The sequence below is a fragment of the Hemiscyllium ocellatum genome, chromosome 12 (genome assembly GCF_020745735.1).
Source record: "Hemiscyllium ocellatum isolate sHemOce1 chromosome 12, sHemOce1.pat.X.cur, whole genome shotgun sequence".
Taxonomy (NCBI): Eukaryota; Metazoa; Chordata; class Chondrichthyes; order Orectolobiformes; family Hemiscylliidae; genus Hemiscyllium; species Hemiscyllium ocellatum.
The window spans coordinates 44,350,068-44,422,156 of record NC_083412.1 but is presented as its reverse complement, the minus strand read 5'-3'; positions in this window follow the sequence as shown (position 1 = coordinate 44,422,156).

Genomic DNA, 72,089 nt, shown 5'->3' with positions numbered 1-72,089 from the left:
CCCAGAGGGTTTGAAATTCTTTACTCCATAGAGTTGTGGAAGCTAGATCACTGAAAATATTTAGATAGTAGTTAGCTTGTCTTCTGAAATATTGGGGATTTGAGGGCTGCAATGAGCTGGTGTGATTCAACTCTGATTTTCCTGAATGGTGGGGCAGGATTGAGGGAATGAAGGGACCACATTTGCTCCTGTAATATCATTATATTCTATGACAGAAGATAGGAATGTTTTCCAGCCATGATTATGATAAGGAAATGATAACAGCAGTGGTGGAGTCTGTAGAAGGCCAGGGAACAGTCCTATCAGCAGTGTCCCTTGATATTGGATGATGCTGATGATCAGTCCAGGATGGAAAGTTTGGAAACCAGGTTCAACAGCAAGTCTTAGACAAATCTGCTGATGGGCCTCACCTTTAAACCTCCTAATCTCAAGGGCCAACACAAATCAGGATACATGACCAGATCAAGATGCTAACAGGTTTCTTCCCTCATACACTCTCATACCTGATCTTGGAAGAAAGTGAGTAATGGAAACTGAGTATTTAATACACTGTGACACAGAACCGTTACTATTTGTCTCCTTTAAGTGCTAACGTGTGGAAGTGACTGTTGTGAATAGTGTTTATCTGTGTCGTGGTGAAGGCGACAGGAAGCCTTGAGGTAATAGGAGGCAGCTTATCAATTATATTAAGTATACAAACATGAAAAGGTATTGGGAAGAATATGGAGCTCATGAAATATTTTGGGAAAATTGACATAAATCCATGAAAATAATCACTGTATCATTGACAGGTAATGTGACACCAACTAGCAGCACATTTCAGCTGAAATAAGGGTGCTGCGTGCATGTGTGTGTATGTGCACGTGTATGCATGTACCATGTGCCCAAAACCAAGGGAAAAATATATTAACCATCTTTTTGACAATGGCCTGAGATGAGGTCCTGTAATAGTGAAGTAAGAAAGACCTGTGCGTACAAGTTATACCACAGGAATTTCTGACAATATGAGAGTCTATGACAATACAAGGATTATTTGGATAAGCCTAATGGTAAGTTGCAAAGGGTATACCTGAAGCTCAGAAGAAAAGGCCTCATGAATCTGAGAATCACACGTTCACTTTTATGATATGCCTTTAGAGTCTTAGTGACTTCACTACTTAGACTCAAACTAAGGAATGAATTGGTGATAACTCAGTTTGGTAAGGTTTTGTCCTATGGTCTATAATTTCGAATAGTCTAAGTCATTCTGACTTTGACATTTCCTTATATTAATTCATCAGATGTGGGCATCAATGACTAAGTGACCATTCATTGCCTATCCCAATTGCCTTTGTCAGGTGATGGTGAGCTGCCTTCTTGAACCACTGGTGCACAAAGATTAGGTATATATATAGCACTATTTGGGAAGGGAGTTCCAGGACCTTGACTCAGCGACATTGAAGGAATGATGATAAAGTTCCAAGTCAGAATGGTGTGTCTTTTGAGGGAAATTTACGGGTAATAGTGGTCTCATTCCTCTTATTTGTGTCTTTTTAGATATTACATGTCATGTGTATGGAAGATGCTCTCAAAATAATTTTAGTGACTTGCTGCATTGCATTTTATAGATGATTTTATCGACATTATTGTCACTGCAATACACTGGTGAAAGATAGAAATTTTGGAAATAGTAGATGGAAGGCCAATCAAGTGGGCTACCTTTTATCCTGGATAGTGACAATTTTCTTGTGCATTATTGCCCTGTCAGATTGGTGCCTGGTTCAACCTCAAGAGTCGTGTGCAGAAGTAATGCATATCTTATTGAAACAATAGAGACAGATAAATGAAAAGGACCCTAAGTTTCAGGAGATTATGGGTATTAGATGGAAAAACAATTGACTGAATGATATAAGGTGATGTGATAAGGAAACAACATTGAATTAATTAGGAATTATTGAATGAATGGTAGTGGTTATGCTTGCACACACTCACTGGCTGAGGAGGGCGGCATTGTAACCATCAATGGTAAGCTATCAACTTTGTCAGAAATATGCAATTACCACTACAAAGATCATGCACCCAAGATGTGGCAGCCCAAATTGATATATTTCACCAGGGGTTATCAATAATTGAACAAGTCAAGGATTACTTGGAAAATATTTTGAGGAGAGAGGCCCCTGTTCATGGACAAATGAACATTAAGGTGCCTTAGTTTCATATGTGAATAACATGGCCACTTGTTAGATGTGAAGGCTGATTGAAATAGGCCCTGTCATTCTTAGCTGTTTCTCATTTCAAATGTAATCAGGGCAAGAAAGTTCACCCTCCAATCAACCCTGTTGAAAGAAATGAGGCATGAATGCTTATACTGAATCATTGGGTTCCACCTTACCTGATGCTGCTGGATAGGGAGTTAGTGGACGTAAAGCTGAAATCATTCTTTTCCTTTGTATTTGAGCTAACAAATTCTGATGGAGGCCTTAAATGTGCCTTTGAAGCTTTGGAGAGCAACATGTACTGATAAGGATAAGCAGGAGTATGTACAACATCTATTGAAAGGAATTGTAATGTCAGAAGTTCTTGCTTCCATTCCCTTATGGATGATTCTAGATTTTTAGGGTCATGTAAAGAACAAAACTCACAAATACAGGACTCAACCATAAACCCAATGTTTTATTGAATCCACTAATATACCTAATACAAATACCTCCACTATATCTTAGATAACCAAAACATAAAGTTAAAATAACTAGCCCCAGTTCAAATTCTTTGATGGTTAGCCAAACATACACATCACATTGAGCCTTCCTGCAACTTGCTTTGCCTTGTTAAACCAAAAGCATTGTTTTCATCCTAAACTTTCCACAAAATCCTCAAACCAATATCACTATGATTTGGTTGAAAACAATAACCGGCATAGCTGGTCTGTTGAGTGTTGATTGTAGGTCTGGGTCAAGGTGATCCATCCTGGCTTTTCTCTTCCAGGCTGGCATAAAATATATTCAATTTATCCTTTTTCTGTGATGATACCTAGCACTATATTGCAATATATCTGTTGCAATCCTGCTGAGTAATGTTTACCCAGTGTATAGCACTCTCTTATCTTGATTTGAATCTATGCCCTGATCTCATCAAATTTTGTTCCCATGTTATTTCATAGGAGGAAACAACGGGCCCACCACTCCATCCTGTGTGGTCCCTGGCTTCAAAGTTGATGGGCAATTGCATTTTTCTTGACATGAATGGTGTTATGTACTGTCTCAGCTATTTGTTTGGCATTCTCAATTTCCTAACTGAGTTATACAATAGCAGTTGTCCTGCACCACTGATAATAATCTAGTCTCTTAATTGCACCAAACAATAGCAGAGATCTTGCTGTCTTGTTGTGAATAATCTTCTATTTTCCAGTCTCTTATTTGTATTAGTGCTGTTGCAATATTTGAATTAACCCCTTACTGCAAGACCCATCCCTGTGTGTTTGCTGAAGATTGGCTTATATCTCCTCATACTTCCTGTGTGTTTTTGTGCTTTTTTTCATCTTCTATAAGTTTCCCAGTTGGAGGGGATTCCGATGCTCCAATATAAATAGAATTGACCAAGATTAACTGGTGGCCCTTGCCTTACTCTAGTTCAATTGATAGCATCAGAGTGTGTGAAATTGTAAACTTTCATGTTTGTATTGTACACATCTTGTAATAAAGGATGAAGTTGATAAGAAGACAAAACTGAAGGTAACTTAATTTGTGAATGATATACTCTCTCCCTAAGCATTTTGACCAAGTTGAGTTTGCCAAGTGAACGGAAGAAAAGCAAAGAAGTTAAAGAATTTAATGGTTCTGGCGTACTGAAGCCTTGGGCCTAAAAATCATCAAAAAATGCCTCAGCACACATTGAAAATGAATAGATGCCTCTTATGAAGTGTTATGTACACCTCAGCAGGGATTGTAATGAAAGGCTTAACTGGCTGATTATAAGTTTAATGGAGAGTTGCTTTGCACACTGAATGGACATGATACTCGCTAACTGAATTGATGATTATTAATTGCAGTGATACTGTTCAGATGAATACAACAATTTGAGTGTTGAAAATGGAAGCGTGATGCTGAAATTGTTCTTTAGCCTTGCATATGCTAGAGTTTCAAAACTCAAGTATCACAAGTTATTTAACCAAACTGTCCAAACCACATCCAATAAGGATCATGCCTGAGCTTTTTAAAAACAAACTATGTTCTATAAGTGAACTCTGAAACAGTAAAAGGAAAAAACAGAAGACATTTATCAAAGTGTTCAAGAAAGAAAGCCAAAGGTGCGTGATAGCAAAAGTACTGGTGAACCAAGCTGGAAGATGTCAGTTAAAGTTCAATTTGATTGATGTATATTCATCTCAGATTGACCATCTGAAGGCTGATTATATGATTTAATTGAAACTATTATGGTTAAAATCCTTAATCAAACTAGAGAGGTTGCAACAGTTCTTCTTTTTGATCTCGGAGCTTAAGAAAAATGAAAAATCCCCCATGTCACCATCTCTGCAACATTTAGCCTCACAAGCCCCTTTCTGCTGTGAATTCATCCCCTAACTCTGGATAACAATGGATATCCATTGTTTCCCTCCATTGTTGTTTTTTTTTTCCCTTTTACAGCTACTTAACCACCAGAGACTAGGATACCCTCTTTGAAACACTTTGGCTTTGCAACTACCTTTTCATTCTTTTAGCATCTACTTTAAGATCTACCATCATCCATTTTATTGTAATTTTTCCTGCACTGAAGGAACTTTTAAAAAAACTCTGTCAGGGATAGGGTGATTCAGCCAATCGGTTAGAACCACTGGGAGCCCTATGTCACTTTTTCTTTGTTCAAGTATAGTTATCAGATAATCAGGCACTTAGGCGGATTGCATTGGTTCTGCTCCAGGTAAGCAGCAATCACACACTTGAAAGATGTTGAACGATCAGAGGCTGGTAGTTCTCCAAGGCTGGCAGTGCCACTGGCACTGAGAATGATGGTCATGGCTGGTGTAAGTATATGGGCAGATTGGAATACAAGGTTGGCTCTGAAAGACTTTAAAATTATTAATTGAAGGATAAGGCTCTGTTCCTCAAGCTTATGCTTCATCCATTTGTTAACCTTTTTGGTACATTTCAGTTTTTCTCTTTATTTGTGCTTTCAGACTGTAGCACCCTTGGTTTCACACATCTTTTGCTTATTTTCTTGCCACTTCATAATTCTCTTTCACCCTCTAAGATGGATTCCTCTGTCAGCCAACCATTCCTTTGTCTGCAAATGCTATCACATATCTTCCTTTGCATATTGTCTTGCCTGTTCTCTTCTCAAAGCCTGTTACACCTCGAGCACTTCCCAATTCTGATAAAATGTCATCAGCCTTAAAAGTTAACTTTGTTTCTTTTTCCTCAGATGTTGCCTTACCTGTTGAGTGGTTCCAGCTTTTTCTATTTCATTAAAGATTTATGGCATCCACAATATTCTGCCTTTCCACTTTATCTGATTGATACTTAAGACAAATTTCATCACATCCCATACCATAACTCACATATGCCTCACCTGCACAGGCTTCGACACATCTATTCCATAATAGTGTGAGAGGATGTAAGATTGCAGTTTGGATAAGAAGCAGGTGGTGATGGCATAAGAGATGAAGAAAAGAGATGTAGGAAAAACTGCTAGTGTCGGGCAAGCTTGTACATCAAGGTTTTTGAGAGAGTGGAGATCAGGACGTTGTGGGTATTGTTTATAATAGAAATAATCTTTTCAATGTTAAGCTCTGAAAGCTAAAATGAAAATGAGGTTAGAATTGCAAAGATTATTAAAGATGTCCTATAAATATGTCCATGGTAAGTGGCTGATAAAAGTAAGAATGATATGATCACAAATAATTAAAGTGTTCCTATTGTACTGGCTCTGGGGAATCCGGCACTAAATTATTCACTGGAGAATTCGAGGTGTCTGCTCTGCTCTTGCAGTCAAGGTATTCATATGGCTGGCCTAGTTCAGCTTCCAATGAATGGGAAGTATGCAGGATTTTGTTCGTAAAAGAATTCAGTGACAGTAATGTCATTAAATTTTTTAATGGTATCCAGTCTGGAATTCATCATCTGAAAGCACCATGAATGTGGGCAATAAGCTAACACAGGAACACACGACGTTTGGTTCGCTTTGTCGCCATTTTGGGGTTGCTCCACTATTCCATAATGTCATGGCTGATCTGGTTGTGGTCTCATCTGCACTTTCCTGTCTGCCCTCATAACCCTAGACTCCCTGCCCTATCAAAAATATATTTAATGCAACTTGGATAGATTTAAAGATCCAGCATTCACAACTTTTGAGGAAAGGAAATTCCACATCCTAATGACCGGCCAATAGAAAAATCAAATCTGTCATAAAAGGTGTCTGTCTTATTCTTAAACTGTGTCCCCAAGTTTTATTCTGCCACATAAGAAGAAACATCCTCTGGATATCTAATCTATCCTGTTCCTTCAAGTTCTTATATGCTTTAATAAGCACACATGTCATTTTTCTAAACTCCAGAGGGCATGGAACTAACCTATACAACTTATTTCATAAGATAACATTTCATCCTCAATGAGTTAAATGGACCTTTTTGAACTGTCTCTAAAGCAACTATATTTTCCTTTCAATTAAGGAGACCAAAACCATACATAGTACTCTTGACGTGGTTTTAATAATGTCCAGGACAGGTGCAGTCAATCTTTCCTACTTCATATATAATTCTCCTTCGATAAATGTCAACATTACACTTGCCTTCCTAATTACTTACCATACCTGTATGCTAACTTTCTATGACTCACATGCCAAGGCATGGAGATTTCTTTGGATTATAGAATTTTGTAATCCTTCTCCATTTAATTAGCATTTTGATTTTCATTTTTTCTTGCCAAAGCGGGCATATTTCACATTTACATGCCAAATATTTGCATTCACTAAACGTGATTTATTTTTTTGCAGACTCTTCTCTTGACATATTTTTTTTCTCAGTTCCTTACCCGCCTGTTAAATTCACTCCTTTATGCTGAAATAATTGTATCAATATGGAAATTATGAATACTTTGTTAATCTTTTGAATTGAGCCTAAAAATATTGACCTTCATAAAATTATTGCATTTGATGAGTCATGAAGTAATATTGTGAAACCTTTCTTGAGAGATTCAACAAATTTAATCCAAGATGAAAAACGTTATAAACAGATTGTAGACTAATCAGACTTCATGGGTCAAAAACTTTCTGCTTTCATATTTACATTATCAGACAAAAAGCATATGTAATCACAAATTAAATATATAAGACCAGAAAATACAAACTTTCATGCCTGTGCCAATTTCAGTAAGAGCCAAATGATTTTTTAGCTTATTATGGACCTGGCCAGACACCCTCAAAATATTTTAAGAGAGTGGCCTAGCCCCTAACTTTTCTTATTTTAAAGGTAAATGTGAAGTGGATGTTCCAGGTGTGATGCAACTGATCAAACCACTCAACTTTAAGCAAAACACAATTTATTTAAACATTATAGTTAAAACACAAGCAAAAGAAAGTGGAATTTATTGGAAAACTTAAATGACTCAGTACAGTAACGTAACTAATTAACTGTTCCAAAATAGTAACATCCCATAAACACAATCCTTGGCAAAAAGGTAAATTCAAACACAGATTATTGCAGTCGAAGGGAACAATATCCAGTGAGATTTCAGAGAAGGTCGGTTAGAAATCATTTTCTGAAACTTGCAGCCCTTCTGGACTCAAACATCTTGTGACTGACAGCCAAAGGGAAAATCTAGAATGCCTGAATTGGGAGAACTGACCAATTTCCTTCCATTATACAACTGTTCTTTTTAAAAGCTTAATGGCCTCCTCTGTTGACTTAGGGAGTCTCTCGTAGCTATTTTGCCACATCTACCTTTACTGCCTCTCTTAAAAAAAAACCAGGACTAAAACAATCTTTTTAAAGTGACAGCATCATGACAATCTTAACTCCTTATCCCTTCCCAAACCCCAATTTCCATAGAGTTTCAATTCTGCCCCAAGCAAATTTCACATTCATCTAAAGTCCTCTTGGGTGAAATAAATCCTAGCATTCACAATCCTGTGTGAAGATATTCCTGTTCACCTCTATTTCAAAGGATCTCATCCTTCTATTATGACTTTGTCTCTTAGTTTTTGACTCTCCAAACAAAGGGATAATTTCTTAACATATATTGAATTCAGTCCCTCCATATCTGATATATCTCAATTTAGATCACTTCTCATTATTCTAAATCAATGATTCTTCAGACTTAATTTAATGAAATCTCCCATTTCATCACAGGAATCAATTTAGAGAATCTTTGAGACAGCTCAAAGACAAGTGCGTCCTCCCTTCAATAAGGAGATCAAAACAGTACTTCATCTGTGGTCTTACTAAACCTCTTTTACAGATTTGGAAGACGTTATTACTGTTTTACTCCAGTCTCCTTCCATAATGCCTGATGCTATTTGTGTACAAAATTGCTTGCTATAATTGTATGCTATCTTTCTGTGATCCTTATACAATAACACCCAAAATGCTCTGAATGCTGAGTATTTAAAAGTTGCCCATCAGTTATTTTTATTCTTCCTATCAGAGATGACAACCTCATATTTCCTTACATTACATTACATTTGTTAAAGGATGAACTCACTTATCTTATCAAGATTCCTTTGTGGCATTTTTGCTTAGCTAATTATCCCACCTAACTTACTATTGTGTGTAAACTTTGCTATGTTATTCTCCAATTCCTTTCTCTTTGAGCAAGGATGGTAAACTTTACCCTCACTATCATCTATGAGTTGATGGAGTATGCATTCCTACTAATCACAGCAGTCCTCCATTCATATTATTTCTGAGGAACAATAATGCCTGGATTTATATCCCTCACTTATTTTGAAGATCCACCTCAGGGTTGTTGGCAAATCAGATCAGCTCACAGCTCTGTATCCCCTGAAGCTCGATTGTCCAAGCAGCATCAATTGTGGTACCATATTTTAAATCTCAGCATCCAAGTCCAGGTAAGTAAGGGAGGTCTCTCAGCAGGGTGGGGAAGTGAAGCTTGGAAAAGATGGAGTTCTTGATGTCAAGATCATTGAAAAGGGAGTACCCCTATGTGGGGCAGATCTTCAAGGGAGTGCTCAATAAATCAAGGGGATCCTGGAGGGAGTGTATGCTCCAGCTTCCCATGTAAAGCCCAAATGTGGTGACCTCCTGAATTTCCCTCCTGCCATTGAATCCATCCCACCAAGCTCCAAATTCAACTTGACTGGGAAGCAGCCCTTGCAGACCCAGTAATGTTACACCTCTACATATAAAATTGTGGTCAGATCAAGTGTAGGTGAGAGCACATCAGAAGGCAGCCCATAGCATTTTATGAGCTCCTCCATCTATAAACCAGCTGTGGAGTAGTGGACAGTAAATTTCTGCCTTTTGTCATTCATACAAATTATAAATAACTGATACGTTGTCATTGACCCTGTGAAATCTCATGGGTTACAGTCTGTCAGTTCAAAACTGTCAGCTTTGTTTGTCCTTTTGCTGCTAGGATTATCTCAATATTTCAAATCTTCAAACACTATCTTATGAAAAACAGGTTAACTAGTTACCCATCTCATTCCTATTCATAGGAGCCTTCTGTTATAAAATACGTCATGTTTGTGTATGAAATAGCAGTAACTAAGAAGTAATACAATTTCTGATATATTTTGGAACATTTCTGAAACACATTAATATGCTATAGAAATATAAATAATACTTTTTATTTAGTTACCCATTTAAAACATAGAATAGGATTACAATATAATGCTGATTCATTTTACATGTTGAACAAAACTGTAATGTTGGAAAAATTATTAACTTTGTTCCATGAAGCAGCATAATGAATTCATAAAATTCAAAATAGTTGTTTTTTTTTACTGGAAATGTTATCATGTATAACAAATTATCAAAATAAATTGAGTTCTAGGTCTTGGATCTAGGTCTGTTGACCGACAGCACTAAATGTGCAAATTATTTCACATCAGAATATGCAGTTCATAAAATTACTTAAATCTGCCATATCATATCCTCCTAATAAATATTGGAATTGATGTTTTAAATTCAAGCCTTTTTTTTTGCTGTGTTAAACATACATTACAATATATGGTGTTGATTAAATGTTGTCTAGTGTTTTCATTATAAAATATTGTTATTTTCTTTGCCTGTACCCTTTGCAGGTCAGTGATCTCCATAAGCCACCATGCCACTGATTTATGCTTGAAAGGTTTCAGATTTGTAACAAACCTTGTGTTGATTAGTGCCTTTAGCTCGAGTATCTTGAGATTTTCTTTTATTTGAGCAAATAGTTTATCATCAACTTCACAAACGGTTGCTGCAAAGTTAATTGTGTATTCCATGCAATATCCTTAAAGGAAAGCCTGAATATTTATAACCTGACATTGAATTTTATGTACAGATGTATTCAGCAGCAAGGATGTAATTGGCATTGAGTGATCAGATTCATATTATGTAAGGAGACTTTTGTTCTCATCAAGTTGAGGAATGTCTCTACCGTGGAGAAGAAGATCTGTCGATACTTTAGTCCTGCAAGAAGAAATTTTGAATTCTGCTCCAATACAGAAGCTTGATGAATAACAGTGAAGAGCACATAATTGGCTGTGAAGTTTTATAGGCTTGTCCAAGGTTTCATTCAGTTCTATGGCAGTAGCCTCACTTCAGAAAAGAACATGTCAGGTATCAGCATCAAGTGCGCCCATGTTAAACAAAAGATGTAGAATGAGTAGACGGAAGCCTCTTTTTCTATGTAAATGAACAATCTAGCTTAATTCTGACCTTTACAAGTATATCATTTACTGCATCACTTCTATCATGAGAGTTCAATTATTCAAAGAATTTAATAATAGATAATTTTGTAGTTTGTTTGTAGTTTCTTTGTAGTTCAGGTGCACAAATTACTGCAATCACAAACAAAAAAAATCTTAGGTAACTGCTTTGGCCAGTTCATTTAACCTTTTAGCTATTGAATTTTGCTGTGGCAGCATCTGGCATATAGGGTGTTCATCATGTATAAATTGTATTGCATCCATTCATTGAGCCCCAAATGTTCCAAAAAGGAGGCACTGGTTTCAACATATTAACTCTGTTCTCTCTTTACAGATGCTGCCAGACTTTCTGATTTTCTCCAGCATTTAGTCTTTGTATCAAATCTCTAGCATCTGCAGTATTTTTCTTTCACATATCCTGACTAATTTCTGCACTGACAGGTTTATTACTATGGGCAGATGTAAAGGGGATATGGTGATACATCTAAAAGATGATGTCTAAGCCAATATTGACCATTCTCTAAGGTGCAAGTTTTTAGAAAAGCCTTCTATAGAATTATTCTCTCAGATTACCATTGTGGATTAACTGATAGCCAGGATATATTCCAATAAATTTTGTATTATCAAGAATCAACCAGCTTTTCTCTGTATCACAGGCAACATCACAGTTTTCAGGAAAAGTAAACATGCACATGACAAATCTTTATCAGATCATGTCAGGAAAACAAGTTGTCACTTTCACAGCAAAGAAAATCATAGCAACATGAGCAAATTCAGAATTTTCAGATCAATCTATTCTTTAAATGGCATTAATCATGATCATACCAAAATGGAAGATGTACAGAAGATGTCTATACCATAGGATTAAAATGACTTACAACGGTTTCTCAGTTTCTTCAAACTTTTAAGATCAGCAAAAGTGCATGACACATATTCTTCAAAAATGCTCTATGAACCAATAACTGCATTCTGCAATATTCTGATCCATCTGTGCTTACCATATTGAAGGTACTGTAGATGGATCCCAGGGAAGCCTCAAAGCATATCTGTTACAAAATGACAAGCCAATTGAGTTTGGTGCTAAAGTCTTTCCAATAGTTCAGGAAAACTAATGTGATGCCTTGTTTGAAACAAGGGATAAGAGCATGGCCAATTAGCAAAGAGTTTTCCTAAATTGAACCAGGACAACACATCAGATTTCAAGTTCTTCATATGAATATGAGCTTTTAAAAATATTTCTATAATGTTATGTTCAACCCAGAACATATGAGATTGCCATAAATGATGGTGAACTCCCCAACAAAACAGAGTCTAAATTAGAGTGCTGCTGGAAAAGCAAAGCAGGGCAGGCAGCATCAGGAATGATGAAGGCCTTTTGCCCGGAACATCGATTTTCCTGCTCCTCGGATGCTGCCTGACCTGCTGTGCTTTTCCAGCACAACTCTAATCTAGACTCTGGTTTCTAGCATCTGCAATCCTTGTTTTTACCCTCCCCAACAAAACAGGCAATATATCTGATGTGTGCATGACCAATCATCTGACATACAGGATGAAAACTCAGATTCTGAAAGTATCATAGCAGATAACAAACATATATCTATGATGCATGATACATATACATCCACAACCATCAACTGCTTTTGTCATTATAGGTCACTTTCAAATGCTTTCTGAAAATCCAAATATAATGTATCTCTTGTTTCTCCTTTAAGTATACTGCTTGTCACCTCCTCAAAGAATTCTAGTAAATTTGTCAGGGATGATTACCCCTTTGTGAAGCCACGCTGACTCTGCTTGATTATATTATATATTTCTAAATACCATGCAATCATATTCTTCACAAAAAACTCTAACATTTTCCTAATAATAGGCATAAAGCTAACTGGCCTGTAGCTACATTTTTTTTCTTCTTCTTCTTCTATTCTTAAATTTAAAAAGTACTCTGTTTGCTGGCCTCTCTGTCAGTGAACATCTGGAAAGGTCCTTGATTTGGAACCAAATGTAATCAGTTATTATCAAAGGGGAATTCTCCTCCAAAAGATCACAAGATCTTTTACATTATTCATGAGTTTTGTTTCTCATGTTTCTCCTTAAATATTGATTTGCCTATAAGTGGATAGTGCAAGATCACTACCTTATTGTTCTTAATTATCCTCCCTAAACATAAGTCCCAGAGCACCATAAACATTAACATACAAAGGCAAGGATGCAGGTCCCAAAATTTTACAGCCACCACAGGGATTGAATCCTGTAGTCTTGGCATCAATTTAATGTACACTGGCTATCCAGTCAATTGAAGCAACTGCCCTAAATTTCCAAGTATTTGTGGCAACATGTACTTTCACATACATATATTAGCCGGATCTATGGATCATAATGGGAGGGACTTGTAATTTATTTCCAAACATGGTTGACCAGTCACCCTGTCTCTCATAGTTCTTGCCATTGGTAAATATTGCAAGGATTTGCCAGATGATATCATGCTTTTTGGCCATATTTTCCAAGCAAAATTCTCAGTCATCCAGTTCTGTGATCTGACTTGAACCTGGATTCTGAACCAGAGGCAGAGACGTTAAAACAATACCTTTTCATTTTTCCTTTATGTCTGTACTGTAACTAAGTAATGAAAGTTGTCTTCACTGAAAACTGCTTTGAGTTAGAAATAAAGCTGTACACTGGTGCTTACGACAAGCTGTCTGTAATATATATTGTCAAGGTACCCTATTGTAAACTTTCAAATCCAGATCTCCCATTTCATTAAGTAAAACAAGCCACTTGTTACTTTTCTGTTTCCATTGGTGAGCAAGGAATAAACCAAAATTGTTTACTCATGAAACTTGAATAGAAATGAAACCTGAAATTCTGAAGGGTACCAAATCTTTTACAATGTCCCAACTTTGCATTGTCTCTACAAAACCAGAGAGCAAATGTTAGGACTCGGACCTGGTGACACATTTCTAAGGCAGTCTGTAGCCTCATTGTTCTAATCAGTGTGAATGAGCTGAGGTAGAATTTTTGAACTAAAATGTGTAGGAACTATGACAAAGGTTCAGGAAAATGATATGGTAATGCTGATGAATTGGTTATCGTGTTTCAACATTTATTAATTGGATAACACTTTTAAAGTTTTGAAGATTTGTCCAAGGGTGTTTGAAATCCTTTCATGTGGCTTCAGCCAAACATCTGTGGGATTTTTTTATTATTGGAAGACGCATTTATTTTGCAAGCTGATGAAACAAATCTTTCCTTCATCCCGGATACATGTGCTGTTGAAGTAGTTTCCATTTCAATAACTCGCACTTACTGAAATAATAATTTATCATGGTTGAGATTTACATAAATAGTGATTGAACAATCTGAAGTTGCACGTGAATTTTCCTGTAAAACCACATTTCTCTAAACTTCAGGACAGCATCAAATTAAGCCTCAGTATTAAAAATTAATTACTGGTTTTGCAGTCAGATGAGTTGTATTTTACTTAGAAAGAAGAATGTTTCTTGATATAATGCCTTTCATGATCTGAGGACATCAAAAAGCACTCTAAAGCTACTAGATGCTTCTCTGAATGTGGGAAGCATGATTACCTTTTTGTACATGGCAAGAAGCCAGAAACAGTAGTGAGATTAGTATCATATAAATGCTTTCAAGATGCTGGTTAGAAGATAAATATTGGTCAAAATCCCTTGCTGGTTTTCCATTAGTGGGCAGACATATGGCAAAATCTTCCTCTCGCTGGGAATAGTAGGGAAGGTGATAGGGGGCGAAGATAATCAGGCTGCTGACATTGGGTAGCTATAAGTACCTTTGGTAAATGAGTTCTGGGTGGAAAGGCCCAGCCTTCAGCTTCCTATCCGACCACTAATTGAGGCCCTGATGCTGTCAATTCATTATCGTTCATGGTGCCTTGGCATCATTGCTGCAAGTGACTTTGTTCCATGCAGGTGATAGCACTGATATTCTTTACAGCTAGCCAGATGGTGTGGTCTGCCTGCCTGGTTGGATGGTGGCTTCAATCTACCTCAATGTAGGGGTGATTCAGGACACAGACTACGACAAAGGAGTGGTGATTGTAAGCTAATACTCTGTCTTGCCTCAGAGCCCAACAACGTCACCCACAATTGCCCCATAAATTCTCTGCTTGGAAAGGTCATCTATCTTGCCCGCTGCTTCTGGGTTTTGATGTTGCTATTACTAACTGCAGCCTCAGTGTTGTAAATAGCCCTCCTACTCCCAGTGACTAGCTGCCTCTGACTGCATCATCAAACAGTTGAACATTGCTACCCAGAAGGTGATTCACATAAAAGCCCACTGGAAGATTGCTCAGGTGCCTAGTAAACACAAGAAATCCTAGGTTTTCCCATTCATGGCAATGCATGAGTATTTTGTTTCTTGTTACCACACTTTGGCAGAACGTTCCATTTTTTTCCATGGTCTCAGATTAATGCCGTATTTGAAAGACTTGCACCTCTGTCTATTCTCCCTCAATTATGCACAGATATAATGGATTGTGAAATGTAACAGCAAATGTTACTCCTTATGCAAAATCAGGTTTGAAAAATCTTGACGGCCTGTGAAAAAGAATCTGAATATATTTTCTCAGCAGGTGCTCCTGTTTTAGTTGACATTTACTGAACATTTTTAATCTGGGAAGGTGGGCTGTTGTTCAGAAAAAAAAACTACAGTAGTATTAATGGAAGCTACAATTGCTGGTTATCATTTCTGAAAACTACACATTGCAGGACATTTTTGTGTACAAGAGAGTATAAAATATTGATCATGTTGCAGATGAACCACACACACTAAAGGTCACACAGACCAAAGTGTGGAACTGTATTAATAGTTTTAGAGTTATATTGGCATTCACAAAATAGGAAACAAAACTGAAATAAAAATTGTTTGGAAGCAAAATAAATTGTTCTCATGACCTTCCATTAGGAGTGATAAGGGCTTTTTTATTCCTCAGATCCTGGGGATAATGTCATGCTTGTGATTTTGATTGGAAGTTTAATATGGAATGAAGTAAGGAGCCTTGAAGGACCTGCACATTTTACATTTATTTTGCCAAAGTGAAGTGGAAAGTGCTATCAAATGTCTTAATGAGACAACTTGAAAATAAATTAAGTATTAATTAGTAACTGCGCTGTCTAGTCTGCCACTTGAAATAAAACCAATTTTATCAGTTCTACCAGATGATTGGGTGTCCATATAAAGTAATGGGCTGCATAAATATTTAACAGTAATGCAGTGTACAGTTGGGTAATATATGAGCTGAGTCACTCACAGCATGCAGTACCATTATTTTCCCAAAGCACACCATATCTCTTCTTGTGGAAAATTCTATAAAACATATATCTTTCTTTTATAAAATTTTATGCAGTGCAGAATGCAGTCCAAATTCAATTGAAAAGTAGTTTAATTGACCGTGCAGATTTTTGAAGAAACTTAAACAAGAGGAATCCAACAAAATGCAAGAGCTCCAACATTTTTGCACTTTTGGTGTTTCTGTGACATTTTTACTTCTTTTCTTCCTCTAGTTTTCCTGTCATGAGATGGACCTGAAGCCAACAACCTATAAGAGAGCACGGAGTAACCATGTGGCTCCAATATCACTACATATGAACTTAAAAATCGCACAACACCTGGTTACAGTCCATCAGGTTTAGTTGGAAACACTAGCTTTTGCAACGCTGCTTCTTCGGCAGGTGGTTGTATACATGAGCACTCACAAGAGGATTTGAATCCGAGCCTGGGTGAATATTGTAATTAGAAGTTGATTATCTTCCAGCAGTGAACTCTATATTCTAGACACAAAGGAAATTTAGCAATTTTTTACTAATACTTTGCATTGGAACAAGATAAAAATAAAGGGATGAAAACCCCCTCTGTGTTATTGGGATGTCCTGACTAGCACTGGGTCATTTCACGATAATTAGGGCAATCCATGTTGTTTAGGATAGTCAAGTCTAGATCTGAGCTAACCAGAGAGCCTGAAAGGGAAACATGGTTTCATCATATTTCATCCAGGTGCATTGTGAAGTGTAGGTGGCAACTTTTAACTTTAGGAAATATAGATGTATTCGGCCCCAAATTACAAAAAGAACTGTAACTTCTATGGTACCTTGCTTTCCCTGGTGTGGTGACTGAATGTCTTGCACAATTGTCTGCTGAGCTGGAGACATGAAAATTGGCACAGTGGCACACCATGCCAAAATCATTACCCTACACATTGTATGAGAGATATCTTTTGGAGGCTCGCACTCACAGACACGCAGGAGTGTGTCACTTCTTTATTTTATTGAGAAGTGCTTCTTTAGTTTCTGTCTTCAATAGCAGAGTGGCTACACCCGAAAAGTACTTTATTAACAGTTCAATATTTTATTGTTTAAAAGTCTTGAAAACCTTCTGACATATGTTGAAAGAGAGTTAACTGGAATGTCTACACACTAGGCCTTAACTTAGATATACCATGACTTCACTTAGTTCAGTTTTATCAGGCCAGAGCCCATTTCGCAGCAAGCTTCTGTCTGCCTTGGCTGAGTTCTGGCAGGCCAACCTTTGGGATTCTCTTGTCATGGGTAGCATTGAGACTGTGGTAGACATGATGCTATTGGTGACTGATTAAATCATATGGAGTACAGGGAGGACTAGCCATTTAGATGCAAAACTGACTGGAAGGTAGAAGACAGAGAGTGGTGGTGGAGAGTTGCCTTTCAGATTGGAGTCCTGTGACCAGTGGTGTATCACAAGCATTGGTACTGGGCCCACTGCTTTATATGATTTGGATGTGTCCATAGGGGGTACAATTAGTAATTTTGCAGTTGACACCAAAATTAGAGGTGTAGTGCACAGCGAAGAATATTACCTCAGAGTACAATGGAATCTTGTTCAGATGGGAAATGGGCTGAGAAGTGGCAGATGGTGTTTAATTTAGGTAAATGTGAGGTGCGACATTTTGGAAAGGCAAATCAGGACAGGATTTGTACACTTCATGGTAAGGTCCTGAGGAGTGTTGCTGAACAAAAAGACTTTAGAGTGCAGGTTCATAGCTCCTTGAAAGTGGAGTTGCAGGTAGATAGGATAATAAAGAAGGCATTTAGTTTGCTTTCCATTATTAGTCAGAGCATTGATTATAGGTGTTGAGACGTCATGTTGCAGCTGTTTAGGGTATTGGTAAGGCCACTTTTGGAATATTATATGCAATTCCAATCTCCCTCCTATCAGAAGGATGTTGTGAAACTTGAAAGGGTTCAGAAAAGATTTACAAATATGTTGCCAGGTTTGGAGGTTTTGAGCTATAGGGAAATGCTGAATAGATTTGGATTGTTTTCCCAGAGCATTGGAAAGGGAGGGGTAACCTTATAGACGTTTATAAAATCATGAGGAGCATGGATATGGTAAATAGACAAGATATTTTCTCTGGGGTGGCGGAGTCCACCCCAGCTGCCAGAGGAAGTGGTGGAAGCTGGTGCAATTACAACATTTTAAAGGCATCTGGATGGGTATATGAATAGGATGGGTTTAGAGAGATATGGGCCAGGTGCCGGCAGATGGGACTAAATTAGTTTAGAATATCTGGTCGACATGTATGAGTTGGACCGAAGGATCTGTTTGAGTGTTGCACATCTCTATGCCTCTATGACTCTATTGCAGGAATTGTAAACTTAGACAATCCACAAGCTGTTCCCTCAAACCTGTTTTGAAATAATAACCTTGTAAAAATGGGTGGAGATCATGTCCACATAGGTCTATTCCAAAACAATAATGAAAGCAAATCACAGCTGAATTTTACTTCACTGAAAATGCAAATCATCAAGGTGTGAAAAAGCTGCAATTCATTGTTGGTCTGTTATGTACCAGTGTTGGTTATCTCCACCTCCCCAGTCCTCTACTTAATAATGCCATCTGATATTTTTAACTGGTCAGCTACCAAAATAATTTACTTCCAATTTCGATTTTTTTTTATTTTCAATGAGCAATATTAACATACTCCTCTGAAAAAAAAGATCTTGTTCCCTTTAGCACACACTCCTCACTGCACCGCCCCACGCTTCCAGCACTAACTCACATGACATAGATAATATCCCTACAGTATCACCAATCCACGAACAGGAGAATTTAGTCCTGTATCTGGTTCAACTTACATCAGCTTTAAATGAAATAACTGCAACTATTGATGATTACATCAGCAATTACTGAAATTCCAGTGTAAAATTGCATCTATTCATATCTATTTGGCTGATTTGTAAATGTATTTGACAATTTAATCCTAAGCTTTAGTCCAGTGAAGGGAATGACAATAATAAAGGCGTGTGATATAACCAGTAATCAATTTGCACTAATGATTATTTGATTCCTGGACTCACTAATGCAGCTGGATATTGAAGATATGAAGGCAATAGTGAGGACTGATGCTGGAAATCAGAGACTAGATTGGAATGGTGCTGGAAAAGCACAGCAGGTCAGGCAAATCCAAGGAGTAGGAAAATCAACATTTTGGGCAAAATCCCTTCATAAGGACTGAGGGCAGGGAGTCTCCAGGATTGTCCTCTCCACCCTGAAGGCTCCCTGCCTTCAGTCCTGATGAAGGTCTTTTGCCCAAAACGTCGATTTTCTTACTCCTCGGATACTGCCCAACCTGCTGTGCTTTTCCAGCACCACTCTAATCTATTGAAGATGCAAAGATATTTCTGTGACAGGAAATCCAGAAAGCTCAGTTATTGAAGTATTCTAGTACTCTAAACATCGGTAAATCATGTTTCCTTCAGAAGTAACATGGAAGGGTTATTGTCAGGATTGGATCCTTGTTGCATGTGAACTGTGCAGGAGTTGGCTGAGCTGCTGAGTATGAGAAGAACATCCAAAGCAATATTCAAAACATAATATCAAGCATGTCTGCAGATTTTGTGTGATGGTTTCTGCTCAATACACCTTCAAGTGCCTTATTGAAATCATTTAAAAGTATATTCTGAAGATTTTCAATGTTGTTGCTTCTAGCGAAAATGTAATAACATTGTTCTTGTCTGATAATTCCTTGTCAAAGTAGCCAAGTTTTTTTCTTACACCCAACAAACATCTGTCACTCATTCAATGTATTAACAGACTGAATACTGGCTACTGTGGTTATGTCTCACTGGTAACTTTTAAGAATCTGGTTGATTGTGGGATAACATCCACAGCTATGGATAGGGAATCTACAAGAAACGTGAATGCTAACATTTGCTCAGCCTCTGATCCTGAAAGCACTTTTCTCAAACTTTATCTGTCATTTATCTGGTGTCAATTTGGACTGTGCTTGAGAAATGAAGAGTAATAAACATGTACAAATGAATATCAGAAGTATTTGCTCCAATATCACTGAAAGCCATTCAATTGGTTAGAGACTGAATGTTGCTCATTCCTTAGCTGTTGTGTCAATGCAGTACATTCAATTTAGGAATGAGATGGCTGCATAATTCCATTATAACTTGTCATATGATGTATGAATTGTAAAATCAAGCTTTTTCAGACTTACAAATAAAAACAAAATACTATAGATGCTGGAAATAAACACAATGCTGGAGAAGCACAACAGTTCTGGTAATGTTTGTGGAGAAATAATACAAGTTAACTTTTCACATCCAGAATGACATCTTGTCAGAGCTGAGCTTCAGTTCTGAAGAAAAATGATACTGGATTCAAGGTGATGCCCAAAAGATAATACATATGCTCATGTGTAAATCAACAAGAAAATAGAATTTTGCGGGCAATATTAAATTGTCACATATCTTTAAGAACAACATTATGTAAAGCTCCATTTTATATGGATGCACACTGGCTGTTAAAGACACCTGATTGTGTTGTAAGATCAACCTACCATAGTTATTTGCTTAAGGCTTTTTTCTATTATTCAATCATGAAATGTGGGTGACATTATCTGGCTAGCATTTATTGCCCATCCCTAATTGCCCTTGAGAAACTGGTGGTGAGCTGCCTTCTTGAACTTCTGCAGTCCAAGTACTGGAGGTAGACCCACAAGGGAAGGAAATCCATGATTTTGACCCAGTGAAAATGAAAGAATGGTGATATATTTCCAAGTCAGGATTGTGAGTAGCTCGGAGGGGGACTTTCAGATGGTGTTGTTGCAGGAATCTATTGCCCATCTCCTTCTGGATGCAAGTGGTCATGGGTTTGGAACGTGCTGCCTCAGGATCTTTGGTGAATTTATGCAGTGCATCTTGTAAATGGTAGCAGCAGTATGTACCTAGTATTCGCAATGGAGGAAGTAAATGCTTGTGGATGTGATGCCAATCAAGTGGGCTGCTTTTTCTGTGATAGTGTCAAGTTTCTTGACTGTTGTTGGAGCTGCATTCATCACAGTCTTGACTTGTGCCTTTGAGATAGTGTTCAGGGACTGGGGAGTAAGGAGGTAAGTTACTTACCACACTATTCCAAGTCTCTGACCTTTTTTTGTAGCCACTGTATTATAAGTTGAGTTCAGTTGCATTTCTAGTTAATGGTGACCCCTAGAATATTGATAGTGGGAGGTTCAATGATGGTAGCACAATTGCATGTTTAGGGGTGGTGATTAGATTGTGATTATTGGAGATGGTTATTTCATGGCATTTGTGTGACATGAATGTTACTTGCCACTTGTCAGCCTAAGCCTGAATACTGTGCAGATCTTGTTGTATTTGAGCATGGACTGCTTCAATATTTGAGGAGTCACAAAGGCACGAACGGTACTGAACATTGTTGAATCAATGGTAAGCATTCGTACTTCTGGCCTGTTGATGGATGGAAGGTCATTATCATTCATCATTACAAGCTTTGTGTGAAACCCCAGAAAATTTGTGCTTTACCATACTTGGGTCCCCATAAATAGGGCATTTACCTGGTTCAATACCAAATAAGGACCTGGTACTAAATTTGAGAAGATAAACTAATGTTACAATGGTAGTTTTTTTTGATGAGTTTAACTATTTCAGGTTTTACTACAGAGTTGTTATTAATATCTCATGGTCATAAGCATCCCAGCCCCTGTATATCATGGGCCATAGTGAAAGATTTGGGAAAATTAGGACAGAGGCCCAGCAAGGATCTCAAATGTTGCTTATTCCTAAACTGTTTTGTAAATGCAGTAAGTGGAGTTTGGGGCTCAGATGGCTGCATAATTACATGATAATTTGTCACATCATGTATAAACTGTAAAAGCAAGCTTTTTCAGACTTAAAACAAAAAAATGTAGATGCTATAATCTGAAACAAACACAAAATGCTGGAAAAACTCAACAGTTCTGGTAGCATCTATGGAGAGAGAATCCATTTTTCACATCCAGTCTGATTCTTTTTCAGTTCTGAAGAAGAATCAAACTAGATTCAAGGTGATGCACAAAACATAATGCTTAGAGTCATAGAGATGTACAGCATGGAAACAGACCCTTCAGTTCAAACTATCCATGCCAACCACATATCCCAACCCAATCTAGTCCCACCTGCCAGCACCCAGCCCACATTCCTCCAAACCCTTTCTATTCATATACCCATTCAAATGCATCTTAAATGTTAGAATTATTCATTCCATACACGTACCACCCTCTGTGTGAAAAAGTTGTCCCTTAAGTTTCTTTTATATCTTTCCCCTCTCACCCTAAACCTATGGTCTCTAGTTATACTCAATTGTAAATCAAAAAGAGAGGAAATATTTCATTTTCCAAACTCGTGTTGAAAATTGAGATGAGTTTCTTGCGAATGAACAGCGATTGCCTAATCACATAGAATATCATTCATTAACAGCCTCAACAGTACATAATTTGGCCACATCATGATTAGATTAGATTACTTACAGTGTGGAAACAGGCCCTTCAGCCCAACCCGACCCACCGAAGCGCAACCCACCCAGACCCATTCCCCTACATTTACCTCTTCACCTGACACTATGGGCAGTTTAGCATGGCCAATTCACCTAACCTGCACATTTTTGGATTGTGGAAGGAGGAGACCCACGCAGGCATGGGGAGAATGTGCAAACTCCACATGGAGAGTCGTCTGAAGCAGGTAATTGAACCCGCGTCTCTGGTGCTGTGAGGCAGCAGTGCTAACCACTGTGCCACCGCGCCGTCCATCACTATGCAGCTTTCCATTTTCCCATAAGTTAAACAGAAACTAGACATCCAGAATTCCCAACATGAAAGTCAAAGCATTTACCTGGTGATTCCAGCTCACCATTTGGTCTTTTTGAACTTCCGTTTTGGATACCCAACACCAACATAAGAAAATAAATACCAGGAGCACGAATAGGCCATTCAGCTCCTTGAGACTGCTTCACCATTTAATAAGACTATGGTTGATCTCATCTCAGCCTTAAATCCACTTCCTGCCCACTCTTCATATCCTTGAACCTATTACTAACTAAAATTTCTATCCATCTCTTCCTTACATTTACTCAATTTCTCGCAGCCGATGGTAGTGGATAGTGAATTCCTGTGAGAGAAGTAATTTCTCCTTATCACTCTTTTAAATCTTCAGTCCCTTATCCCAAAACAACGTGCTGTCATTCTAGGTAGCCCAACATGAAGAAACATCCTTTCTACATCTGCTTTGTCAATCTCCTTTAGCATTTTACATAATACAAAAAGATCTCCTTTCATTTACTTCCCCACCTATTGGCTCCATTGGCAAATTTGACTTTAGTACTTTCTAACCCACATCCAATAAATAGATTGGTATGAAGGTTCACTTTTTCATGCAGAGAGTGGTGTGTGTGTATGGAACAAACTGCCAGATAAAGTGGTGGAGACAGTAATTATATGTATGGGTATACGAATGAGAAGGGTTTAGAGTAATATGGACTAAATGCTGACAAATGGGACGAGGTCAGATTGGGATGTCTGGTCAGCATGGATAATTAGTCTGAAGGATCTGTTTTTGTGCTATACAACTCTATGGTTAGAGATCAAAGCCTGTAGTCAACCACTAGTTACATCTTGTCAACCAGAAAAAGACATATTTATCCTACTCTCTGCTTTTCTATTGAATAGCTAATCTACTATCCTAGCTAATAAATTACCCTCAACCCTATGTCACCTTACTCGGGGAATTAACCTTTTGTGTGGACCTTATCAAACGCCTTTTGGAAATGCAAATTTCCTGCATCTACAGGATCCCTATTGTCCACATTGCTTGTTATATTTCAAAGAGCTCCAGCAAATTAATTAAACATGATCTATTCTTCATAAAACCAGGCTGACTCTGATGGATTGTATTTTGACTTTCCAAATATTCTGTTATTACTATTTTAATAATGAATTTCAACAATTTCTCCGTATTGCATGTTAAACTAACAGGTCTGTCATTTCATACTTTCTGCCCCCTCCCTTTTTGAATAAGGATGCTACATTATCACTTCCCCAATCCACTGGAACCTTTCTGGAGTTGGGGAATTTTCACATAAATTATAATCAGTGGATCCATGATCTCTGCTGCCACTTCCTTTCAGACACTGGATGTGAGCATTCAGGCACTGGGGATTTGTCTGCTTTTAATCCCAATAGTTTGCTCAGCACTTTTTCCCTCATGGTGATGTTTGGTTAAACTTCCTCCCTTTCTATAACCTCCGCATTATCCTTTTTCTATAACCTCTGCAAATTCTCAGGTTACATTCCATAGGTAGTGACTGCATGCATCCACATTGACAGACATTGGTATCCAACATGTGTTGGCCTCATCACATGATCATGGTGTATCTCTGGTCCACTTGCTGCACAGTTCAAAAGTTCAGTGCTGCACTTTAGATTGCACTGAAATCACTTTGTCCGCAAGGTGGGTCACCCAGTTCATGGTTCAGACCAGAGCATATCTCGAGGATTCTTGCTTGCTCTTTTTTAGTGCATGCTTACATTGTGTCTACTTCAATACTCACACCACCCTGCCTTATTCTTACAGTACTTCTACCTTGCCTTGCCTTTTTAACCAAGATGCAAAGCCAGGCAGCTTGACATGGTTGGCAACAGTTATCAGTCAAGGAGTGGACATGCTGCTGTACATCACTGTGCTACAGCAACATTACACCTGCATCAAGAGCAAGCTCACAGCACACCACCACATCAAGAGCAAGCTCACCAAATGTACTGTGTATGCTTCACCAAATAGCCATATCTCAAAATCTAATGCAAGTAATCCTCAGTCATCTGGTACTGGTGCAATAAGTCAAGAGCAACTTGCTTTATCAGTTTCAGGATTTGGACACGATCAGTCTAATTCAGGGACGTCATGGTCAGGATCCTTTCCTTGTAGAAGGTGAGCAACAAAATGTTGGGCAACCTAGTATTTGTCTTGAAAAGGAGTGCTTCATTTTCCATCAAAGCTGACTCCAGGGATGTCCACTGACTGCTTCTTCCACCAATGACATGGCGCAGCAGTTTCCAAACCTATTCACAGCACAGGGAACAGCAAGTGGTGGTTTATTAAAAGGGAATTGAAATCCAATTTTTGAAGGTGGAGAGAATTTTCCAGTTAGCCTCGGGACTTCTGGAGTCTAAAAGGGACTAAATCAGCTTGGAGTTGGCCGCCTGATGGCTGACTGAGAAGCCAGCATTACACAAAAATCTTGTAGCAAGCCCTTCTGCCTGGCTCCAATTGCAGGTTCAGGCCACCTAGTGGGGATGCTCCCACTCCTAGTGACCTGGGTGCTGTCTATTTTTATCTCAACTTAAAGAACTGGAGAGACAGTGCGTCCAGCTTTCGGCTCCCTCACCAACTCCCTCTCTCTCTGCACTTAAGAGTGACACAATGACTCAGTGGTTAGCACTGCTGCCTCACAGTGCCTGTGATCTGGGTTCAATTCCAGCCTTGGGCAACTGTCTGTGTAGAGTTTGCACATTTTCACTGTGTCTGCATGGGTTTCCTCTGGGTGCTTTGGTTTTCTCCCACAATCCAAAGGTGTGCAGGTTAGGTTAAATGGCTGCGCTAAATTGCCCATAATGTTCAGGGATGTGTTGGTTCGGTGCATTAGTCAGGGGTAAATATAGGATAATAAAATAGGGAATGGGTCTGGGTGGGTTATTCTTTGGAGGGTTGGTGTGGACTTGTTAGGCTGAAGGGCCTGTTTCCACACTGTAGGGATTCTATCAGAACGGCCTTGTGCTTCTAAGCTGGCAGTGCCCCATTGACTCTCTAGCTTCATGTGCTGGCCTGGCATATTTAATTGAATTGTGATCCAATCTCCTGATCACCAGCCCAGGGGAAGTTATTGCCCAGTACCTGTTTCTCTCAAACAGCCTCAGATTGTGACCCTTATTTGACCCCAGTGCTGGGGTCTCAAGGGCAAATTTCTGCCCTGACATTATATACAAATAATGTTAATCTCCACAGAGTATCTTCCTTAAATATCTATTTATCATTCATGCATTTTCTAATGTATGCAGCATAGTAGAATTGTAAACTGTAAAAGTAGCATTGGAGTCGCTGTGGAAGAAAACATTAATTGAATAAAAGCTTAAGGCAAATGGAAAAATTACTTAAATTCATGCAAGTATTTAAGTGAATACAAACTCCTTACATCTTACATGCATCATGAAAAATCACACAGCAAAATAGCAGTAGTTTTCTATTGCTAAAATCTCTTTTTGCTGTCTTTCAACCTATGATAGTCCTTGACAATTGCCTTTAATGCTCGAGATATGCTGAATTGGTCCTAAGAGATATTTCACATGCAATGCCAGTTTTGAGTCAGAAATTGCATGGTTCTTTGGTCAGTCAATTTCCTCTCATGTGTTCTATCCAATATCCATCATAACACTAACTCATGATTATATACCTATTATGCCATGTGAGTCATAAGGTGATTGATCCACATGGCCTTAATGTTTCACAAAAAGAATACATCGTGAAGTAACATCTATTCTTTTTAGGGTAATGCTGACAATTAAAGCAAGTTTTGTCTTCCATTTGTCAGGTAAAGGCATATCTTCTGTGCGACAATGAAATTGAATATCTATCCAACAGCAATCCATTTACAGAGGCACTGTTATTATTATTGCTATAAATCTCTGATCTTTTTAAATTTATTATGGTCTAGATAGAGTCTCTTTTGCTGAATCCTGAGAGGAACAAAGGAGAATGAAATGATTAAATGGCTTATTGATTATAAACTATTACTAAGGAAGCTCAATTGTATCTAGAAATTTTAACAATTGCAAATTGCATTCATTTATATTTTGACACATTATTTTATCCATTTATATGCACTTCTAGGATTTTACATAGCTTTGGACCTGATCTGTGTTAACATAAAATATTTAGAAATAACCCTACATCTATGTGTAAATGCCAATCATCAGAAAATTACCTATGAAAATATCAGGATGCATTATGCTTGATCAGGTGACCGCTCCAATGCTTTTTGCCATCATAAATTAAAGACATACAGTTAGTCAATGATCAACAATAAATTGTTTCTCAATAAGTAATAAAATCATAATCATAAAATCCCTCTTGTATAAATGTCAGATCACATTCATGAGCTGAGGTCCTGGCAATCAATGTCTCCACTGTAACTACTATCAAAACAAAAATGAATGTAATTCATGAATAACAGTGTTGTAGAGTCTCAAACACTGTACTGAGACCAATAATTGCCTTGAGTAATGTGGAGCTAGTGTTATTCTACTTCCAGATTTCTGTTCACTGATATTTGAATGTCTGTATTAATGCCAAACATTAAACATTAAACCATTCAAATTCTAATAACAAACCATTACAGATTAAGTGAAAGAAAAATCTGCACAGTACAAATTATTTTGTTTCATAGAACATAGAACATTACAGTGCAGTACAGGCCCTTCAGCCCTCGATGTTGCGCTGACCTGTTATACCAATCTGAAGCCCATCTAATCTACCCTATTCCATGTACGTACATATGCTTGTCCAATGACAACTTAAATGTACTTAAAGTTGGCAAATCTACTATTGTTGCAGACAAAATATTCCATACCCTTACTACTCTCTGAGTAAAGAAACTACCTCTGACATCTGTCCTATATCTATCACCTCTCAATTTAAAGCTATGCCCTCTCGTGCTCGCCGTCACCACACTTGGAAAAAGGCTCACCCTGTCCACTCTATATAACCCTCTGATTATCTTATATGTCTCTATTAAGTCACCTCCCAACCTTCTTCTCTCCAACAAAAACAGCCTCAAGTCCCTCAGCCTTTCCTCATAAAACCTTCCCTCCATACCTGGCAACATCCTGGTAAATCTCCTCTGCACCCTTTCCAAAGCTTCCACATCCTTCTTATAATGTGGTGATCAGAGCTGCACACAATACTCCAAGTGCGGCCGCACCAGAGTTTTGTACAGCTGTAGCATAACCTCATAGTTCCGAAACTCAATTCCTCTATTAATAAAAGCTAAGACACTGTATGCCTTCTTAATAACCCTGTCAACCTGGGTGGCAACTTTCAAGGATCTGTGTACCTGGACACCGAGATTTCTCTGCTCATCTACACTACCAAGAATCTTACCATTAGCCCAGTACTTTGCATTCCGGTTACTCTGACCAAAGTGAATCACCTCACACTTGTCCACATTAAACTCCATTTGCCACCTCTCAGCCCAGCTCTGCAGCTTACCTATGTCTCTCTGTAACCTACAACATCCTTCTTCACTATCCACAACTCCACCGACCTTAGTGTTGTCTGCAAATTTACTAACCCACCCTTCTACACCCTCAACCAGGTCGTTTATAAAAATGACAAACAGCAGTGAACCCAACACTGACCCTTGCGGTACACCACTGGTAACTGGACTCCAGGATGAATATTTTCCATCAGCCACCACCCTCTGTCTTCTTTCAGCAAGCCAATTACTGATCCAAACTGCTATGTCTCCCACAACCCCATTCCTCCGCATTTTGTACAATAACCTACTGTGGGGAACCTTGTCGAACACCTTGCTGAAATCCATAAGAAAAACATCAACCGGTTTACTCTCATCTATCTGTTTGGTCACCTTCTCAAAGAACTCAATAAGGTTTGTGAGGCACGATCTACCCTTCACAAAATCATGCTGACTATCCCTAATCAAATTATTCTTTTCTAGATGATTATAAATCCAATCTCTTGTAACATTTTCCAACACTTTACCAACAACTGAAGTAAGGCTCACTGGTCTATAATTACCTGGGTTGTCTCTACTCCCCTTCTTGAACAGGGGAACCACGTTTGCTATCCTCCAGTCTTCTGGCACTATTCCTGTAGACAATGACGATTTAAAGATCAATGCCAAAGGCTTGGCAATCTCCTTCCTGGCTTCCCAGAGGATCCTAGGATAAATCCCATCCAGCCCAGGGGACTTACCTATTTTCACACTCTGCAGGATTTCTAATACCTCTTCCTTGTGAACCTCAACCTCACCTAGTCTAGTAACCTGTATCTCTGTATTCTCCTCCACAACGTTATCATTTTCTAGAGTGAATACTGTTGAAAAATATTCATTTAGTGCTTCCCCTATCTCCTCTGACTCCACACACAACTTCCCACTACTATTCTTGATTGACCCGAATCTTCCTCTCGTAAATCGTTTATTCCTTAAATACCTATAGAAAGCCTTAGGGTTTACCCTGATCCTATCCTCCAACAACTTCTCATGTCTCCTCCTGGCTCTTCTGAGCTCTGTCTTTAGGTCTTTCCTGGCTACCTTGTAACCTTCAAGCGCCCTAACTGAGCCTTCACATCTCATCCTAATATAAGCCTTCTTCTTCCTCTTGACCAGAGATTCCATTTCCTTCGTAAATCACGGCTCCCATGTGATACAGCTTCCTCCCTGCCTGACAAATACGCACTTATCTAGGACACTCAGGAGCTTTTCCTTGAATAAGTTCCACATTTAAAATGTGCCTATCCCCTGCAGTTTCCTTCCCCATCCTATGCTTCCTAAATCTTGCCTAATCACATCTTAATTGCCTTTCCCCCAGCTGTAACTCTTGCCCAGTGATATACACCTATCCCTTTCTATCACTAAAGTAAACATAACAGAATTGTGATCGCTATCACCAAAGTACTCACCTACTTCCAAGTTGAACACCTGACCGGGCTCATTACCCAGTACCAAATCTAATGTGGCTTCACCCCTTGTTGGCCTGTCTACATACTGTGTCAGGAAGCCCTCCTGCACACACTGGACAAAAACTGACCCATCTATAGTAGTCGTACTATAGTGTTCCCAGTCAATATTTGGAAAGTTGAAGTCCCCCATGACAACTACCCTGTCTCTCTCACTCCTATCGAGAATCATCTTTGCTATCCTTTCCTCTACATCCCTGGAACTAATCAGTGGCCTATAGAAAACTCCCAACAGGGTGACTTCCCCTTTCCTGTTTCTAACCTCAGCCCATACTACCTCTGTTGTTGAGTTCCCAAACATCCTTTCTGCAACTGTAATACTGTCCTTGATCAACAATGCCACACCTCCCCCTCTTTTACCATCTTCTCTGTTCTTACTGAAACATCTAAATCCTGGAACTTGCAACAACCTTTCCTGTCCCTGCTCTATCCATGTCTCTGAAATAGCCACAACATCGAAGTCCCAGGTACCAACCCATGCTGCAAGTTCACCCACCTTATTCCGGATGCTCCTGGCGTTGAAGTAGACACACTTCAAACTAACTTCTCGCTTGCTGGTGCCATCTTGCATCCCTGAAACTTGATTTCGGACCTCCCAACTCTCAACCTTTTCTATACTCGAACTACAATTTTGGTTCCCATCCCCCTGCTGGATTAGTTTAAACCCACGCCAAGAGCCTTAGTGAATTCCACTCCCCCCTCCCCCCCCCCCCCCCCCCGCAGGATATTGGTACCCCTGTGGTTCAGATGAAGACTATCCTGCTTGTAGAGGCCCCACCTACCCCAGAAAGAGCCCCAATTATCCAAGAATCCAAAACCCTCCATCCTGCACCATCCCTGTAGCCACATGTTCAACTCCTCTCTCTCCCTATTCCTCACCTCACTAGCACGTGGCACAGGCAACAAGCCAGAGACAACAACTCTTTTCATCCTCGCTCTAAGCTTTCATCCTAGCTCCCTGAATTTCTGCCTTAAATCCCCATCTCTCTTCCTACCTATGTGGTTAGTGCCTATGTGGACCATGACTTGGGGCTGCTCCCCCTTCCCCTTAAGGATCCCAAAAACACGATCAGAGACATCATGAATCCTGGCACCTGGGAGGCAACACACCAACTGTGAATCTCTCTCGTCCCCACAGAATCTTTTATCTGTCTCCCTAACTATGGAGTCCCCAATGAATACTACTCTGCTCCTCTTCCCCTTTCTCTTCTGAGCAGCAGGGACAGACTCTGTGTCAGCGCCCTGTGCCCCACTGCTTTCCCCTGGTAAGATTCCCCCCCCCTCCCAACAGTATCCAAAACGGTGTACTTATTGTTGAGGGGAATGACCACAGGGGATCCCTGCACCACCTGCCGGTTCCCTTTCCATCCCCTGACTTTAACCCATCTGCCTTTTTCTTGTGCCTGAGGAGTGACTACCTCCCTGTAACTCCTCTCAATAACTCCCTCTGCCTCCCAAATAATCCAAAGTTCATCAAGCTCCAGCTCCAGTTCCCTAATGCGGTTTTTGAGGAGCTGGATTTGGTGCACTTCCCACAGATGTAGTCAGCAGAGACACTAGTGGTGACCCTTACCTCCCACATTCTGCAGGAAGAGCATTCAACTGCCCTCACCTTCATTCCCACTATTCTAAATTCCCAAATAGACTGTTGAAAAATAAGGAATAAAAAATAAACTTGTTACCTTACCAATATGGCACACAGAACCTTTTTGTTTTGGTTCGAGGAGGAGGATGGGTGGGAAATACTACCCGAGTAGTGTTTCAGGTAATGCAACCACACAAATATATGACTTCCCAGAAGTCCTTCGCTCCTCCCTTGCACCTCTCGGCAAATGGAGGCCCTACTCCCAAGTTAAGTCCCTTTTAATGCTGGAAAACGCAGCCCTCGCTTCCCCACTCCTTCTCTCCTCGCCGCTCTGGCAAAATGGAGTTGTTGTGTCTATATTGTATTCAAAGAAAATCCCATCTTGAGTTGGTCTCACATGACTTTTTCAAAAGATAATCAGAATAATTTCAGTCCTGATTAAAATTGATATTTTGGGGGGAGAAACAAATCACACACAGTCATGTCCTAATTTTAGGCAAAGATTAAGTCGAGTGATTCAACCAATTTCAGAGCATAATGGTTAACCACTGCATAAAGTTCAGCCTAAAACAGAGGTTAGCATCGATATCCCCAAATACATTATTCAGAAATCTATCATTTACCTCAGGAGTTCAATGATAAATCCAATAAACTGTAGGCTGGGTTTAAGATAGCCAAGCCAATTATCCTCAAAGAACTGCCTGAGGTTTCAAGTAATAGCTGCATTTTTGATTTTACTTCACCACTGCCACTTGCGTGGATGCCTTGATATGCTACAGCTTGTTCAGGATTTGCTGTGTTTAAGTCCAACACAACAAGGCGCATTTGGTTCTTGGAAACTCTTTTATTCCTGGCTAATTGGGGCTCTTTCTTGGGTAAGTGGGACCTCCAAAAACAGGATGGTCTTCACCTGAACCAGAGGGGTACAAATATCCTGGGGAGGTGATTTGCTAATGCACTTTGGAGGGTTTAAAATAATTCAGCCAAGGGGTTGGGATCTGAAATTATAGTTCAAGTATACGGGAGGTTGAGAATAGTGAAATCAGAACTAAGATTTCAAGATCACAAGAAGGCATCAGCAAGCAAGAAGTTGGTTTGAAGTGTGTCTACTTCAATGCCAGGAGCATCCGGAATAAGGTAAGTGAACTTGCAGCATGGGTTAGTATCTGGGATTTCGATGTTGTGACAATTTCAGAGACATGGGTAGAGCAGGACAGGAATATATATTGCAGGTTCTGATACATAGATATTTCAGTAAGAACAGAGAAAATGGTAAAAGAGTGGGTGGTGTGGCACTGTTAGTCAAGGACAGTACTGCAGTTACAGAAAGGACATTTGAGGACTCGACTACTGAGGTAGTATGGGGTGAAATTAGAAACAGGAAAGGAGAGGTCACCCTGTTAGGAGTTGTCCACAGGCCACCAAATAGTTCCTGAGATGTAGAGGATAGGATAGCAAAGATAATCCTCGATAGGTGCCAGAGTGGGAGGGTAGTTTTTGTGGGGGCTTTTCACTCTCCAAATATTGACTGGGAATACTCTAGTTCAAGTACTTTAGGTGAGTCAGTTTTTGTCCAATGTGCCCAGGAGGGTTTCCTGACACAGTCTGTAGACAGGACAACCGGGGGGAGGCTACGTTAGATTTGGTACTGATAATGAACTCAGCCAGGTGTTAGTTTGGGAGGTAGGTGAGCACTTTGGTGATAGTGACCACAATTCGATTATGTTTATTTTAGTGATGGAAAGGGATAGGTATATATCGCAGTGCAAAAGTTATAGCTGGGGGAAAGGCAATTACAATGTGATTAGGACCCAGCTACTGCGGATCCTTGATCAGTAAGTACCTGTCAGGCAGGGAGGAAGTTGTTGATCACGGGAGCCGTGGTTTACTAAGGAAGTTGAATCTCCTGTCGAGGAGGAAAAAGGGTAACGTTGGGAGGAGAGGTGATGGCTCAATTAGGGCATTTGAGAGTTACAAGTTAGCCAGAAAAGACCTAAAGAGAGAGCTAAGAAGAACCAGGAGGGAAACATAGGAAGTCATTGGCGGATAGGATCAAGGAAAATCCTAAGGCTTTCTAATAGTATATCAAGAAGAAAAGAATGACTAGAGTAAGATTAGGGCCAATCAAGCATAGTAGTGGGAAGTTGTGTGTGAAGTCAGAGGAGATACGGGAAGTGTTAAATGAATACTTTTCGTCAGTATTAACACTATAAAATGATAATACGGTCGAGGTGAATACCTAGATACAGGTTACTAGACTGGATGGGATTGAGCTGCATAAGGAAGATGTGTTAGCAATTCTGGCAAGTGTAATAATGGATCAGTCCCCTGGGCCAGATGGGATTTATCCTCGGATTCTCTGGGAAGCCAGCGGGGAGATTGCTGAGCCTTTGGCTTTGATCTTTATGTCATCATTGTCTACAGGAATAGTGCAGAAGACTGGAGGATAGCAAATGTTCCCTTGTTCAAGAAGGAGAGTAGAGACAACTCTGGAAATTAGAGACCTGTGAGCCTTACTTCGGTTGTGGGTAAAGTGTAAGAAAGTGTTATGAGAGATAGGATTTATAAACATCTAGAAAGGTTTATGTTGATTAGGAACTGGCTTTGTGAAGAGTAGGTTGTGTCTCACAAACCTAATTGAGTTCTTTGAGAAAGTGACCAAACAGGTGGATGAGGGTAAAGCAATTGATGTGGTGCATATGGATTTCAATAAGGTGTTTGATAAAGTTCCCCACATTAGGCTCTTGTACAAAATACGGAGGCATGGGATTGAAGGTAATTTAATGATTTGGATCAGAAATTGGCCAGCTGAAAGAAGACAGAGGGTGGTGGTTGATGAGAAATGTTCATCCTGATGTTCAGTTACTAGTGGGGTACCACAAGGATCTATTTTGTGTCCACTATTGTTTGTCATTTTAATAAATGACCTGCATGAGGACATAGAAGGATGGCTTAGTAAATTTGTAGATGACACTAAGTTCGGTAAACTTATGGATAGTGATGAAGGATGTTATAGGTCACAGAGAGACATCGATAAGCTGCAGAGCTGGGCTGAGAGGTGGCAAATGGAGTTTAATGCGGAAAGTTATGAGGTGATTCACATTGGAAGGAGTAACAGGAATGCAGAGTACTGGGCTAATGGTAAGATTCTTGGTCGTGTAAACGAGCAGAGAGATCTCAGGTATATTGATCCTTTAAAATTGCCACCCAGGTTGTTCGGTTTGTTAAGAAGGCATATGGTGTGATAGCTTGCATTGGTAGAGAGATTCAATTTCGGAACCATGAGATCATGCTGCAGCTGTACAAAACTTTGGTGCAGCCACATTTGGAGTATTATGTTCAGTTCTGAACATCAAAATGTAGGAAGGATGCGGAAGCATTGGAAAGGGTTCAGAGGAGATTTACTAGGATGTTGCCTGGTATGGAGAGAAGGTCTTACATGGTAAGGCTGAGAGACTTGAGGCTGTTTTCATTAGAGAGAAGGTTGAGAGGTGACTTAATTGAGACATATAAGATAATCAGAGGGTTAAATAGGTTGGATAGTGAGAGCCCTTTTCCTCAGATGGCAATTGCTAGCAGAAGGGGAGCTTTAAATTGAGGGGTGATAGATATACGACAGATGTCAGAGGCTGTTTCTTTACTCGGAGTGTAGTGGGGGCATGAAACACGCTGCCTGCAACAGTAGTAGACTTGCCAACTTTAAGGGTATTTAAAGGATCATTGGATAGACATATGGATGAGAATGGAATTGTGTAGGTTAGATGTGCTTCAGATTGGTTCAACAGTTTGGCACAACATTGAGAGCTGAAGGATCTGTACTGCGCTGTAATGTGTTATGTTCTTTGTTCTATGTTCCATTATTCTATGTCTAAAAAGAAAACTGTAAGTTGTTGCCAGCCAAATTAGACCCCTTACCATTCACCTTTCTGCAATGCCCCTAAAAAGTTTTCTGAAAATTTGCTTTTAATTTTCTGAGACCCTGATTGGCTGTCAAGAAATCTTGAAATGTAATGTTAACATGCTTATCTAGAGCTTCTGGCCAGTTGGTTCAAGTCTCATTCCAGGGCTTGTAGATCATGAAAGTTAGCTTTGTGATGTGACCATACTGCTGGAATATCAGCCTGTAAATGCTTCCAATAAGATTGATTGCTGACGATTAGAGAGAAGGTGTATCCTGGTCCGCTATACTGCAGAAACAATGGCAAACACTGCAGTATTCTGTCCATAAAAGTTAATCAATCTCATGCAAGTCCATAATACAGCCTTTTGAAATGAGGCTGGGAAAATAGGCAGACAAACCAGCTATAGAAACATGCCCAATTACTTTTGACGATTATGGATATTCTCTGGACAATGCCTGAATTTCCAGAAATCTTTGAGCTGTGTATTGTAGGCCTTGCCACTCATTTTAAACCATTTATTCAGCATGAAACCAATTTCTCAGCCTTTGTGTCAAAGTTAACTCAACTGCTGTGATTCAGTGTAAGTATACATAATCACCACCCTGTAAAACCAACCTGAAAAATTAGCAGCAAATTAAAGAATAATAGATACCAGTGAGTAATTTCAAGCCAGTAATTTTATCTTCCCTTTCAAATGACAGCAGTAAATCTTTCAAACCTCATTGTTGCAGTTTTTAAATAACATTTGAATGCCTTGATTATTGTCTCATTTTAATTCCTAAGAATTCATTAGTTTATGTAACCATATCTGCCTGAAAATGATATTAACGTGTCTTTGAGAAATCTACTGATTCTCTTGTTGTTTTTGTCATTCTACTCAATAAGGAAAATGTAAGACTGCCAAATTTCTTAGCAGATTACTGTTAAGACTGTGTACAATACTGCATTTATAATGCAAATTTGATAGAGCATTGGATTTAGCAAGGAATAATCTACCCCAGTCTGAAAACTTTGGCCTGTAAAGCCTATGGTGCTGTGCACATTTTACAGGTAGTAAGCTAGCACCTAAGCAGCCAACATTCCATTACGAGCTGCAAGTATACCCACTCCCATATTGCTGTAACCAGAAGAATAAGTCTCCAGACATTAGGACCATATTTAGTGCAAAAGGGCTAACGTGTCCTTGCAACTGAGTGTGCAAAATTGGTTGTTTTAAATGCTAGGCTGACAGTTCAAAAAATCCAGATCTGCTTGCATCTTAACTGGAGGCTGTTAAAAGAGTAACTCAATCTTCATTATGTAACCTTTTCAAAAAAATGATCATTGGTTAAAAAAAATCATCTTTTGCTGATGGAAGAGATAAAGCTGAAGTGTTCCTTGTTTAATAGGATCACAAGAGTTGTGTTTTGGGCTTTGCCAAGATAATGAATGGAACTGCCTGTGGTACAGCTCTTTGATGTGGGAAGGGTAAGAGGAATCATCATGGATATCCCATTAGGAAATGGTCATCATGTGAGAATAGGTAGAATTCTAGCAAACCCAGGCTAAAATGTGGGTGGCACGGTGGCACAGTGGTTAGCATTGCTGCCTTACAGCGCCAGGGACCTGGGTTCAATTCCTGCCTCAGGCAACTGACTGTGTGGAGTTTGCATGTTCTCCCCGTGTCTGCGTGGGTTTCCTCTGGGTGCTCCAGTTTCCTCCCACGGTCCAAAGATGTGCAGGTCAGGTGAATTGGCCATGCTAAATTGCCCGTAGTGTTAGGTAAGGGGTATATGTAAGGGTATGGGTGGGTTGCGCTTCGGCGGGTCGGTGTGGACTTGTTGGGCCGAAGGGCCTGTTTCCACACTGTAAGTAATCTAATCTAATCTAATTGTCAAATCCAAGTTCCAGTCATTAGCAGTGAGTCTGCCCAATCTGTACTCTTGGCCCAGAAATGAATTAGTGACTGACTTTCTGATGTTGGATATAGACACATTTTCATTGAAAAATGATGGCGCTTATGCATGTGACTGATGTATGTTAAGAATATGTTGAAGTGTGCATTAGTTTCCTGGAAACTGACTGTGTCCAAATGCACTGATCATGGTAGATTTGAACTATTTACATTTTAAATCGCCTTAATTCCAACCTATTTTCACCCTGGTTAATTAGTAGAGTGACACACAGGATGTCTTATAACATGGTCCTTGCCTCTAATCCAAACGTTCCAGGTTTAAGTCTTACTTCAGCACCTGTTGGCCAAGGAAGGTGTATTTATAATAAAGCCAAACAGATTGGATATGAACTCATAAGTTATTCCAAAATATACCAACAGCTGGTAGAGTGGGAGAGATCACTGGTCATCCATCCAATAGAAAAAAAAATGGCATCTCTATCATCATGAATCCCTAGCTCCAGATTACTAAATGTATATAAAAGTGCATGTTGCTACAGCAATTTCAGTGAAGCAGATAAGTTGGGTGGATGATTGATGTGGATGATATGATGCCATCAACATAGCGTTTGATTCCTGTTTAAACTGATGTGGATTTAGGAGCTGCCTGCTTTCCATACTGACAGTGGGGATTTCAGCACAGTCGTACAGGCCTGCCTTTGCCTGAAAACTCAAAAAGATGTGAAACACAAATAGACAGTGCTGGAGAAACACAGTAGGTCCAGCAGCATCTGTGGACAGAAAACGTAGTGAGCATTTTGACCCAGTTCTGAAGAGGTGACATATCAGAAATGTTAACTGTTTTTCTCTCTCCACAGATGTTGCCAGACCTGCCAAGTGTCTCTAGCACTTTCTGATTTAATATTGTATTCACAGCATCCTCCATATTTTACCTTTAAGTGAAGAAGAATTTTTTAAAAATAGAAATTGATGATTATTGGCATGGTTACCATTACTGAGATCAGCTTTATATTCTAGGTTTATTCATTAAACTTAAATCTCCCCAGTTGCACAGTAGATTGGAACCTACGTTCCCAGAGCATTAGTCTGGGTGATTGGATCACATGACAATAGCACCTTGCCACCATCTCCCAAATGCAGTAGTGAGATCAACAGATTTCAGAATGGAATAGTAAACACTTTGTAATTAATCCATTCCACAATATATTTCAATAAATGTATTCTATGTAGTTATTGGGGAAAAATGTCATTGTTAGCTTTGTAGATGTATTTGTAATGTGTTGTTCCAAAATCAATTCAAAACTTTTCTGGCCAGGATCTCAATCTTCAAAGTTGTGTGCTGAGTAATTTCCAAATAGAAAATGTGTAGTTTCCTTAAAAATGACTAACAATTTACATTTTAAGAAGTAAATGTCAGCATTGAAAAATGTTCTAATTTAGTACCTAATGGTTGTGGGAAGATGATATCTATTCTTTGACATTGCATGTTGGCTTTGAAAGACATCTATTCTTTAAAGCACAATCAAACGTTTGCTCATTTCTTTTCCAAAGCAGAAATGATCTCAATAAACCAAAACAAACACCCTGAGTTATCTGGAATTTTCTTTATAATATCATTTTCTCTTTATTCTTTATTCTTTGTGTGCAGAAACACATTTATAAAAGTACCAGGTCTGACAAATATAGTGGTTATAAGTAAAAATAAATATTTTAAAAGCACAAAAAGATTTAACCAACAAACCAAAACTATGATAATTTTAAAAAGATATGACATTTGAAAAAGTTTTTCATTCTTTTGAGCTACAACTTTGAGTATTTAATGTTGTGATTTCCAGTTTAGACACTATTCTTAGTTATCATTTTGAAAAACTAAAGGGAAAATGATTCAGATAATTAATGTATATTGATTAGGATCCAGCATTATACTTGAGAGCCTTGTAACTGAGAGCCTTGTTAATATTGTATCAATATGTAACTGCTTCTACTGCATGGTTCACTCATTCATTTACATGGTCCCTTTTAGTTCCAATGTCAGGTGAATGCCAAAACCCACCACAATTTGTATCTGAACCTTTCATACAAACCTATCTATTATTAACTATGTACATACATCAGGAGCCACAATGAAATGAAATAAAATAAAATGCGAGTATTGATTACGGATTTTATGGTATTAATAATATTGACATTGATCAAAGCCTGGTCAATATATAATTTTAGACTTATTCATGGGACCTGGACATTGCTTTCCAGTCCATTGGCATCATGCATCTCTAATTGCCCTGGAGAAAGTGATGGTCTTTTTGAACCGTAGCAGTCCTTGGGGACAGCACTGTTAGAAAGGGAATTCTAGGATTTTGACCCAGCAGTGGGAAAAGACTAATGTTACAAGTTACAAGTGAATAAATGTGTGGTTTGAAGAGGAATTTACAAGTTGCTGTGTTCACAGGCAGCCACTGCCCTGGCCTTCAAGATGGTAGCGGCTGTTGGTTTGGAAGGTGCAGTCAGAGGAACATTGCTGATCTACGACAGTGCATTTTGTTGATGGTACACATTGCTGTCAATGTGTGTAAGTGGTGGAGGGGGTGAATGTTGAAGATGAGGATGAGATGCTGATCAAGCAGACAGCTTTCTCCTGGTTGGTGTCAAGCTTGAGTGTTCTTGATGCTACACTCATCCATGCATGTGGCAGTTTTCAAAAATATTCCTGACTTATAACTTGCAGGTAGTGAACAGACCTAAGGGAGTCAAGAGGTGAATTACTGACTACAGGTTTGCGAGCTTCTGACATGCTCTTGTGCCCATTTGTATTTATATAGAAACATAGAAAATAGATGTAGGAGTAGGCCATCGTCCCTTCAAGACTGCAGCACCATTCATTACAATCATGGCTGATTGTGCAATCTCACTACCCATTCCCACCCTCTCCCCATACCATTTGGTGCCTTTAGCTTCAAGGGCCATGTTCAACTCCCATGTGAATATATCTAATGAACTAGCCCCAACAGCTTCCTGTGAGAGAGAAAATTCCACACTTTTACAACTCTCTGAGTGAAGAAATTCTTCATCTCTTTCCCGAGTGGCTTACCCCTTATTCTTAGTAAAAAAACAAAATCACACAACACCAGGTAATAGTCCAATAGGTCCAATAACCACCCTAGTCCAACACTGGCACCTCCAAATCATGACTGCCATCAACACCCTTATTCTTAGACTGTGACCTTCCCAACATTGAGAACATTCTTCCTGCATCTAACCTGTAGTGTTTCAACAGGATTTCATGTATTTCTATGTGATCTCCCCTCAAGTCCAGATGTACAACATCTACTGATTCACTCTACTGGTCACATTCTCAAAATATTCCAGAATATTTGTCAAGCATGATTTCCCTTTAGTAAATCCATGCTGACCATCACAGATTCTGTCACCACTTTCCAAATGCTCAGTTGTTACGTCTTTAATGATTGACTCCATCATTTTCTCCACTGATATCAGACTAACTGGCCTATAATTCCCCATTTTCTCCCTCCCTCCTTTTTTTAAAGAATGGGATTACATAAGTTACCTTCCAGTTCATTGGAACTCTTTTGTGGATGGCACAGTGGTTAGCACTGCTGCCTCACAGCACCAGAGACCCGGGTTCAATTCCTGCCTCAGGCGACTGACTGTGTGAAGTTTGCACATTCTCCCCGTGTCCATGTGGGTTTCCTCTGGGTGCTCTAGGAAGACACATCAATTTCCCCAATGCCATTTCCTAACTAAGAAAGATTTCCTTCAGTTCCTCTTTCATGCTGAACCATCTGTTCCCTAGTATTTCCTGAAGATTATTTGTGTCTTCCTTGGTGAACATCCGAAGTATTTGTTCAATTGGTCTGTCATCTCTTTGCTGTCTATTATGAATTCACCTGATTCTAACCATAAGGGACCTATATTTATCTTCATCAGTCTTTTTCTCTTCACCAGTCTTTCTCTCTTTACATATCTGAAGAAGCTTTTGCAGTCAGGTTTTATATTTTCCACAAGGGTCCTTCCATATTCTATTTTCCTTTTGTGAATTAAACCCTTTGTCCTCCTGTGTTGAATTTTTAATTTCTCTCAGTCCTTGGGTGTGCTGGTTCTTCTGGTCAATCTATATGCCTCAACTTTGATTTTAACACTGTTCCTGATTTCCCTTGTTAGTCATGGTTGAGCCACTTTCCCTGTTTTACTTTTACGCCAGACAGGGGTGTACAATTGTTGAAATTCATCCATATATTCTTTAAATGTCTGCCATTACCTCTCCACCATGTAAGTACTCATGGCTAGTTTATTCTATCCAATAATGCATTCCTCATACCTCAATACATGAGTGGGATCGTATTCAAATAATGACTGGAATCAATGAGTGGTGAAAGTAGCGGTTTTTTTTAGCAATCACAGCACAAGGTCGAGGTGTCAATAGAATCCTGAAATACAGATCTTACAACACCCTCTTTCAATACAGTTCTTACATATATTAAAATTCCATCGCTATGGTGCTACATTTTTTAACAATAGTACACAAAGGTTTGAAGGGCTTCTGTCCTGGGAGTGCTGGCTGCTACTTCTGATAGGATTAAGAGTGTCTGTCTGGTCTGCTTGCATAATTAATAGGTGTTAGTCCTTTTGTCTTTTAAGTTAGTAAATGTTAGTAAAAGTACCAGGCCTATATGCTCTAATTAAGTTAAACATTGCACCTGTACTTAATGAAAGAATAAAGGATCTTAAACTGATCAACTGCAGCTGGGTTGTGAGATTTGTTTACTATTTGCTGGAGTGAATTTCATTCATTCATGCAATCTCATGGAAGCGCTGTTCTTAAAGGGATAATGGCCCAGTTAAAAGGTATTTAACAGGTACATGCTAACCAGGGAATCTATTCAGGTCCAGAATATGGTTCTCGAGAGTGTGGTGCTGGAAAAACACAGCAGGTGAGGCAGCATCCGAGGAGTATGAGAAATGAAATTTCGGAAAGGCCGTTCCTGATGGAGGGCTTATGCCGGTGTCTTTGATTCTCCTGCTCCTTGGATGCTGCCTGGTCTGCTGTGTTTTTCCAGCACTACTCTCTTGACTCTGATCTCCAGCATCTGCGGTCCTCACTTTCTCCCTAGGAGATGGTTGGTAAGGGCTGATCGATATGATAATGTTTCATGAAGATTTAATGGGGATGGTATTGTTCTGTATGCTCCACTTGCTTACAGCAAGGGCTGATAAGGTGTAAAAATTAGTAACAGCTTTGAAAGGGTTGTTTTTGATTAGAAAGGGTTATTTTAAATTTGGATCGTAAAATGTACTACAGAATTGCAGTTTTATGAATGAATGGAACTGTGTTATAGTAAATAACAGGTTAATAATGGGTTATGAATAATGAACAGGAACCCAGTATTAATGAATATAGCAAGCTGGTGAGTGAGATAATAAAAATTACCTATAACACAGTATCTCAGAACACAGTATCTCACAGACCCCCTTTTGATTCTACTGAGACCTTTTGAAGAGAATCACACAATTCTTATCCTAGCTTACATACTTTTAACAGTTTGGCAACCACAATTTACAAAAAGAAAACACCCTCTGAGTTGTGAATTGGAATAAGGGATAGCATTTTTTACAGGAGGCAGAGTGGGAGGAGATGTAGTCCAGGTAGCTGTGGAAGCTGGTAGGTTTGAAGTAGATGCCTGTGATGAGTCAGTTGCCGGAAATGGAGATGGAGAGGTCCAGGAAGGGGAGGGAAGTGTCTGGGTGTCTGAAATAATCTGGGTGAATTTGAGGTCAGGGTGGAAGGTGTTAGTAAAGTTGATGAACTGTTCAACCTCCTTGTGGGAGCACGAGGTGGCGCCAATACAGTCATCGATGTAGCAGAGGAAAAGGTGGGGAATGATGCCAATGTAGCTATGGAAGATGGACTGTTGCATGTACATAATGAAGAGGAGCCATAGCTGGAGCTCATGGGGGTGTCCATGGCTACCCATTTGATCTGGGGGAAGTGAGATGATTCGAAGGAAAAGTTGTTGGTGGTGAGGACCAGTTCAGCCAATCAAATGAGTGTGTCACTGGAAGGGTACTGGTTGGGTCAGTGGGAGAGAAAGAAATGGAGGGCTTGGAGACCTTCATCATAGTGGATGGATGTGTGCAGGAATTGGATGTCCATGTGAATATGAAGCAATGGGGGCAGGAAAACGAAAGTAAGAGAGGAGTGGAGACTATGGGTGGTATACCGAATATATGTGGGGAATTCCTGCACCAAGGAGGGCAGGATGGTGTCAAGGTGTGCATTGTTCCTTACTGTTTCATCTGAATTTGTGAAGTGAACAAGAAACCTTTGAGGGGAAAAGGCAGGAAAAGAGATTAAGGGAAAATTAAATGAAAAGCCTGTGTGCTCTTGTGGGAGGATGAACAAATGGGATTGGGTGACAGTGAATGAAGGTTTTAAGTTAATCAGGAGAGCAATAGCAATAGAAAAGACGTGAGACAGGATTGAATGGAACTACCGAGGCTTTACAGGAAAGAGAAAGGCCATTTGATCCAAACAGTCTGTGCTGAGATTTATGCTCCACCAGAGAGTCCTCCTCCCTTTCTTCATTTAAATCTATTGTTGAAACTTTCCATTTCTTTTTCTCTCATGTATTTGAATAGCTTCTAATTTTTAATGCATCTGAGTTGAATGAGTATTTGAATGGAAAGAACCAGGGTAATACTCGAGGTTTGGGAGTAGTTGAGAGTATTATTCTGGCCATTGGGCTCCTATTACCCACACAGCATTTTTTAAATGAATATTATGCACCAATTATATTTTTTCCTTTGTAACAAAGGTTTTAAATATCTAAAATTAAGCTAATGCCTTTATTTAAAGAATTACAATAAGAGGATAAAACCTAGCTTATTAATTTTCTTTTCAGTCTCTTAATTTTGGATTCATTAATGCTTTTGAGACAATGTCTCAGTCACTGAACTTGAAGGCTCACACTTGGTATTTTTGCTCAGAGTTGTTTGTGCAGTCTGAACATGTGCAGTGTACGTAACTTTTCAGGATGTATCAGCATTGTTCAGTCAGCTGTACTGTTCGCAATTTATTTCCAGCTTCTTCAACTTTCTGCTTAGTAGCTTTTATCAAATAATCATGAAAAATGGGAATAAATTTCATTAGCTGAATTAAAGGTAAAATTTATATTGTGTTATTTAATGAAGCTTTGTCAATGTGTGCCTGAATGATAGAGTGAGAACAATATTACAGTTCACTAAATATATTTTTGTTGCAACTCTTGTTTTATGAACCTTCAAAAATATAATGGACCAGAGTTTGCTTGGGAAAATAATATCAACTGAACTATACACAAAGTTATTAATGCACAAATGAGCGAGCAATGTTACAAGGAATAGATACCCATAGAACTGCATATCGCTGGAAATTCTTGCCTATTCATGCCATTCCACAATTTGCTTTGCCAAAAATCAACACATCTTTCATTTCCACAACTTCTGATGAAGCACTTGTACATTCATTGCTTGTTAAACATGTCACAAAAAATCAAATTTAGCAATTAGCAGAACAATGGCCATTTCAACAAATGAATTGCTAATGATTGCTGATCAAACATATTTGCCCACGAAGTAAACAGTTGCAAGTATAGAATCTCATCCCTTCAGGTTGAGAATTGTTTTATGAGATTTTTAACAAAGCATCAAATGTGAAATATTTCCATTATCCCCCCTACTAATCTGGGATGGAGTGACAACACAGTCTGCCAAAGTGCTGAAATTAGGTCAATCTTGGACCACAATTTTCATTCATCAACCTCTACCAGAATAATTCCTCCACTATAAATATGTCCAACCACTCCAAAAAAAAACAACCCATTCTGAATGTAGTTAGCTCTAATCATGGAAATTTGCATCATATTTGGCTTTTTTTTATTGTTATCTCCACACCTTCAGTCTTAATGAATTACATTAAAAATCACACAACACCAAGGTATAGTCCAACAGGTTCATTTAGAAGTATTGCTTGTTCATCAGGTAGCTAGTGGGGCAGGATCATAGGATGCAAAAATTATAATAAAAGATCAATGTGTCATACAACTGATGCAATGTATTGAACAAACCTAGAATGCTGTTAAGTCTTAATTACTTAGAATGGGGTTGCAAGTTTCAATTCATTAATATGTCTATCTTCAAACCAGCAGACAAAGGAGGAGCCATCATCATTCAGAATAGAATAGACTATTGCAAGGAAGTGTACTGACAACCGAACAAACAGCAACACTACAGGCCGATCCGACCGAAAGACACCCGTGAACCAAACAGATTGATCAAGACTTTTGAGCCAGTGCTTCAGAGTTCCCTATGCACTCTCCTCCCACATACTTCTCACATAGGGAACTTCTACAGCCTTACAAAGATACACAAAGTCAACACATCTGGACATCCCATCATGTGAGGCAATGGGACCATGTGTGAGAACCTCTCTGGTTATGTCAAGGGCATCTTGAAACCCATTGTTTAGGGAACCCCAGTTTCCGCTGCGACACTATGGATTTCTTACTGAAACGCTGCACCCACTGACCAGTTGAACCAAGAACATTCCTTGTCACAATGAACATTTCAGCACTCTACACAAGCATCCCCCATGATGACAGTATCACTGCAACAGCCTCAGTACTCAATACCAACAACTGCCAATCTCCGGGTACCATCCTACAACTCATCCAGTTCATCTTCGACCACATCATCGTCACCTTTGACAACAAGCTCTCCATTCAGACACACAGAACAGCCATGGGGACCTAACTAGCACCCCAATATGCCAACATTTTCATGCACAAGTTTAAACAAAACATCTTTGCTGCACAGGAACTCCAACCAACACTATACACCAGATATATTGATGACATTTTCTTCATCTGGACCCAGAGCAAGAAGTCGCTGAAACCACTGCACCGTGATAGCAAAAAGTTTCATGCCACCATCAAACTTACTATGTACTACATTTTAGAATCAGTCTCAGTCTTGGACACATGCATCTCCATCAAGTACTGCACTCTACCGCAAGCCCACCGATAACCTCACGATGCCGCAGTTCTCGAGCAAGCATATTAAACAGCCATCCGCAACAGACAATCCCAAAACATTTTGAAGATTTGTTCAGATGAAGAGGCATGTGATGAAAGATACTGAAGGATGCCATTGTAAAAACAGAGTATGATGCTCGACTCATCAATTGCCAGCTCTGATGTGCCACAGCAAGAAAATGTAATGACCTCCTCAGGAAACAGATGCAGGATATGACCAATAGGGTGCTCTTCATTGATCAGTGCTTCCCAGGACCAGCAAAACTACACCATGTTCTTCGCAGCCTACAACATGTTATTAATGAGAATGAGCACCTTACCAAGATTTTCCCTGTGCCTCCATTTCTCACATTCAAACAACTGCCAAACCTTGTTCACAGCAAACTGTCCAATCTTCAGGACAACATCTACCACAACACTGTCAAACCCTGTCATGGCAACCTCTGCAAGATGTGTTAAAGTGTCAACATGGATATCACCATTACACGTGGGGACACCACCCACCATGTACGTGTCAGGTACAATTGTGACTCGGCTGACATTGTCTATCTCATATACTGCAGGCAATGATGTCCGAGGTGTGATATATTGGTGAGACAAAGCAGACACTACATCAACGGATAAATGGAAACTATGCAACAATCGCTGGACAGGGGTGTTCCCAGTTGGGGAACACTTCAGCAGTCAGGGATATTCGGCCTCAGATCTTCGGGTGACCGTCCTCCAAGGTGGACTTCTGGATATGCAGCAACATAGAGGGGCCAAGCAGAGGCTGACAGCCAAATTCAGTACCCATGAGGATGGCCTCAACCGGGAACTTGGGTTCATGTCACACTACAGGTGACGCCACTACACCAAACACTGTCACACACGCAAGCACATACACTCTTTCACATGACTACACTCACACACTCAAACAGACCCTCTCTCATACACATGCTCTCTGAGACTCAGACACACACACACACACCCCTCTCTTTCCCCCTCACATAGCATGCACAAACACATGTAAGTCTATCGGGTGAATTTGTATTTGCAGGTGCATTCTATTTGATCCAAAAGCATACAATCCGTAGGCAGTCAGTGCATGTGGCATTTGATAGCTTCCTACTTTGGAGATAGAACCAGTCCGACTCAATGTTGGAATACAGACTCTAACCTCATACCTTTAATGCATTGTCTGAGCTGAGATGTTACTTTTTTTTAATAAAACCTTAAGTTATCTCAGGAATGTGACTCGTAGAAAGTGCTGGCACTTACATATTAGTGAATCAAAACCTGCATCCCCATTCTAAGTGATTAAAGACTTAACAGCAATCTAGGTTTACATTGCATCATTGTATGACACTTGGATCTTTTACTATAAATTTGGTGTTCTATGATCCTGCCCCACTGACACAGGAGCAGTGCTCTGAAAGTTTTTACTTCCAAATAAACCTGTTGGACTTTAACCTGATGTTGTGTGATTTTGAACTTTATCCATCCCAGTCCAACACTGACACCTCCACATTAATGAACTACATAAGTACACTCCTGTGTCCTTCAAACTTGAAGAATCTGAAGTTAACAGTTATTTTGGCTCTCATTCTACAATGACATAAGTGATCAATAGAATATGAGCAATTGACATGATATATACCCTTGATATTATCTTTTTCTTCCATCAGAGGTTTGGAGTGCCAGAACCTTGTCCTTCCTGACAGATGTTTATATTTCCAATTACACTTAGCTGTCTCAATGTCTTACACTCCCAAAGTTCACATTTGTATCAGCCTGAGAAAGGATTGACCACCATTACTCTGTTTCCTGACACAGAGCCAAATTCAACTATGTGCTGCCACTTTCACTTTTATCCCAGCAAGTTCAATTTGGGGGAAAGATTATTATGGGGCATATTATCAAACATCTTTCATATGTTTACATATACCACATCAGTCACATTACCTTGATTAATGTTGTCTGTTACCTCACCAAAAACTCTGCACAGTTAGTCCCTGACAAGTCCATACTTACTGTTTTGTTATAATATCCCTTTAAGAGGCATGCTCATGATACCATGACTGTGTCATAGTGTATAAGCTGACAGTATAAACGTCTCACATTACATTAGATGGCTTGAAGCATGACTCTCTATTAGAACTATGCTCCTCCATGGAAATATTATAGATTACTAATAGATCAGGTACTTGTCTAATGAACCAATTTCAATTTTGTACATAAGTTTGTTGTAATAAATGTCTGTTTGATTCTTCAATACCACAATATCCATTTCCACATGGGGCACAGACTGTGGGACTCCTGTGAGACTTTAAACCCCTTTGACCACTGGTGTATTCAACCATGACAAAAGCCTGATGAAGGAGCAGCACTCCGAAAGCTAGTGCGCTTCCAATTAAACCTGTTGGATTATAACCTGGTGTTGTGTGAGTTTTAACTTTGTACACCCCCAGTCCAACACTGGCATCTCCAAATCATGACAAAAGCAAGATGAGTATATGTGGCACCAACTGGGTTTTCATGAAACAAATACAGAACTAATGATATCGATCAGATTGTTAAATGTTGCGTTTTTTCTACCTTTGTTGTATTGAAAATCGATAAATTGGCAATCAGAACCTGTGCCATAGTTGAATTTATAAATGCTATTATAGGTTTGAATGCAAATTGCATGCTAGAAAAGATGTGTTGCCAGATTATTTGTCTTATGCATCTTTAAAAGAATTGTCATGCAAACCATAAAATGTGACAATTTCAAGAAATGATAGATGTTATTATCCCAGTTACTGTTATTACCAGACAAGACAGAGATTATATTGAAATCTGACGTGATGGTTTTGTTTGGCTTTCACAAGATAGTTTTTTATTGAAACATATGCAGTAGTGTTGCATGTTGCTTTTATCTATTATACTGGTGTTTATTACACAGAAGAATTTAAGAAAATAAAGAGAATGAACTTAGTTGTTTATTTACAATTTAAATGTAATGATTTCAATAACACAACAAAATAAAATCCCAATAATCTCATTTTAATTCTGTTTGAGAATCTATTGCAGCTTCCTTGAATCTTTATTAAACTGAGCTAAAACTTTATCATCTTCATTAATCTCCCTCTGTAATTTTAACCAAACACTTCTGATCTGGAACTTTAAAAATAAGCTTATTACACTGAGGTAACCTACTTCTTAAGGAGTTATAAACTATCCCCTTTCTTCAGGAACAGCTGTCTTTTATGTTGTTGCACATCGCTCATGTAACACACTAGAAATCAAACTCCACTATCCCTAGAACCATTACGAAAGTTAAAGATTTTGCTGAAGTATGCAAAATTTACCAATTTACTGGTCTTTTAAGACCCAAAAGAATGGAGCCAGCTTTCTGCACTTATCAAGAATTACTATTTATTACAAACACACATATGAATCACATGCAAATCTACAAAAACTCTAACCTCCCTGCTCCGTCCCACCTCTTCCCCCCCTCCCCCCCCAAAAAAAGCATGAAACCCACTCTACAAACAACTGTACACAGACAGACACAAACAAATATAAAAATAAAGTATCCTGGGCAGGAAGACTAGGAATGCAGTTCAATAGTCAGTCTATAGGGTTTGCTATGATTACCTTATCAGGTCCTGTACCTCGTGATCTTCCTTTCCCCCCTTGTTGTTGGAGGCACAAGAGGACTGGTTCACACTTTGTCAAGAATGCGGTGCTGGAAAAGCACAGCAGGTCAGGCAGCATCTGAGAAGCAGGAGAATCTGTGTTTTGGGCATAAGCCCTTCATCAGGAATCAGAAATAAAGCATCCCCGAATTGTCCTGGTTTACACTTTGTGACATCTCTGACTTATTTGTCAAGAGTCAAAGCCTACAGCAACTGATGAAGGGAAATGAATTGGTTTCCTTCAGGTTTGAGGTTTTTCTTTAGGATGTGGTAAAGGGGCCAGTTCTTTCGTTTCCAGATATCTAATAGCTTCTGCCCAGACATTCACACCCTCAAGATGTTCAGCCATCTGGGAGCTAATTGTATAGTTATTTAAGAAGATCTTTGTCAGTGGGGAATAATGATTCTTGATTGGGGCAATAAATTTTTGCACACCTTTCTTTGACTACAGCTCATGTGCAACTCTATTTCCCTACTGCTTAAACAAACAACAGTTTAAAAAGCACTTTCAATGACTATCAAGTTAAATTGCTTTTAAAAAATGCCATAATTTTTTCCACAGTACTTGTTTTTTTTCCATCACAATCCACAATCAAAAATACAGAAAATATAAATGAGATGGTCTTTACAACATCCAATTTCAAACAAGACTTCTGCAATCTGAAATGAATAGAGTTTCTTCAAGCTATGGCTATTTTCCCAAGCCATAGGAAATGTTGGATCCTTCTCACTGAATGCTAATGTTCATCTGTTTACTCGATTTATCTGTAAAACTCCTCCATTGAAAACATAACCCCATTACCTTTGAGGAAGTCTCTTTCTCTCATAGTGTTTTAAAATAAATCATTGTTGCTACAAAATATTAACAAATTAATCATTAAACTCTTTTTGAGACACAAACCAAGCTCACAGGCCACTAGTACAACTTCCAAACTCTAAAATAAATCATTTTAAATTACATCATCTCGCTTCCCAGAAATGATTGAATTTTGGAAAGATTACAGGTTTGGGATTTTTTTTCTCCTCAGATATGCACTTGCACTCAAAGAAACCTGTACTATTTGTTTTATTTGTCAGCAACAGGGGAGTGATTCTGAATGACATTCTCAAGTGACTCAAAGTTGATATCAAAACTCCTAAATAAAGCCAAATTGAAGCTCTCCTGAGAAGGTTTGTGTTGATATGGCAAGGCCTTGCATTCTGGCTGCATGACCAGCCTGTCTCAGTTGTGGCTGTATGAAAGCAATGTGGAATCTTGACAATTTGGCTGAGAACATCAGTAACTAACTTCTTATCTTCAGAGGTTTCCAAAGGCAACTCAAATGAAAGTGGTTGAACTTGTTGGACTGACACTGAACCATTCACATTAATTTATTTTTTAACACATCCTGATGACCTTCAGATATTTCACATGTTAACCAATTTGCTCAGTATAATGTGCACCGTTTCTGTCTCACCACATTAATATCAGCTATACCTAAATCTGAAATTTTAGCAGCTATTTCACATCGCTTTCTTTCAAAGTGCTCTCTACAGCCAGTTTAGAATTAGAATTTGGGAGCACATTTGTAAAAACAATATTGAAATTACTTGGAATACGTCAATGAAACTAGCATTTTAATTTTTAATTCTGAATAATTTAATTCAAATTATCTGAACATTTGAATTTTTTGCACCTTAAATTCCCATTTAACTCAGTTATTTAGTTCCTTAATTCAAAGTGTTGAATAATTTAATTTTTTTCATTGTAAGAAATGACTGAATGATTCAGAGTGACTTGTGCAAGTTGTTTAATAAAGTTATAAGAACTTAAGTATTAAAGAAGTAGGACCAAAATTAGGCTATCTGGCTTTTCAAGACTGGTCTGAGTTATTAAGGTTATGGCTGGCACTTTACTTCAAACCCACTTTCTTGCTTCCTATATCCTTTGATTCCTTGTATGCACAAAAAAAAGTCCATCAGCCTCCACCCTAAACTCAACAACTGTGGTCAAGAATGAAAAATTGACAGCCCTCTGAGTGAAGTTTATTTATTTATTCCTTATTCTCTGATCTAGATTCATCAACAAAGGAAACAATTTCCTCAGCATCTTTATTTTCAAACCCCTTAAGAAATGTTTTTGCTTCAATTAAGTCATCTCATCTATCTAAAATTCCAGGATATCCTACTCAATATCATCTTACAGTGAAATTCCCCTCATCCCAGGAATCAATCTGGTCAACATTTGTTGTATGAGTTGATAAAGTATGGTGCTGGAAAAGCACAGCAGGTCAGGCAGCATCCGAGGAGCAAGAGAATTGACTTTTCAGGCATTGCACTTCTTCAGAATGTTAGTTGCATTTCCTTTTGGATAAATATACCGTTTCTTGGGACTGGAAACCAAAGCTGCACTCACTACTCTTGGGTGGCCGCTCCAATTTCATTTATAATTATAATAAAATGTATTTATACTTATACTCCAATGTCATCAAAACAAAAGCCAGTGAATAATTTGTTCCCCTAATTTCTTACTGTACCCGTATGTTAATTTGTTATGATTCATGTCTGAGGACACTAAGGTTCCTCTGACTGAAAACATTTCCCAATCTCTCATTATTGATAAAAACTGTTTTGTTTATTTCTTTTCCCCCATCAACTGGCCTCTCAGGGCTCAGTGGCAAGAATCTCATCTCAACATCTGGGATTTGCTTTAAAAAAGTGGCCTTATGGCCTTGAAGGCAAGCAGATCCTCTTTCAGCACCTCATTCGATTTTTATCCAAATTTCTCACGATAATGCATATTAGTCAGGGTCAAGGAAGATTCTGTTCAATTTCTTTTTTCAAAATGTATATTGATACTGTTTAATCATATTATGATTTTCTGAACGCCCTGCTATTGAATTCATAATGAAATTTTTTAACGCATTTCCAATGGCAATTGTTGGGTAACTGGCCTATAGTACTGCACTTTTTTCCTCTTTCTCTCTTCATAAAGTATGAGGTTACATTTTCTTCCAATCCTTAAGAATTCCTTATGAATCTAAGAAATTCTGGAAACTCACAACCGATGCTCCTACTATCTGTGCAAGTTCCTAATGCATTCTTGATCCGTAGTTTCCATTATTTTCAAATTTTGTTTTTGCATTATTCATATTGAGTGCATATAGAAGGTGTTTAGTTAAGTTTTCAGGAACCTTCGTATTTTCAATTAGAAATTTACATGATTCCAAACCTCCTCACCACACCCCCCCCCCCCCACCCTCATTACAACGTGTCCACATTTACTTTCACTAATTTCTTCCTTATTATACACCACCAGAAACACTTAATCATATGTTCCAACTCATTTTTTTCTTTCTTAATCTTACTGATTTCTTGATCTTCTTTTGCTGAATTCTAATATTGTCTCAATCCTCTGGCCTACCATTCTTTTTGGTAATATTATAAGTCACTTTCTTTCAATTTGTATCTACTTTCAACTAATACTAATTTTTCTTGTTAGCAACAGTTGGTCATCTTATCTGTTAGCTTCAAATGCCCCAATATTATGTATGTTTGTTGTAAATTATGCATTAATTCTTTAACTGTTGGCATTACTTATCTACCATTCTATTTTTCATGTGGATTCCCAATCTATCTAAGCCAGCTCAGCCCTTTTGGCTGCATCGATAGTTTGTTTTATGTAAATTTAAATCCCTAGTATACAACTTAACTAAATCACTTTCAAATTCATTATTATCGAACTCATACTTCAACATATTATGGCTAATACTCTATGGCACCTTCTTTACTACAAGGCTGTTAGTTATTTCTCAATTCACATTGAATATTTCTCAATTCTCAGCTGTTTTGGCATATAAGGGGCTCTTAATGTTTTTTTTAAATTAAATTAGATAGAGCCTCAGGCAAGATAGTGAGCCGAGACCAGATACATCTAATATTTATGGGTTACATCTATAGTGTGATCCCATATCTAGATGTTTGCATCAGGCTTCAGGATACTATTTGTCAAAAAATTAAAAGTTGTTAAGTTTGGAGCAGCAAATGATATTCAAAGAATTTGAGTCACCATCAATTTACTTCCATTTAGATAAAATACAAGTGAATTGATGGAATCTCAAAGTATTCAAATTTCATTTAATTTAATTATTCAGAAGCTCAGATATGGGAACAAAATTTGTGGTGCTGCTTTCAAGGTTTGTTTTAATAATCCGAAGATGAGATCACATTCATCCAAATGAAGACTGTCTCCAATTTTTAACCTGTTCATTAACATTTAGACGACTTTACCTGTGGATGATTGCAAAATACCTTAAATGATTACCAAAATAGCATTAATATGTGGGGATTTTTCAATTAAGACTTGCTAACCTTTCAGCAGACACCTGAAAGGAGGCTTTCTTGAGGATAGCTCCATTACCCACATAGGATCTCACAGTGGCTATGAATATGCCCATGTCTAAGTTCCTGCCCCTGGAATATCCATTGCTTACACTCATTCCCTACCCCTACCCCAATCCTCACCCTTCATAACTGCATCACTGTGGACTGCCTACCTTGACCCAGGGGATGCAACATGGTTCCACAATCACTGATATCACCAACAACTGGTAAATGTACAATTGGGTTAAACAAATTGTACGTATTTCAAATAAATCTGTTGCAATTGCATGCTAAGGAACTCCATATGGATGTGCTATTTGTGAGCCTAGTAGGGGAGGTAGGAATCCTCAAACCCAGTCTTTCCCAATCTTTTAAAATGGCTCTGGAGTGTTTACAACACCATGAAAGTCATGTCTATAATCATCAAATTTAGAGTTAAGTCACTTCAGTGCAGAAGTTCTTTCATGGTAAACAAAATTTCTAAATGTTTCTCTACTTACTAATAAAGAAGGTTGAAGATGCAAATACAGGCATAAGGATTAGGAGCAGGCATTTGCTATCTGGCTCTTCGAGCCTGCTCCGCCATTCAATAAGATCATGGCTGATCTTTTTGTGACCTCAGCTCCACTTACCCACCCTCTCACAGTGACCCTTAATAACTTTACTGCTCAAAAAATTATCTAACTTAACTTTAAAAACATTTACTGAGGAAGCCTCAACTACTTCACTGAGCAGATAATTCCATAGAATCACATTTGCTGTTTTCCAATCTGCTGGAAATGCTCCAGAGTCCAGTGAATTTTGAAAAATTACCACAAGTTTTGCTGTTTCTCCTGCCAACTCTTTTATTATCCTGGGATGCATTCCATCAGGGCTAGGAGGTTCTTTTTAACTTTACCGTCATTAGCTTTCCCAACACTACCTCTACCATGATGATGATTGTTTCCAGGTCCTTATTTACCTTTGTCTCTTGGTCAATTACTGACATGCTATTAGTGTCCTCCACTGTGAAGACTGACACTATATACCTATTCAATGCCTCAACCATTTCATCATATTCCCAAAAGTAAATCCACCTTCTCCTCCTCTGAACGACCAATGATTACTTTAGCCACTCCTTTATTTTTACATATTGATAGAAATCTTTGCTAAACGTCTTTATATTCTGAGCTACTTTATTCTCATCGTCTATCTTACTTTTCTTTATAGCTATTTTAATGGTTTTCTGTTGACCTTTAAAGCTTTCGCAATCTTCTAGTTTCCTGCTGATCTTGGCCATTTTGTATGCCTTTTCTAGCAAAACTAAAGTCCAAACAGGGGGCAGTCTACTTTCCTGTTTTCAAAAAAAAAGCTAAAAGATAAAGTGCCAATGATCTTTAAATTAGTGTTTGGACAATCATGGGTGGTTAGCACTGCTGCCTCACAGTGCCAGAGACCTGGGTTCAATTCTCACTACAGGCAACTGTCTGTGTGGAGCCTGCACATTCTCCCCGTGTCTGTGTGGGTTTCCTCCCGGTGCTCTGGTTTCCTCCCACAGTCCCAAAATGTGCAGGCTAGGTGAATTGGCCTAGTGAAGGGGTAAATGTAGGGGAATGGGTCTGGGTGGGTTGCTCTTCGGAGGGTCGGTGTGGACTTGTTGGGCCAAAGGGCCTGTTTCCACACTGTAAGTAATCCAAATCAGGAAGCATGTCCTTTTAAAGGAAGTAGAAGTTTGGAATTCTCACTTTGAAAATCTGTGCATTGGAACCAATTTTAGCTTTGAAGTTTCAGATAGGTGGAGTTTTTCTTTTGGGCGAAAGTGGGGAATGCAGATGTTGGAGATTAGAGTTGAGAGTGTGGTGCTGGATTGGCACAGCAGTTCAAGCAGCATCCGTGGAGCAGGAGAATCAACGTTTTGGGCAAAGGCCCTTCATCAGGAGTTTTTCTTCTGTTAGCTTAGAGTAGCAAGAGATGTGGAACAAATGTATGAAAATTACATTAAGGTGCAAATCAAGTGTGGTCTAATTAAATGCATTATGAAACTATTACTTCTCATGGAATAGAATGTTACTGTGAACAGCATAGTTTTGCTCATAGAAGTGCAAAATACCACACTTGTTGGAAATTCAAAATAAAAACCTGACAAGTTTAGAAATACTACGTAGATCAGGCAGCATCAGTGTAGAGAAAGAAACAGAGTTAACTTTTCAAAGCAATGATCTCTCATGACTAATCTCATTGACAGATATCTATCAAGTTGCTTCAGGCTCATCAGCAAAGATTCTGAGCTTGAAAGTAGGAAACAGAGGGTAATGGTGGGGAGTTGCTTTTCAGACTGGAGGCCTATGAACAACAGTGTGCCACCACAATTAATGCTGGGTCCACTGCTTTTAAATTTATAAAAATAATTTGGATATGAATGTAGGAGGTATGGTAGTAAGTTTGCAGATGACACCAAAATTGTTGGTGTAGTGGATGCCTGAGAGTAAAATGGGACCTTGATCAGATGGGCCATGGGCTGAGGTGTTTCAGATGGAATGTAATTTAGATAAATGTGAGGTGCTGCATTTTGGAAAGGCAAATCAGGACAGGACCTATACACTTAATGGTAAGGTCCTGGGGAGTGTTGCTGAACAAAGATACCTGGGGATGCAGATTCATGCTTCCTTCAAAGTGGAGTCATGGGGTAGTGAAGAAGGCATTTGGCATGCTTTCCTTTATTGGTCAGATCATGGTGCAGCTGTACAGGACATTGGTTAGGCCACTGTTGTAATACTACATTCAATTCTGCTTTCCCTGATATAAGAAAGATGTTGTGAAACTTGAAAGGGTTCAGAAAAGATTTACAAGGATGTTGCCAGGGTTGAAGGATTTGAACTATAGGGAGAGGCTGAATAGGCTGGGGCTGTTTTCCCTTGATCCTCGGAGGCTGAGGAGTGACCGTTTAGAGGTTTATAAAATCATGAGGAGCATGGATAAGGTGAATAGTCCAGGGTAGGGAAGTCCAAAACTAGTGAGCATAGGTTTAGGGTGGGAGGAGACAGATTTAAAAGGTATCTAAGGGGCAACCTGTTCATGCAGAGGGTGGTGCGAATATAGAATGAGCTGCCAGAAGGGGCGGTGGAGGCTGGGATATTTACAACATTTAAAAGACATCTGGATGAGTATGTGAATAGGAAGGGTCTTGAGGGATATGAGCCAACTGCTGACAAATGGGATTAGATTAATGTAAAATTCTGATTGGCATGGATGGGTTGGACCAAATGGTCTGTGTGCTGTACATCTCTATGACTGTGAATTTATATCAGGACAGAGATAATCATCTGAGGATGCTGGTTGATCAACATCCTTGATCACATGCAATATTCGTTTCTGCTGACTGCCTGTTCCTCTTCTACGGTTATGTTCAAGCTTGCATATCCTTGGAGAAGGAGTACCTGGTGTTCACCAGTGCTCTCAACATTTAGGGAGAGGTGGGAGTTGAGTGCTTTATTCTCTCCTTACTCCATTTGATTTAGTCCCCTCCTTCTCCTCCCCTTCACATTTTGGATGATAGCATTGCCTGGTGGTGGGAAAAAAATGTATAATACAATCTCTACAGAATAGTGTCTGTGTACTGTGTCACTGTGTTTAAAAATAAATTATCTACATCTGCGGATGATTTGGGGAAAAGAAGAAAAGAAGCAAAAAGAAGCTTCTTATTTTACCAAATGTGCTGAACAAGTTAGACATTGAGAAAACTTGACATGGAAATCAGAGTGGGTACCTAGAGAGTTCAGGTCACTGCTTGCTCTGAAAGATCATTATGTTTCTTAGGACCAAAAACATCACAGAGCACAATCCAAAAGCACTGGCTGCATACACCCCTCTTCCACAATCATGAGCATCTAATACTCAACAAACAAGACAACCATCATGGCGTCTTTCTAATATATTTTAAGGCAGGTCAGAAAACATGGACTTGGATTGTAGGGCCCACCAGCAATTAATACCGAAAGACTGTAGCAGGGATGTTTCAAGCACATAAACGAGATCCCAAATCACAAATGAGACTACATTTCAGGGTTGTTTGTTTGCTCTTTTAATGCTTGCTGCTTTGCAGCTCCCTTCATGCTTGCATATCTATAGCTTGCCTTGCATTACTTTATTGTGCAAATCAGCACAATCACAGGATGAGGTAGTCTACGTTTTGTTGGCAAGGTCTTCTGTCAAGAGAGCTTTTATTCTGGTGAACCACAGTGTACCACATAAATCTCACACCTGCACCACATGCCAGCAGCTTATACAGTAAACACATTGCATGTGTAATAAATGGTCAGCTATGTCTTAAAGTCTGAGGGAGGTAGTTGTTGGTGAAGTCAGTCAGGCTGACTGGAGGCAGTGCCGGTCAGCACAGTGAGTAAAGGGCAGCTGCCTCTAGTCAGTCTAAAGTGCCATAGTTGGTGTCCAGTCAGGGTGGTCCAATTAGGATATCCATCCATTAGAGCCCAGTGAGTAGGCACCGGTCAGTCCTGTGTATCCCTAACAGCCAGGCACGGACACAGTCAAGAAATATAGACTTCAGTCAGGGTCCGGGCACTTCTTGTCCATGGTGTCTGGTTACATTGTTCAAGGGGCTGGGCCATGTCAATCCATTGGATCTTGCCACAAAAACTAAGGAGAAAGGGAGTGGGAGAGGATAAATGGGGGCTTCTGCCATGGGAAAGATACTTCCAAAGTTATTATTTGTGACCATGGGGGTTGCAGGCTGGGGAGAATGGGTAACGATAATTTTGAAGGGGGCAATAGCATTTGCATGGGGCAATATGGAAAGGTATGTGTAGGAAGTGGACGGAGTGCTTATCCATGGTCAGGAACGTGTTGGCTTTGAAGTGGAGGGGAGAATGTAAGATTTGGTAACCTCATATACAAAGAGTTGGTAGGAGCGAGGGGGTTATGGTAGGCAAGTGCAGGCTGGTGTAGATGGATTGACTGGATGTGCGAAGTCAATTGTATTCATGAGAAGGACTACTAGGGAAAGAATTTGGATGTTTGTGAGCTTACCAAGACATGGAGGAGGAGGCTAGAAGCCACTGGCCAGAAAGTGCTTTCCATCATTCTGAAAAACAGAAGTGCATAATGCGGAGGAAAATGGCATTTTTGGAGTGGGTAGGGTATGTGTCTTCATCTGTGAGAGAGGGGACTTCAAGACTGACCGATGTGTGGGTGTTTAAAGGGGAAACAACATTGCACACAGACTCATGCACTGTGCAGAACACAGACTTGTAGTGACTAATGCCTGGCAATGTGAAAGCATTCCTTTGTTGTTTGCTGTGCTTCTCCCTGCTCCAGACATCACTGACTAGCTCATCCACCAGCACTTTCAGACACAGGTGTCAGGGAAAGTCAGCCATGTTGTAAGACAAAGGACCAGTGTGTTAGCATGACCCATTGCCCTGTATAGGCTTAATAAAAATAGACTCAAATACCAGTGAAATCATAAACAAAAAGAAGACTGGTCACTGGACCTGAAACATCGACTCTGCTTTCTCCTCACAGATGCTGCCAGACCTGAATTTTTCCAATCATTTCTGATTTTGTTTTTGGCCTTACATAGGCTTGTTCCTCTTGTCACCATATGTTGCAATAGGCTCCCAAGACAGACATCAATCCATGGTATATCCTGTATGGGCTTGAAGTTACAGATCATGCTGGAACAGTTACATTTGAGGCTATTCAGAAAGATTAACAAGCAGTTGTAAGGTCAAAGCAACACCATATTAAAAGAGCCATATAATGAACAGTACATTATCACCTACGCCACCAAACAATAAGTTTTCTTTTTCTCTCACAACATCCTAATGTAATTCCTGGTTCTGTAGTTGGAGGGAGCCTGTTTGAAGTCTGTCGACCCCAGTGGTTTGATTGGATGACTATTGGGATGTTTCTGACTGGATGATGTGGTCAAGTGAACATGGGCTCAAAACTGGACATTCTAAGTTAACCCATAGCCAGAGAAATCTGACTGAGCAGTGTAACTTTGAAATATCAATGCTCATTAAGATGCAAAGCGACTTATGAAAGTTAGTGTGAATGCATGAGATGCCAGTCCTTTGGTGAATATTTGTTGAGGGAATGGTCCGCCACAAGTTCACCTGTACCTCCACACACATCATCTATTGCATCCGCTGCACCCGATGTGGCCTCCTCTATATTGGTGAGACAGGCCGCTTACTTGCGGAACGCTTCAGAGAACACCTCTGGGCCGCCCGAACCAACCAACCCAATCACCCCGTGGCTCAACACTTTAACTCCCCCTCCCACTCCACCGAGGACATGCAGGTCCTTGGACTCCTCCACCGGCAGAACACAACTACACGACGGCTGGAGGAGGAGCGCCTCATCTTCCGCCTGGGAACCCTCCAACCACAAGGTATGAATTCAGATTTCTCCAGCTTCCTCATTTCCCCTCCCCCCACCTTGTCTCAGTCGGTTCCCTCAACTCAGCACCGCCCTCCTAACCTGCAATCCTCTTCCTGACCTCTCCGCCCCCACCCCACTCCGGCCAATCACCCTCACCTTGACCTCCTTCCACCTATCCCACCTCCATCGCCCCTCCCCCTAGTCCCTCCTCCCTACCTTTTATCTCAGCCGGCTTGGCTCTCTCTCTCTTATTCCTGATGAAGGGCTTATGCTCGAAACGTCGAATTCTCTATTCCTGAGATGCTGCCTGACCTGCTGTGCTTTGACCAGCAACACATTTGCAGCACAGCAAAATAGGGCAGGAATCGAACAAGAGAAATGAAATTGGATGATGTAGGTGGTTACTGAGTCACACTTGGTAAGATATGATGAAAATCTCACTAGTCCTTGAGGTAGCAATCTCTCAAAAAACTATAACATCTTGCACTTAGCCAAAAAGGCAGAAGATTCGGGCCAATAATTTTCTCCTGGGCAAGTGATACTTTTCAACTACAAAATTATTGACTCTGATTTAGAGAGGATGTTTATCAATACTTTTTACTTCTGATGTTACATCCCTTAAGTAAATATTATAAATTCACACCACTCTAGTGCCTCATCTTTTGGCAAGGTTTGAAACAGTGCTTCCTGTGGAAGGGAAATGCATTTCCTGCACAACAATCTCTGGACTTCCATCTAAAACTGTGCATATATGAATGCCAGAAGTTGCTGTTCATTTCATCCTTTAGTAATGTTGAGTATTGATAGGCTCTCTGTCATTATTACAGAAATAGCCAAGTTGATGCCCCTGAAGATCATTCACGAGAGATATGACATGATAACATATGAATCATGTCACAGACAGGCTGCACAATCATGTTTCATTGAATTTAAAGGATTTCTGCAGTTTCTTTTCAGAACTGAAGTTGCTTTTTGCATTGAAAGAATTACCTAGAGCATAATTCTTGAGAATCCAAATTGAGAAAAACACCCTATGTTTGTGTGGGACACCTACATGAAACATTAACTTATAAACAATTATTTCTTGAGGGAAAGATTCTGTCAGCTGCTCAACTATAAACATTAATTGAATGATTGTAGTGACATAGGTGAAAGTATGACGAAGCTTTTACCAAAACATTGACTTTTGGATTGGTAGGGATGTGTCTTCTAGTTTTTTGAGAGCAGTAGGCAGCTGAATATATTTTATTAACTGTGTTAATACAAGAAATGATAAGCCAAGTAATAATTAAATTTTACAAGTTATTTGTGAACCATTTCATTTCTTTTATCATACATTCATAATGATCACAATTTTGCTTGACCTGGTAAAATGTGATTGAGTGAAATTTTCCATAAATTCTGCAAGTCAACAGATAAGCCCCTAAAAAATAGAAATATGGAAAGGATATTTGACCTCTACTGACTGCTTTCAATTCAAAAACATTTTTCTGATTTTCAACTTTAACTCTACTTTCCCACCTAATTTCTATTTTCCTTGATTCCCTTGGATTCTATCAATCTAAATTTACTATACTTAAAAACCGAGAATCTGACACCCTCTGTGGGAGAATAGTCTAAGGATTCATAATTGGCTAAAATGAAGAAATGTCTTCTCCCTTCAGTCCTAAATGGAGTACCCCTTAATTGTGACTGTGATCCCTAGTTCTAGACCCTCCAGCCAGGGATACCCAGCATCTCAGCATTTATGCTGTCTGGCCTGAAGTATAATGGAGTATGTTAGACTGAGCCCCATACAAGGATAATTGTGATTTAGTCATAAATTCATAGAGAGGTACGGCATGGAAACATACCCTTCAGTCCAACTAGTCCATGCCAACCAGATATCCCAAGCTAATCTAGCCCCATTTGTCAGCATTTGGTTCATATCCCTCTAAACTCTTCCCATTCATATACCCATCCAGATGTGTTTTAAATGTTGCAATTGTACCAGCCTCCATCACTTTCTCTGGCAGCTCATTCTATACATGCGCCATCCTCTGTGTGAAAACGTTGTCCATTAGGTCCCTTTTATATCTTTCCCCTCTCAGCCTAAACCTATGCCCTCTAGTTCTGGACTCCCCATACCAGGGAAAATACTTTATCTATTTATCCTGTCCATGTCCCTTTTGATTTTATAGATCTCTATGAGGTCACCCCTCAGCCATCAATGCTCAAGGGAAAACAGCCCCATAGCTCAAAGCCTCCAACCCTGGCAAAATCCTAGTACATCTTTTCTGAACCCAGTCAAGTTTCACTATATCCTTCTGATAGGAAAGAAACCATAATTGCATGCAATATTCCAAAGGTGTCCTAACCAATGTCCTGTACAGCCACAACATGACCTCCCAACTCCTATAGTCAATGCACTGACCAATAAAGGAAAGCATACCAAACCACCTTCTTCACTATCTTATCTACCTGCGACTCGACTTTCAAGGAGCTATGATTTCATAGAAGAATGTGACGTACTTTCCTCTGGATATTCAGATCGCGTGGGTGCAGTGTGGAAAGAAATGAATATCTGGGAGTGGATACAGCATGTCACAGAGAAGACAGGAGGAAACTTTGTTAAGAATTTCCAGTTATTCAAAAGTTTAAGCAAATTGGAACATTGTATTACTCTGAGAATTACATTATTCTACTTGAATATGTTAAATGCATCTGTTAACAAGGAAGTAGCGAAGAGATGAGAACTGTCTACCTTAAAGCCAGGGCAGACTTTCTGATAATGCAACATGCAGCCTTTTTCCGAGGAGTGACAATCACAATCAGATTGCGACTTCACTCCTTTTTTAAACAACACCAGAACTTTTTTATTTCTGATGGGAGATTCATATCTGGTCAACTTCAGAAATGTGGAGCCTTGAATTCTGACAGATTCTTCATCAGTGTAAAACAATTGGGGGGAGGTAAGCAGCTGAAATGTAAAGGTGTAGGTCCATGTAATATCATAAGTAAGTATAGGAGATGTCAATACCCGATGGGCAGAGGGGTATTGGATCTGGGATAGGTGTAATTGTGACTGTACGAGGTACATTGGGGTTAGTTTAAAAGTTACTCAGGAAGTAGAGTAGATATTTAATAGTTTAATTCTGTGTGATTATTTATTAAATTACAGCGGAACTATCCAAACTCTTCCATTTGAATGGATGCTTTCGGAGGGTTCTTTCAGAGTCTCCTACAACGGGGATTCAGCAGGATTAATATGAGCAATTCCCATCTACTCTTGTGAAACGATTATTCAGCCATTGGATATCCCAGGCCAAGAAGTCATAAGTCACCATCATCATATAAGTCATGAAATAGAGACATAGAGAATCAAAGCATTCAGCATTCTGTGCTGGCTTTGCTGTTCAATATGATCATGGCTGATCACTGAACTCAGTCCTCTGTTTCTGCTTTCTCCCCACACTTTTCAATCCCTTTACCCTAAGAATTATATCTAACTTTTTCTTGAAAACATTCAATGTTTTGGCCTCAACTGGTTTCTTTGTTAGAGAATTTCACAGAGTCACCACTCTCTGAGTGAAGAAATTTAACTTCATCTTTCTCCTAAATGGTCTAGCCTGTATCAGTACATTGAGATGCCTGGTTCTGGCCTCCCTGGTGATCAGGAACATTCTTTCTGCATTTATCCTGTATCATCCTGTTAGAATTTTATAGGCTTCTGTGAGATTCCCCCCTTATTGTTCAAAACATTGATAACTGTGGTCTTAACTGATCCAGTTTCTCTTCATCCATCAGTCTTGTCACCCCATGAATGATGTAACTTCTCCCTGATATCAGTAAGATCAGTCTAGACCGAGCATTTGAAGAATACAGTGTTTAACATTATACTAGAGAAATGTATTTGTCAACCTAACATGTACAGATAGAAATAAAGGAGTGTTACAGCAAAGAAGACATTGAAGAACCTGACTTAAAATTAAAGAGCAAGCAGCCTAAGAAACAGTGTACTGGTGTATGTACAGACGCCCACAGGCCAGGATGCTCCAGTTCAGAATATTTAGATGTGTAGGTAGCAGTGTTGATTTGCAGTGGAAGATAAAGCACTGTGCATGTGTAGTATTGTACATTCCAGCTGAAATAACTTACAAAATCAAGTAGATCACTGAAATTAACAGAAATATTATACAAATTGAAATTTGAAAACTTTCACCAGTCTCTCTTAAGGGCAGACTTCAATGGCTATTGTCTAGCAACCACAGGACTCTTGAAACACTATGTCTATCTGACTTTCTGTCTCTGGATTATAATTTAAATGATTACAATTCCAGTGCATCACAGTTCTTCCCTTTCTGATTGTCCATCTCTCCATCATTCTCCATCTTTTCTCTTCCATATTTTGCACTTTGTATATAAAAATATTTTTTATGAATGCAGTACATTTGCAATGTAAATGAAAGGCACTGAACTGGAATGCTATCCTTGCTGAGTGTCCAGATCTTGGAGAAAAGCTACTGGTGGCCAACTAGGGTTTACCAATCTCCACAGATCTCAAATATGAAATGACTTACCAAAAGACGGTTTATCCCAAAAAGTAGGGTCCATGTCTTTAGGACCCAGGAGCAATCCAGGGAGGTTGGAGGTGCAAATAAGTATTGGGGTCAGGACTTGGGATAAGCTGCGTGGTGGCTCATTTTCCATTAATAATTCAGTGGTTTTTTTTAATTTCAAAAATATACTTTATTCAGAAAAATATTTTGATATCTATGCAGTTGGTGATGCCATTCATATGTATACATTGCATGTCTTTACATACAGAGATCAGACTGAATCATTTGTATATCCAAGTCTGTATATCAACCATCCGGGTGTTTAGCTGAGGCATCAGTGGAGCCCAATTACTGAGTGGGCCCGCTGTTCTTCTTCGGTAAGCAGACCTTACATGGTAATCTTTCCCTACATCCCTCAACATATAGTCCTCGACCTTGGGGTTTTAAGTAAACATTTGAGTTTGTCTCTATCCAACAAACAAACCCAAGGCATTTCTTACTCGTACAAGATTATATTTATATGTACTTGAGGCACTGGGAGGGTCTGATAACTGAACAGACAGCCATTTAACTTCAGCAGAAAAACCTTCAAAGATGGTCTTTTCTCCCTGTGCCTTGTCCCAGGCTTTAGTGCGTGTCTCAGCACGTAGCCCAGGACCTGGGAATATGCCGGTTTGCAACACCCAGTCAAGGTCAGCTCCTTGCTCTGGAAGACTAACAGGCTTTGAACAGACCAAAGAGTGTCTTTCACTGAGTTAATGGTTTTCCTCCCCCACAGCTGCTTCAAGGGCAGCGTGCAATGGTACACGCAAACCTGTGCCCTTCTCACCGTCAGCCAAGCAATGTCTTGGTGCTTGTTAGAAAGGTCTGGTGATGAGTCATTCAAATGACTTTGACAGGCTGCTCAAGGAACAACCTGACAGAATGCACCCTCTCCTTTTCCCACAGGGTCTCAAGGATGCTATGTGCTGACCACTTCCTGATGGACCTCAGTGGTTGGACATAGCTGTCAGTATGCTGCTACTTCATACTGGTAGTTCAGAAACAGGCTTCCTCTCTGGGCATTGCACCTTTAAATCATCATTAAAATTTTAATTTAATTGCTTCCCTGTGATGATTTTCACCTTATCTGCTTATTTTTAATGTTGATGTGGAATTTACTGGTAAAATAAACTTGATAAAGCAGGATAGAGAATGTGAACTTTAATGTGAAATGGGCAAAGCAAACATATTATTCATATGTCTCACTTTTATTAAGAAACACAAAAATAAAACATGGAAATAAATGTGCATAAAAAGGTATTGAAAACATAAATCATTTTAAATTATTAAGGCACACAAAAGCAAGAGGACGTTGAAAATTGACAATAACTTAATGTTCTGCGATCTTTTGAACACAAACGTTTGCATTGTAATAAACCATACAAATAGAAACATGGAATAAATGATCTTTTTGAAAATACAAATAATTTTTTAACCTTTATTCAGAGACACTGGAAAATAAAACACTGAAAATGTAAAATACATGTACAAAGTGAGAAATTATTTAAAAACATTCAATAGACAGCTTTAAATAGACAGTGTTTTTGGTTTGATAGTTAGGTCCAGTATTTTGTAAGTGTATTGCAATTCATTTTCCAAAAACCTTTGCTTTCTTTTCACTTAGCCATTGGCTTTTGAAATAGCATGAAAAGCAACAAGATAGAGAATTACAGCAATCACAAATGTGATAACCTTTCACAGTGCAAAATAAACATCAGGAAATAAAGTTGGTGAAAGACACCTGCCCAGGTCTCTCTGGCAGCATTCAGCTTTGTTGGTGAAAAGCCTGACCCTAAGTTGCTGCTGCTCACAATCTACAGGAATAGTGTGCATCAGATGGACACCAGCATATCTCTGATTCCCAGATACACATGTATATACTTACTCTCACAGACATAGACATAGACACACACACACACACACTCTCTCCCTCCCAGACAGACACACATGTACACTAAGCAGTTGGACATCTCCCAACCACACACCTCTCTACGCTTCAATGTGAACTTTTTAAATAAATAAAAGAAAAGTTTGTTTCTCAACATATTCACAGTTTTTTTTCCTGCAAATGTTCAATATTAATTATACTCTGAAATATGTATGTCATTTGAAAATTCAGTGGTATACATGATAATATAAACATATCGCACCGAGCATTTTCAATTTTCCTGACCATGAGACTCCCTTAGCTCTTCAGTTGGATAGGGTAAATAGACAAGGTCTTTTTCCTGGGGTGGGGGAGTCCAGAACTAGAAGGTATAGGTTTAGGGCGAGAGGGGAAAGATATAAAAGGGACCTAAGGAGCAATGTTTTCACGCAGAGGGTGGTGCTTGTATGGAATGAGCTGCCAAAGGAAGTGGTGGAGGCTGGTATAATTACAGCATTTAAAAGGTATCTGGATGGGTATATGAATAGGAAGAATTTAGAGGTCTATAGGCCAAGTGCTGGCAAATGGCACTAGATTAGTTTAGGATATTTAGTTGGCATGGATGGGTTGGACCAAAGAGTCTGTTTCCATGCTGTACTCCTCTATGAGTCTATGACTGAGTAGTACTGTGTGTTTCACATACTATCCTTCTTTCTGTTCTTCCGCTACCCAATGTTCAAAGAAACCAGATAGTTCATTCATCAATCCGAAGGTTAAAGATCAAATAAAGTAGCCATAGTCTTTCCAGATTTTAGAGCCGCTCTCTCAATAGAGAGACAACTGATTATAGATTAACCTGAGGGTCGCCATGCTGCAGGAAGAGGTTGGAAAGGACAATCCTTCATGATAAACTCAGCTGGTACAGGAATTGAACCCTTGCCATTGGTATCACTCTGCATTGCAAACCACCATCTAACCTAACCTAATCCCTGCAACTAAATGTAAGGATAAATAAAAATGCAAACCCATGTTGTAGGTTAAAACACACATAGATAAACTAGGACAGTCAATAGTTTTTCCAGAACCAAAATCTTGAGTTCATCCCTACTCACTTCCAATTTCAAATCAAGCCATCTCCCCCTGCTAGCTAGGAGACTACCCAATTCTCAGGTTAGTCCCCTTAGGCCAGCTGGAAATATACCTGCATAGGCTAATGCACCTGAGATGCTACTAGTATCCATCCCCAATCCCTTAGCCCCAGAACCATCTGTCCTCATAATCCCAACCTTGTCACTCCACAAACCACCTCCCCTCCCCTCCCCCACCCCTCTGCCAAACACCAGAACCTGGGACCATCTCTTACATACCTTCTTCCCTTGCCCTCAGTCCTCATGGCTCGCTCTCAATCCCTCCCCCCAACTCACACATATTGTCACCCTCCCCGTAGTCCTCAGACAAAAAAGTAAATGTATCTTGTGCATTACTTGCTGCCATTAAATAGCCTCGCTGTTGAAAGTCCAGGCAGACATACCTGGAGCTTGCCATGTGTGGCCCCAAACCAGAACTGAACCTGCAGCTCGTTTCCCAACCCAGAATTGAAACCAAGGATCAGGGCAGAGTTTTTAAAGAGCAAGGTAAGTTCATTTTTTACAAATTAGAATTTATTACAGGAAACAGTAAGTTTGTCATAATATGAATTCCCTGACATTTTCTCACATCAGAAAACATTTCTTTACCCAGTAAATTTCAATCTCAAAAAGCATCAATATCATTCTCTATGTTGACCTGGCTACATTTCAACTTCTATTGCCAGAAATATTTAGAAAATACATTAATAAAATATTGAGACTTCTTAACAATTTCTTAATTGATTCTGATACAATTTCAACTTTCAGCTGATCCACAAAAAAAACAGGATTAGTGGCTGCAAATATGCAAATGCATTGGATGGTGCAGAAGTGATTCACTAGAATGGTTCCAGGTCTGAGTAACTTCAGCTATGAAGACATATTTAAGCAGCTCCTGGTGGAGAAAGGCTTAGAGAAAATTTAGTTAAGGTGCTCAAAATCATGAGCATGGTTGAACAGGATAGATAGGATTTTCACTTGTCATAGTAAAAGAACCAGAGGGCATAGATTTTAAGTGACGTGCAAGCAAAGCAAGGGTGATGTGAGAAAAATTATTTTCACACAGCACTTTGTGAGGATAAGGGCACTGCCTAGAAATACAGTGGAGGCAGGTTCAACCTAAGGCATTCACGAGGGCTTTGCATTTTTTTTTGAATAGTAATGGTGCACAGAGATATGGAGACAAGGCTGGGGATTGGCATTAGATAATAGAGCTAGATTAGATAATAATAGATAAATAGGCTGAATGGCCTCCTTTATGCCCTATAACGATTCAGTGATTCTGTGAACATGAATGTGATTTAATGACATCAGTCCATTTAGGAGCACATTTTTTCAGCTTAATGCTCTCTCTTCAAACAAAGCATTCAGCAACAGCAGATATTTAAAAGGGACAGAAGGGACAACTAAGTGGCACAGGGTGGTGCATGTATGGAACGGGCTGCCAGAGGAAGTGGTGGAGGCTGGTGCAATTACAACATTTAAAAGGCATCTGGATGGGTAACTGAATAGGGAGGGTTTGAGAGATATGGGCCAAGTGCTGGCAAATATGACAAGATTAATTTATGATATCGGGTAAGCTTGGATTAATCCCCCCTATACAATCAATGCAGTTTGAAGGGATTCTCAATTCCTTGCCAGTTAGTTGCTAATTGATTTTTTTTTAGTATTTTATTTTGATTCTTTGTTTATTTGGTGATTTTATTGTTTGTTTAAAATTATCAAAATATATATGGAGTTCTGTGATGGCTATTCAGAAATGTTTTCTGACTTTACTGCTTCTGCACAAACCAATTGTATTACAAGCTTGCATGCTGCTTGGGATAGAGCATTATTTAACTATTTAATAGTGACCAGGCAGAACTGACAAGTCATTGGAAGGAGGAAAATTATATCATTTTACTTCAACAACAGCAGTTTGTATTATAGCATCTTTATGTAATAACATGTCTCATGACACTTCACAGGTGTTTGAAAAAGCAAAATTTGATATTGAGATGAAATTGTGACAATGTTTTGTACACTGAGATGGATTTTAAAAAGTGTCTTAACAGTGGAGAGAGACATAGAGATGTGAAAAGATAGGGAATGTGCATTCCAAAATTTAGGCTTTAGGCAGATGAAGGCCTTGGCACCAATAGTTGAGCAATTGACATGAAAAAAATTCAAAATGCCAGAATTAGATGAGTGCAGATGTTTAATTGGATGTAATGGGGCTGGAGGAAATTACAGAGACACAGAGGGATCAGGATATGGAGGTAGTTAAAAACAAGGTTGTGTAGGACATTAAAATCAAGGTATTGCTTTCTAGAAGCCAGTGTGTAGTGAGCACAGGGGTGATTGATGAATATTGCAAGTTTGGGCACGTGCTGCAGAGTTTGGTGAACCTCAAGTCAGGGAAAGATAGATGCGGGACCCTGGCCAGATGTGTATTAGAATAGTCAAGTTTGACCTTCGTAAAACTTCCATTTCTTGTGATGTTTCACATTTTAATATTAGCTATTATAATTAAAAATGAAGTGCATACAGAAATTGAGTTCGTAGAAGGTATATCTTTAAACCCAAAGAGGAATTATTCTACATGTTTCAAATTCACAGTTCACTTTAAAATTCATCATATCTCAAATTTTGCGCTTGGCTGGGTTATTGCATTTTGACATAATAATGTTGTGATTTTGTTTAGGATGAACAAAATGGTTGTTTTTAAAGACTTGCACATTACCAAAACTGAATTTGGTTTATTAAATGAATGATATGCATGTAAATATGGCATGCCAGAATTAGTTTTTCATAATTAATTCATAAGATGAGGGCATCACTGGCTAGTCCAACTTGTAATGTCCATCCTTAAAAGCTTAGTTACTTAAAAGTCAAATTTATGTAGTGAGTCTGGACTCACCTGGAGCCCAACCAAGTAATGTCAGCACATTTCCTTCTCTGAAGAAGATTAGTGAATCAGATGATTTTGTGAAGTGCTTACATGGTCATCATTAGATTAAGTCTTTACCCCCAGATTTTTATTAAATCCAAAATTTCATCATCTCATATGGTGTGGATTGAACCCACATCCCCAAAAATGTGTTAGAGCTTCTAGATTACTAGCCCAGTGACATTATCATTACATTATATCCTTCCCTTAAGTCTAACAGCTTTAACAAACAAAACTGCAAAATGAAAAATCTCAGTCAGAAATGAAAATGGACAGTGGTTGGAGAATTTTGAAGGGGCTCAGAGGGCTGGAAAAGGGAATGAGAAATTGTGTTAGTGATGTACAATAACTGCAACAATGGCATTAGTTGAACCAAAATGCTTTGCTTCCTCTTTTGGCTTCTACTTTCATATTTTCTAATCTATTTGTTCAAAGAAGTTAGTACACACTTTTGACAGAGGTGAGATTTGATCCCAGGTCTCCTGCTCTAGAGGTAAAGACACTACCCCTGCACCACAACTGCCTGGTATATGCTAATTCATCTGAACTGTTGCAGAGTTCTTTTATACCCAACAACTCTAAGAATAGGACTTGAACTAGGGCCTTCTCGCTCTGAGACAGGAGAATTACCAACTGAGTTGAAAATGTGTTGCTGGTTAAAGCACAGCAGGTTAGGCAGCATCCAAGGAATAGGAAATTCGACGTTTCGGGCATAAGCCCTTCATCAGGAATTACCAACTGAGCCAGTTTAGTTATTACGCCAAAATATATTAGA